The 72,089-nt window shown below is 35.3% G+C and overlaps 3 protein-coding genes across 4 annotated transcripts; 2 read left to right on the top strand and 1 right to left on the bottom strand.

Annotated features, from left to right (window-relative positions):
* Positions 1-3,011: 3,011 nt before the first annotated feature.
* On the bottom strand, positions 3,012-11,790 carry LOC129898541 (phosphoglucan phosphatase LSF2, chloroplastic). 2 transcript variants are annotated; one of them, XM_055973114.1, is made up of 5 exons: positions 11,336-11,708; positions 10,540-10,745; positions 9,754-9,924; positions 9,393-9,604; positions 3,012-3,625 (listed from the first exon to the last, which is right to left on the bottom strand). In XM_055973114.1, the coding sequence occupies exons 1-4, from the start codon at positions 11,595-11,597 to the stop codon at positions 9,401-9,403; spliced, it is 843 nt and encodes a 280-aa protein (XP_055829089.1). In that variant the 5' UTR covers positions 11,598-11,708; the 3' UTR covers positions 3,012-3,625; positions 9,393-9,400. The 2 variants fall into 2 exon arrangements, with proteins under 2 accessions (XP_055829089.1, XP_055829088.1); XM_055973113.1 differs by lacking the exon at positions 3,012-3,625 and adding an exon at positions 7,179-8,630 and having other exon boundaries at positions 11,336-11,790.
* A 34,649-nt stretch (positions 11,791-46,439) lies between these two features.
* On the top strand, positions 46,440-50,273 carry LOC129899913 (uncharacterized). The gene is made up of 3 exons (XM_055974909.1): positions 46,440-48,907; positions 48,992-49,064; positions 49,533-50,273. Exons 1-3 carry the CDS (start codon positions 46,440-46,442, stop codon positions 50,271-50,273), a joined length of 3,282 nt encoding a protein of 1,093 aa, XP_055830884.1.
* A 16-nt stretch (positions 50,274-50,289) lies between these two features.
* On the top strand, positions 50,290-53,904 carry LOC129899912 (uncharacterized). The gene is made up of 7 exons (XM_055974908.1): positions 50,290-50,331; positions 50,700-50,880; positions 51,324-51,568; positions 51,644-51,859; positions 51,992-52,084; positions 52,182-52,298; positions 53,383-53,904. Exons 1-7 carry the CDS (start codon positions 50,290-50,292, stop codon positions 53,827-53,829), a joined length of 1,341 nt encoding a protein of 446 aa, XP_055830883.1. The 3' UTR covers positions 53,830-53,904.
* Positions 53,905-72,089: the final 18,185 nt, after the last annotated feature.

Genomic DNA, 72,089 nt, shown 5'->3' with positions numbered 1-72,089 from the left:
ATACTTCTATAGACTCTTGCATTTACACAAAAACAACTTAACACTAGATATTACACTTGAGAGAAAAAAACATGGCAACAAAAACTCCAAGCGTCAGGATGCCCTACCCTCATCAAAACAACTATGCATTATCCTCAATAGCACGTCAAAAGACCCAAAAATAAATACAAGAAAAGTGATCATACCTGTGGTGCCCTAGGCGTCAGTCGGTGGTTATATAGTGGCAGCAATGGCTATCGGTGCACTCAGTGATCTGGTCTCACCCAAAGGGTCATCTCCCATTGCAGGAGTAAGCGTGCTGAGGCACCTCACTCACAAACACAAGTGAAGCCGAGATTGTAGCAGTCTCGGAAGGAGCGACTCTACTAGCTGATGCTCTAATTTTTGTAACCTTAAATTGTTGTCCCTCGAGCTCCTTTCTGGTCTTTTTTTTGGGAAGCGCACTTAGCTTTATTTAGTGCTTTCTTCTCAGCCCTTCTTGCCTTTTCAGCCTCATCAAGGGAGCTATCTAGTTGTCACCACTTCTTGCCTTTGCCTTTTTTGTTGGGCTCAAGTATCGGAATAGAGCTCTACATCCCATCTAGCTACACGAGTGTGGGAGGTGAAGATAACAGTTGCATCAAAGTATCTGTAGCACTAGCAGGGATAGTGGATGATTTTTCTTTCAATTTATCTAACGGTTGCATGCTAAGAGGTCAACTCTACCCGTATAGATATGGTCTCGTCATCACCCAACTGACCACTCTGATCAGTAATAATATGGGCCTCAAGTCCATCTATATGACCGTGCACTAATATAATATCCTGTCTGAGCTCAAAAAGAAACTAGGTTGCCTCTTGCTGTATCTATGTCTGGACCACCTTGGGTAGCCGCTCAATCACTTATTCTACCAACGCCTGAGTCTTCCGCTGATCCTATACCAATTTCTAAAGTAGTGCATATGGGACAGTGATAAGCATACCTAAGGTAGCGGGTGGAGAAGAGGTAGGCCTGGTGTCGTCCTTGGGCTGCTTTGTGGTTCCCTAAGTCAGAGGGACTGAAGTCTCACTCTCCAAATCTAGAATAGGCATAGGTGGACCTGTGGTCATAGTGACTAGCAAAATAGGTCGACCTGGCTTGGTCTTATATAGTGAATTGTCCAAATCCTTCATCAGTGCCGCATTTGTAGATTTCATTGTTGTGATGCAATTGTCAAAGTGTTTGCACATTGGGGTACCCACGAACTCACACAATCTTCTGATTAGACATGGGAACGGAAGCCCAGGTTTCTCATTAAATACTCTGCCACGAATCTCGACCGCAATGAACCAACCATTGTGTAATCCAAAGCGAGCCATGATAGAAGCTACTAGTGACGCCTGTGTTGGGTGTAGTGTGTTGTGTTCCCTATTGGTTGAAAACGAGTATGGATAATATCCCACCGGAACTTTGTTGGGAACGCGAGAGAAGCCTTAGTAATTAATTGCCTGGGGTTAGTGACCCAAGGCGCATTTACACCCTCAACAGTAATGTGGCCGACAATCTACCACATAGTTTGTTGTCGCTCCTCGAGGTCGCTTATCCTCTCATCACTAACCACATGGTTATGGTGCTCGTAGAGACCCGTTCAAACATCATTTTGGAATTTTAGACCATATAAAAACCTGTTGATTGTGGTCTCGGAGATAACTAACTTACCACGAACCATGACTTCATTCAGTGGTGGTGACTTCAATGCCAAGGCCCTTTTATTCTTTTTTGAGGTCTCTTTGGGCAGTGTATTCATCATTACAGCGGCATAAGCAGAATAGAACTCTCGAATGAGATTATCACCATAATAGTCCAGGTCCTTAGTCATCCACTCAAAATGAGGCTTATAGAAGAGGTCTTTGAGCTCAGGCAGGACAGAGATGTTATTAGTGATCACTCTAAATTCTGGCACAATAGGTCATTTAGTTAAGCCTTTGGAACCTTTAGTCAGACCATTGGCGAAGATATCGTACTGATGCGGTACAAGCCACCTATTCCACAGAAAAGAGATAACTTTGTTGTGCGCTACTAGATCACTTTCTCTCTTGTGAGAAAACTTCTCAATATCATCCATATCCCTTTTAGCGCTACTCGCTGCACTTTCTTCACTACGATCCTCACCGGATTGTGCCTCGTCCCCGCATGCCTTATTGTGCCTCCCGACAATGACATCATTTTTGATAACGTTTAATTATACCTCTCAAAACAAATATAGACGATCATTAGAAATATATTTATCCAGCTAAGAGTCGGGGTCGGGTCGATCCTATAGAGAATAGGTTGAAATAAGTCTATTAATAAGTACTTTTTAGTTGTAATTCCTACTTCCCGAAAATAAAAGTTCATAAAGTAAAATAGGGGTTTTGTTGATTGGTTTAGTAACACCTAACAACTGTACCAACAAAGTAACTAGTAATTAGATTATGAACAATAGGAGAATTTAGTTAGGATATTGTTTCCATGACGTTTAACGCAGCAGACTAATCGTGTTAGTGGTGACGTTTCAATGAGATGCATACAAAATTTAGAGAGTTATATAACATCAAATTCACCTCTCACTCCTTCTTAGATGTATTTTATTCATCTCCTTTTGGTCTCAGCATGTGTGCTTTACTAACCCTCGCTCTAGTTCTCAGAGTACTATCCCCTCTCGGGCTCAAGTGATTTAGACGAAGTTTTGTTCCTCCAAATTTTTGTTCTGATAATCTTTTCCTAATCAGTTCGTCTCTCTCCCGCAAGCAATGAATATAGGCAAGTTCTCAATGTGTGCACTCATCAAGAAAGACTTTTAGACGAAGAAAACCACAATACATCCAAAACAGCTTACGAAGATTACCCTACATGTTTGCCTACTTCATTATTTTGTCATGGTTCCCACAACCCTAGTTGTGGGTTTAGCTACTCATAATTGTAAGTAAAAAAATAAGAATTTATGTAGAATTCATGAATCAATACCTACGTGAATGAAGAAGTAAACCTTGAATCACACACACGAACCACGAATCAAGAATGAAAATTGAAATTATATTTCAAAAGTCAACCTCCAGAAGTAGTGGAATGTGTCTCTCAATGTCGTTCACAATAATAGTCCAATAATAATAATAATAATAAGTATCCCTTAAAATATAATAAATTCGGGTATTTATAGAAGTACAAAACCTACTCCTAAATCAACTAGGAAAACTTAAATGGCACAGTTTATGGCCAAGTATTACGGTCCGTACTGAACTTCATGGTCTGTAATCCTACTCTGTGGTGATTGACTTGGCTCTACCACTGTATGGGCCTTCACTTCTTCACGGGCAAGCAACACGCCTCGTGATCCTGACTATGACCCGTACTGGGTTCCGTAGTGTCATCCTTTGCAATATTCCTAATCTTCCTCGGCCAGCCTTCATGAACCATCATCACGCTCTGTAGTGAGCTCCATGGCCTGTGAAGGGTTCCGTGGAGTTACACTTGGTCAATGTTTCAGCATCAAGCTCTTTCTCATATTAGTAGTATGCCAGTCACCACGGCCCGTGCAAGGCTCTACTGTTCATGGTGGCACTCGTAGTCCTTGGTCCTCAGCAAAACAACATCTACTCATCCAAACTCATGCGTAACTTAGTTTTCCTGCAAATGAACAGAACACACACATCATATCTACAGACACATGCTTGCAACACACACTAATTCACCGTTTTGAGCATTGAAAGTGTCGTAAATGCGTAACACATCAATAACTTCAATATCTCTGAGGCACTTTAAAACCTTTATATGGATGGAATCTTTACAATAATTTTTCTAACTTCTGTAAAATTCAAGTTTTTTGGATCAATTACTTTTAACAGGTTGCATATAAAAACTTTGTTAGAGCGGAATTACCATTTATAAAAACTCACAAATGATATTAACGACCAGAGAACTTAACTTACGGTTGTTTAACACACTTCACCTCTTTCATCTGTGATATGCATCAGTATTCACAAAGTTAATATCAATCATGTTTGTGAAATAATTGCATTCATGCAATTAAACCTCTAAGTTCATTTATCATCTCAAGCAATAAATCCAGAGCATTAATAAGTGAATAAATTAATTGATTGCACTAAAAATAATAGAAAAATCATAACAGATTAGGCAAAGCACAAACCTTATCCATAATGAAAGAATCAAGAATAGACCACCTATTCCTTTGTCTTTTCTAACACATTAAAGGAGACTTGAACTTGAAATCCTAACTTGGAGAAGAAGATGACCTTGGGAGAGAATCCTTGAAAGCATTGGTGAATTTTAGGAGAATGAGAGTCAATGGGGGAAATCTGGAGGGTTTGAATATTTATAGACCGCGGAAAAATAGTCCAAAATGACATAATTTGATATTAAAAGAGTAGAAAATATCTAAAATATCCCTGTAAATTAACTGTTCAAGTGATCCTATGACCCCACCTAGGGTTGTAGAACACTCTACGGTCCGTTCAAATGGCTAGTAGAAATCCTGCCCAAAATTCTGAGCTACTAGAAATTGGTCTACGACCACCCCCTACGGGTCGTAGACCTCCCTACGGTTCGTTGGTAGCTTTCGTCCTGCATAACTCTAAGACCCAACTTTCTGAATCTCAAGTACGGGGCCACCTACGACTCGTAGACCCTTCTACGGTCAGTAGGAACCTCTCGTGGAATATGTTCTTATACACTATTAAGTAGTTTACCTTCTACGACCTTCACCTATAGGTCGTATAATCTTCTATGGACTGTCCTATTGGTCCGTAGGAATTATCATGAAACTCTGAAAATTACTAACCTTCAGGGCCTTGCCTATGATCGTCTCCTACAATTCGTAAACCTTCCTACAATCCTTCATATGGGCTCGTTAAAAAATTTCCCAAGTGCTGGGTTCACCTACGAATGCCTCGTATGGGCCGTAGGACCTTGTATGGTCCGTAGATTGGCCTCGCCTGAACTGGCACCAGAACCTTTATCTGCATTTTCTTTTCTCAAATCAACTTTTCGACTTCCAAGGTGTTTACATCTTGCAATCCTAGGAGCTAACTCTAATTCCTAAACTTCAACACAAACCTATCTAGGTATGTGTTCTTAAGTCTTCGAGTTATCCCAACTTGAAGATAACACTCCTAATTTAGTTCATAACAACACTCCTAATTCAGTTTATAACTCACTGAACTAAGATTACATCAACATTACAACTCAATAAAAAACTCCTAATACATAAACTCTGTAATAAGACTTGGTTCTTCAATATGTTCCTTTAGTTTGCTCGTAGCACTTGCAAAGTCAATTTTTCAATTGCTCTTTTAGCTTTGTAAGTGCACAAATATTTTAAACAACTTCGTTTCTTCTTAAGCACAACTCTTCAGAGAGTTGTTTTCACTTCAAACTCCACATTGACAGAACTCTCTTGACTTAGAAGAGTTCTACTTCAAGTGTCTCCTTCTTCAATTCAAACTCCTTACCTTTTAAGACCTCTTCTTCAATCAAACTCATTGATTCATGTGTTGTAGTCGAACTCCAACTCTTCAATTTTGGCTCATGTTTGTTTCCTTAAGTTTATCAGGAAATTATCATCCATTGCTTGATTATTGCACACTTGCCTTTAGTCACTAGTGATCTTGCTACGGATTCAGCTCCTTAAAACAATATTTCTGTAAATCAAGTTGACTTACATATTTCATGTCACTTTGTCAATCATCAAGATGGCATAGAACCCAACAATTTCTACCATTTTACAAAAAAAATAATAATCTAGAAGTATAGGACAACGTAGACATTCCAATGATTTCATAAACATCCAACAACTACAATGCCCTGCAATAGGCTACACAAATCACGTTATCCGTTTATAGCTATATATGATTAAGCAGAGACTTACCTCATGAAGAATTCTCGAAAAATTCTCTTTCAATAATCTCAAATCAAAGTTCATGAATCTACGAATTAGAGTGCGGGTGTTAATCAATATAATAATCACGAGAATTGATTAAGAACTCACATGGTTTCTCTCTCAAAAAATCATCCAAAACAAAATGGAATAAAATCCCGAGCTAAAATTGTATTTACAAACTACTAATCGAATTTACCTAAAATGTTATAATCGGTGCGCCACAGCATCCATCGTATGTTATGGTCAGTGAGTAATACTAATACCCTCCATCACACCAAAATTCATTGTATAGACAATACGTCACATCCTACATTGCGTGCTATGGTCTCATCCTCCATCGCATCGAAATTCGATATTATGTAGAACATTCTCGGGCTATAACTACATACATAACTTTTGTACATAGCTTAAATTCTGTGTAGAACAACTAAATAATATTGATGAATCTTGAATTGAAAGTGATAATTATGTATGGCAATATTATTTGAATCAAAATCACATTAAAATAAGTATACGCTTAATCGGCTTGCTTAATTATTTTGAATAGATGAGTAGGAAGTCAAAATATTCTTATGAGCATATGAACTTAATAATTCAATTAATTAATTTAAGTGAATAACACCTCAGAATTATTAGCTGACACATAACCCTGGAATCTTTTCTCATTGATTTCAACCTAAAGTTTGCCTATGTGTGTCGCTGATTTCTTGTTTCAATTATTTGATTTACATTTCTTTCAATAGTTTTATCACAAAACTTGTGAAAAAATTCCTTTGAGTTTAATTAATTGGTATTAATTTAAATAATAGTTTATCACAAGGCTCTAAAAAACCAAAACAATCTTGTGCCTGGCTAAATTACTTTGGTGTGCGGTTGGGAGCAAAATTTAATAAGAGCTTTTCTTAGTTGGATTGAAAATTACATCACAACGTAACGAAAAATACGCATAGTTTTAGAAAGCCCTAATTTATTATACGTTATATTATTGAGTAATGAAATAAAAAGAGTCGGAACTGAACATAGGATTCATATAATTGACCTAGCTAATTTGGAATTGAAGCACAAAAGTTATTGGTAATTCTAATTTATCTGACATGTCATACTTTGATTCAACATACTAAGCATGTAGTATACTGTTCTAATCTTCAGATTTTATTTTTGATTGAAAATTCAATGAAGAGATCAGTTGGCCAAACACAACTCCAACTTTAAAAATTTCAAAAAAAAATGATCTTTTTTTTTTCTAAGCCAAATGCCCACAAAATAATCCAATTAAAAAACCACTTCGCAAATTAAAAGGCCACATTCATTAAGTCTGAAATTAATTAAAGAGAGTATTGAAGCATTATTAGCCTCTATATCGGGCATGCTCCTCTTATGGAGTACACTGACTGCATGTTGTGGGCTAAGACAAAATTACTTACAAGGAGGTTATGTAGAGCACTAGGTTGATAGAAAAGAGATGGGACTCATTGATTTACCTAAACCTTTCACATAATTCACTTACAAGCCACCTGGAACTTCATTACTATAACCTAGAGTATCTTGAACTTAAATTTAACTTCCTTCAAAGTTGTCCACCTTTTCTATGTAATTTAAAGCAGTTTTACCCTTCTGGTTTCATCACACAACAAATTGAGCGATCCAGTTCTACATTGCATAGTTGAACTATTGTTGCTAGACTTGAGAATGAACAATTTCAGTGAAAGTCTTCCATCATTATGTACTCTGAAAACTTCATTAATGACTATTGTCTTGAATGAAAACCAATCAAGGAACTACCCTATTTCATTGCACAACTTGAAGCTATATTTCATGTTTGCCGTCATCTGGTCTCGTCATTCTCCAGCTTTCATAAACTTTTGCAAGCAGTGAGCTACTAAATTTGTTAGGAGAAAGATCCAAAATCCACAACATGGGAAAGCAAAAGTAGTTTGCCAAGCACTTATGGTCCAGAGAACTTGTTCAGCTTCAATATAAGAACCTGCAGCTCTCTCAGAAACACAAGCTGGAAATGTGCCATTTATAGCATTATTCCCCATATCAAGGACTTCTCAACCATAACAATTGAACAATGACATAGGGTAGACCCTTTAAATTGATTACCATTCAAGACAGTGGTCATCAATGAAGTGCTACGAGAACATAACGATAGAAGACTCCCACTGAAATTATTCTTTCTCAAGTTTAGTACCAATAACTCAGCCATGCTGCCCAAGCAATGTGGAGTCGACTCACTGAAGTAGTTGTGTGATAAGCCCATAAGGGTAAAAGGCTGCTCAAGTAAAAAAAATTATACAAGGCAGACACCCTTGCAGGAAGTTAAAATTACTTATAAGATCAAGATTCTCTAGCTTACAGTGACGAAGTTGTTCTAGGTAGTTTGTATGTGAATTATGTGAAAGGGTTAGGTGAATCAATGAGTCTCCTCGTTTGTATCAACCTATTATTCTATAGAACACCTCTTTGTAAGTTGTTGTACAGAAAGAGAACATAGATCCCCTCAAGAGAACATAGATCCCCTCAAGCTATTGTTCTACACAACATGAATAAACAAGTTCTCCCCTGTAATGAACTTTCAGTTGATGGGCTCACTTTATAATGGGGGTATACAATTATAAGGAATCTACTGACCTAATATGTTACAGGAGCACCTTATTCATATGCTAAATTTGCAACATACTATCATTGGGCTTCACTTCAAGGAGCAGCTTCGCTCTCTCGAATAATTCCATGCTGTAGGTACCAAATAATATAAGATGCGTGATTTATACACATTGTATCAGTCTACACAGAAAAGAGTAAAATTGGCGTTGTCTGATGCATAAACTTTACAGTGAATCACTAAGCAGGATCACTGTTACTATTATCATTCCCAGTTGTGTTAAGATGTAATTCGAGATGACTCAACTGACTAGAAGCACACTGTGAAAGATGCAGTTAACTCAGTTCTGTTTGCACATAGAAATAATAATATGTACAAACTAAAAACAGAAATTCACATATCAAATGAATGCGACAAGGCCAATTGCAGGCATTTTTTTCTTAGGGAAAAACTTTTCTTGTGCTTTCTTTTCATTTTCTTTTTGGATTTCTGTATCCTTCAAGTTGAAACTAAGTTTGTCTGCTTTAGTGAAACAAATTTTCCTTTATTCAAGGAGAAATAAGAAAAATGCCAGAATGCAGGACTATAGTCCATCTCCAGTGATCAAAAGACATCCTACTGTTTTGACTACGCATCTTTTAAAATCATGTTATACAAGCCAATGAACGGGCCCTTTATTTTTCTATAACCAACTTTCAACTATAAACGGGAAAGTGAATATAGAATGGTAATATCTATATTAGGATAAGCTTATATCATCCAGGAAACTCAAGAATGGTAAAGCATGAAGCACAATAATTCCCAGAAATTGAGAGAATCCAAGACAATAGTCAAATGATGGACTAAGGAATACGTAATCCAAAAAAAAGGATGAGACAGAGAAATAGCCTAACCAGCATTCTCAAGTGTCACGAAGGGCCCGCACATGATCTTGAATCAGTTTTCTCTCCCAATCTGCTACATCCGCGAAGGCATAATCTGGCAGATTCTCCAAGGGCTCCTTCCACTGACCATTTTTAGCCAAATCATAAGTAGCTCCTCGTATTGACCTTTTGTTGGGCCCACAGGGTCTCTTTGAAATGAGTGTATCATAGGCTGTATCTAGCTGCTCAACAAGCATATCAAGATCTCAGAACATGCAGCAATTAAAGCTGCTAATGGGCTTTTATTATTAAACCAAGGATGGAATATTGATTCATAAATAATTTCTGAATGTTGAAAAAATTAATGATCATATAAAAGGTGAAATCTTACATCCATTCCACAGAACCAGAACATATAAGCAATTGAAACAGCAGGTGCCCTTCCCAATCCAGCAGTGCAATGTACATACACTCTTCCTTTTCCTTCCGAAATCGCCCACTCCAGTGATGAAACAGCTTTAGGTAATACATTCCTCAAGGAATCTGGATCAAAATCTCTTGCCTGCAATAAAAGTATTTGTGATGATCAAAATACACAAATCGAGAGGTGGTCTAATAAAAAATAATATCACCAAAACCTAAACTGTTTTATTAGGCTAAAACAAAAGAAAAAAGTGGTTTAAACTCTAGATTTTGCAATCGAGAGAAAATAAAAATAAGCAAATGGTCACCTTCTCCTACCACACACCTATAAACTATATCCACAACTTTGAAAACATTGAAGCCTAGTTATATTCTAAAACCCAGAACTTGTGGACATGGAGCCAGAGCATTATCTGTATGCTATAAAACAAGTCTGCAAGGTTCTGAATACGGGCTGTCACCAATTTTCTGAACCAGTCAACAATGCTAGGGAAATATAATGCATATGCTTACATATTTGACGTTAGCTCTTCAGATAGTATCCATACAAACAGCCAAAATAGTGAAGTATAGGATTAACAAAAGGTAAACTACCTCAGTTCACATCAAAGTAGTCGACTGTTGAAGGGAATAAATGTTACCATTATTTTCGCAAAGCTGAATACTAGTGTAGACCAAATAGTTTAGGGAGTAACGGTGTTCTATTTCGTGTGACCTACTTGAGAAACAGTAAGTATGGAGAAGATTTACTTACAGGCCTTCTCATGTGATGAATTCCGAGCTCTGAACATCTTCTAACGATAGACTGGAGGTCTATTCCCCAAAACTCAATATCTTTGTCCTGCTGCAAGTTTAGTATAAAAGCGACCTTCTCCTCTTCCTTCAAATGATCTATATCTTCAATTTTCTGGGGCTGGGATCCAACAATAAGATCTTCTGTTATCAATGTGTAGTTCATTCCTGCAGTTGAAAATTATACTTTTAAGCTGTCTATCGAAACTTCTTTGTATCGCTATCATCTATTCGTGACAAATACCAAAACACTACTTATAGAAGATCCAAATCATTCGGAATATAGCATAATTGCTGCAAAACAAAAGGCAACAGCAACAACATATCCAGCGAAATCCGATTTGGGAGGGTATAGTATACGACAGATCACCTACCCCAATTTTTAACTAATTCAATAACATCACAAATTGTAAACTGTTGAGATGCTCCTCCCAAACCATTTTTATGACGATCTATTAAGCAAGGGGCTTATTTTGGCTGGTATACAAAATTTCAAATTGATCAAGCTTTTAAGTATAGTAAAGAGTAAACCACTTGTTTAAAGGTTTATGGCCATAAAGTCATGTACAAAAAGAAGAAAAAGGCGATCCAACACCTTAAACTTTTTGGTAATGAGACATACATAACCCAGTACTAGAAAGTCAAAAAGAGCATATCAGATCCACTTTTTTCAGGGGATCTTAACCCATGATTACTTTTAATTAAGTTGCAAGAGAAGTGACTATGGAAAGTGAAAAGATGTGCTACATAATTAATACCAAGTTCATGGTGATATTCATAAGGGTTACGCATCATTCTCTTCATAGCTAAGTTGTATTCCTCCATCTTCTTATTACTACTGGAGCTAGCATGGTTTTCTTTAACTTCACTTTCACTAAGTTTGCAAGAAATCTGGAAGGATTTGTTGGTGAAATTGCAAAAGGAATTTACATTTTTCTTGCTTAAAGAAGAGAATAACGATGGATTGTTTTGAACTGGGGATGAAGAACACAAGTAGGTGGAGTTCCAGAGAGATCCCATTATCTCTTTGCTTGTGAATGTGGTGGACCTTCCACTCTCAGCTTCCTAGATTTTTCTATGGGGAGGTAGCCATGTGACTCGCAAGTCCTGATGGGATGCCCCTGTTTACACAGTCGTAGCATATTTCGGGCCTAAAATGTAGGATCGGGCCTATACAATAGCATTTCTAGGAAAAATACTTGAACTGCAGCCCATGAACCCAATAAGCTTGTAGTTTCATGACTCCAAACTCCAAACAATCACTTTAGACTCCATCCACATAATCCCTTTTTTGTTTTTACTTGGTACGTGGGATAAGAATAATAACTTGAGAAAATTATGCAAAGCGCCAACCTATAAATTTCATTTACCATCTTTTTAGCTCCAATAAATGGCCAGCAGTCTTTCTTTTGTGTTTCTTCTTCTTATTCTTCCTCTTCCCCGCCCTCCATCTTTTTCGTCCTTCTTCTTTTGCGTCTTCTTTTTCATTTTTTTCTTTTTTTTAAAAAATTTGACGTACCGTAAATATAAATAGACTCGAAATTATATATTAAAAGATTCAAAACATCAAAAGGATTTCATATAAAAATTTGAGACTGTTTAGAGGTGATTTTGAGTTGATCGGAAATTAAATAATCAGTGTATACTTCATGTATAGTCGGTGTATACTAAGGTATGCAAAAACTGAACCAATAAAAATATTATTGGTTTATTGTTATTGGGTTAACGAATTTTTAATGGTTTTATTAAAAAAATTATTGGGTTATCAATTCGATTTTAATTTTTTACTATTGGGTAAACCGATAATCCATTAAACTATAGTAATTTGCTACTTTACCTTTACATAAATATTAATATAAGCACCTTATTGGTTACTATCTTTGCTCTTTAGCCTTTAATTCACATTATTGTCTTAATTCTTTTATTTGTGTTGCACTTATATAGTTTTTTCATATTAGTTACTATTGTTTCTATTTTATGAGCATTATGTAAAGTTATATTATTGTTCTATCGTGTCAAATTATTCGAGAAATCATATATTTAATTGAGTATTTTCTTATTGGCTAAAGTGAAAATCGAACCGTTAAAGACCAATAACCGATAAATCGAAAATCGATAAGAAATATCTTATTGATTTAGCGTATTTAAAAATTAAAAATCAATAAATCGAACAGATAATTCATAAAATTGAACCGAAGCAACTGATGCACAGCCCTATGTATAGGTAAGCTATATTTAGTTTTTGAGTGTATCATAATATATAATCAATGTGTACATTTAATGACTTTCGGTTTTTTATGTAAATAAAAATAAGAATATATTTATCGTAAACTAATTCATTATTGTATATATTTGAAATTATTCCAATAATTTGAGTTATATACCAATATATATAGAAAACAAAAATTATTTTCAATAAAATGGTCGCATATATATGTAATGTATTGATATGTATATATAATGTATCGATATTATATAAATAGTATGTAATGATGTATAAATATACATAATAGATGTATATAAATCTATATACATTGTTAAAACAATAAAATATATATTGCAATCAATTTTTTTTCAATCTCGAGCAATTCAAATCACCTCTAAACAAGGAATTTATTATTTATATTAAAATAGTGCATATAAAAAGTAAAATAAAATAATCTCATGAAATATCCAACTTATAAAATATTCTTACTTATTTTATCCTCATACCAAACTGTTGGGTTTAATTGATAGTTTGAATGAGAAATTGAGGAAAAAAGAAGAGGAGAGGAAAATGATCTGTTCTCTCTTGCTTTATTAAATAAGTTTTGGTTCCACATAGGTGGTGAAAAGGAAAAGTCTCCTACTTAAAAGTAGAAGCACTCCTTCATGTTGCTAAAGGGTCAAGAAGAGGGTCTCCTCTCGCGCCGTCGTCGTCGTCGCTCGCTCGGCTCGGCTCGGCTTTGGCTTTGACTTCGGCTTTGGCTTCGGCTTTGGATTTAATTAATTAATATTATTTATTTAATTAATTAATTAAGTGAAAAAATCTGACTCGTGACCCGCGACCCTTTTTTTTCTCGGATTAATTTAAAATTATTTCCCTCCATTTTTTCAACAGATTTTTGAAAGGTTGCAACTTTCTCCGAAAAGTTGCAAACATTTTCTCAACAGGCAAATCTTTTTCCAACAGATGCCTTTTCTTAAAAGGTGCAAACAGTCTATATATGTCTCTTAATCCTCAGAATGTTTCATATGAAAATTCTGAAACAACATCTTCTTCTTCTTCTTTCTGCACTTCCTAAAACTCGTGTGATATACAACCTTCAAGTGGTTCGCAGTCACCAAAAATTTGCAGTACCTCTACTTTGGTGAGTAAATCGTTCTATCCTGGGAGGAAAGATTCCAAAACCTTAGGTACTTTGAGGGGAATAATTTTCTTAAGGACACACTGTGTATTCAGTGGGATCGATTTTGTTCTTACAATAATTGTTCATATACTGTTATTATTTTTTTGATTAATTTCAGATTCTGTCTTTATTACTTTCAAAAGTTTTTGTTACTGTTTAATATTTTCCAATACAATTTTCTAACAATCTTAAGGAAATTAACGTTATTTTGTTTTTCTGATTAAACTGTATTCTATTTTTGGAGACTAAAACCTGTGTGGTTTTCTACTCCATATGAAATAAATATTCTGACTTGAAGAGTATAAAAACTTTATCGTTATTTTTGTACAAGGTTTGATATTCTGAAATATTAAGACAGTTTGTCTATTTTGACAGTGAAAAGAAATAACAAGTGATACTGCTACTATTTCTGCGACTGTTGCTGCAACAAGTTGCACTTCTGTGCCACCGGCAGAAAACCAAGAAAATTTTCTGGAGCCAACTTCAAAGGATGGCACCAAAGGGTGTTCTTTTGGCTTACCACCCTTTGTATGCAGAATTTCACCAATGAAGACCCTCCTGTGCCCGCTGCTGATATGCCGGCCAATGAAAAATTTATGATTACTAAGGCATGGACACAGGCGGATTTTCTATACAAGAGTTACATCCTAAGTGCTTTGGATGATGATTTGTACAATGTCTACAGTGCTGTGAAAACTTCTAAAGAATTGTGAGATGCACTTGAGAAGAAGTACAAGACTGAAGACGCATGCTTGAAAAAATTTGTGGTTGCTAAGTTCCTAGACTATAAAATGATAGATAGCAGAACTGCTGGAACCCAAGTTCAAGAACTACAACTTATTTTTCATGACCTTATTGCTGAAGGTGTGGTAGTTAATGAAGCATTTCAAGTGGCTGCTATGATAGAAAAGTTGCCTCCTTCGTGGAGAGATTTCAAAAATTATCTAAACCACAAGCGCAAGGAAATGAAGTTGGAAGATCTTGTGATTCGTCTCAAGATTAAGGAAGATAACAAAATAACATAAAAGAAGTCGCGTGGAAATTCAACAATTATGGAAGCGAACATCGTTGAAGATGCTGCTCTAAAGAATAAGAAAAGGAAGCAACCTTTTGGAAAGATTCAGGAGCAGAACAAAAAAAAAGTTCAAGGGCAATTGTTATAATTGTGGGAAAGTTGGCCACAAAGCTCTAGATTGTCATCTTCCAAAAAAGGACAAGAGAAAGGGACAAGCCAATATGGTGGAAAATAAAGAAGGTATTGATGATCTGTGTGCAATGCTATCAGAATGCAACCTAGTAGGTAATTCCAAAGATTGGTGGCTTGATTCGGGAGCTACTTCGCATGTGTGTGCAGTCCGAGAAGCCTTCTCTACTTATTCCCTTGCAGCACCTGATGCGACGATCTATATGGGAAATTCTGCAACTGCTAAGATTGAAGGATATGGGATAGTATTTCTGAAAATGACATCCAGCAAGGTGGTGACGCTGAACAAAGTTTATCATGTTCCAGAAATGCGAAAGAATTTGGTGTCTGCCGACCTTCTTATCAAGAATGAATTCAAGTGTGTTCTAGTTTCAGACAAAGTAGTTGTCAGTAAGAATGAAATGTATCTAGGAAAAGGTTACCTCACTGGGGGTCTTTTCAAACTAAATGTAATGGTTGTTGATGATAATAAAGTTCAAGCTTCTTCTTACTTACTTGAGTCAAATAATTTATGGCATTCACGTTTAGGACATGTCAATCATAAAACCTTGCGAAAACTGATTAACTTAAATATATTGCCTAACTTTGATTGCAATAAATCAAAATGTCAAGTATGTGTTGAATCTAAGAATGCTAAGCATCCTTATAAATCTATTGAAAGGAATTCTAGTCCTTTAGAATTGATTCACACAGACATTTGTGATATGAAGTCTACACCAACTCGTGGTGGGAAGAAGTATTTTATAACTTTTATTGACGATTGCACTCGATATTGTTATGTGTATCTGCTTAATAGTAAGGATGAAGCAATTGATGCATTTAAGCAATACAAGAACGAAGTGGAAAATCAATTAAATAAAAGGATAAAAATGATTAGAAGTGATAGGGGTGGAGAATACGAATCTCCTTTTGAAGAGATATGTTTAGAATATGGAATTATCCATCAAACTAATGCCCCTTACACACCACAATCAAATGGAATTGCGGAAAGGAAATATCGAACATTAAAAGAAATGATGAGTGCTTTATTAATAAGTTCCGGTTTACCGTAGAACTTGTGGGGGAAAGCAATCCTTATAGCTAATCGAATACTCAACAGAATGCCCCACAACAAAACACAAACTATTCCATATGAACTATGGAAAGGAAGAAAACACAACTTGAAATATTTCAAAGTGTGGGGATGTTTAGCAAAGGTCCAAGTTTCTTTGCCCAAAAGGGTAAAAATCGAACCAAAGATCGTGGATTGTGTTTTTATTGGCTATGCTACAAACATCAAAGCTTGTCGATTTTTGGTTCATAAATCGGACAATCCTAAAATTAATATTAATACGGTAATTGAATCAGATAATGCTGAATTCTTTGCAAATATTTATCCGTATAAAACTAAATGTGAGTCCTCAAGTGAAAGATCTAAACGACCACGAGAAGAAACAAAGAAAAGTAAACCAACCAAAGAGGATCCAAGGCGTAGCAAACGTCAAAGGATATCTACTTCCTTTGGACCAGATTTTGTGACATTCTTGCTTGATAATGAGCCTCAAACATTTAAAGCTGCAATGTCTTCTTCTGATTCAGCATTTTGGAAAGAGGCAATCAATAGTGAGATTCAATCAATTTTGAATAACCATACATGGGAATTGGTTGATCTTCCTCCTGGAAATAAACCTTTAGGATCAAAATGGATATTTAAAAGGAAAATGAAAGCTGATAGCACTATTGATAAATATAAGGCAAGACTTGTGGCCAAAGGTTATATACAAAAAGAAGGTCTTGATTACTTTGACACATACTCGCCGATAACAAGAATAACATCTATTCGGGTGTTAGTAGCACTTGCAGCTGTATATGGTCTTGAAATTCATCAAATGAATGTTAAGACGACTTTCTTAAATGGAGAATTGGAGAAAGAAATTTACATGGAACAACCTGAGGGTTTCGTAGTTCCAGGTAAAGAAAGAAAAGTGTGCAAACTTGTTAAGTCACTTTATGGACTTAAACAAGCACCTAAACAATGGCATGCGAAATTTGACCAAACAATGTTGACAAATGAATTTAAGATTAATGAGTGTGACAAATGTGTTTACATTAAAAATACTCCAAATCATGAAGTCATTGTTTGTTTATATGTTGATGACATGTTGATAATGAGTAAAGACATTGCCGATGTAAATGCTACGAAGCGTATGCTTGCTAGCAAATTTGACATGAAAGACTTAGGGGTTGCTGACTTGATCTTAGGAATTAGGATCCATAAAACTCCACAAAGTCTAGCATTATCACAGTCTCATTATATTGAAACCATTCTTGATAAGTTCAAGTATTTAAATTTTAATGTTGCAAAAACTCCAATTGATGTAAGTTTTGCACTTCAAAAGAATAAAGGTAAAAGTGACTCACAATTGGACTATGCACGAGTTTTGGGAAGTTTGATGTATATTATCAATTATACACGACCAGATATAGCATGTGTTATTAGCAAGTTGAGTCGATTCACGAATAATCCCAATCAAACTCATTGGATGACAATGAAATGAGTCTTGGGGTATTTGAAACACACCTAAAACTATGCTTTGCATTATAATAAATATCCCGCAGTAATTAAGGGATATAGTGATGCAAACTGGATCACCGGATCATCTGAAGTTAAATACACAAGTGGATATGTTTTCACCATTGGTGGAGGAGCAGTGTCTTGAAAATCATCAAAACAGATATGCATTGCCCGCTCTACAATGGAGTCTGAATTTATAGCTTTAGACAAGGTTGGTGAAGAAGCTGAATGACTTCGAATTTTTTTGGAAGATATTCCATTCTGGCCCAAACCTTTGGCACCCATATGTATACATTGTGATAGCCAAGCATCAGTAGGAAGGGCAGGAAGCATTATGTATAACGGAAAATCACGTCACATTCGACAGCGACACAATACTGTTAGACAACTACTCTCTAGTGATGTTGTTATCACTATTGACTACATAAAGTTAAGAGATAACGTATCAGATCCACTAACAAAAGGCCTATCTAGAGAGGCTGTTGAAAGATCATCGAGGGGAATGGGGTTAAGGCCTAGGACAAGTCATCATGGCGGTAACTCTACCTAGTAGACTGGAGATCCCAAGAACTAGGTTCAAAGAGATCAAACAAAGTTATGATTGATGGTTCAACATTGTCAAATAACTCAACTCATTCTCGTGATGATGACAATGTTCAGAAACAAAGGATAAAACCTTAAGGCTTTTTAATGAGTTAATAAAGCATTAAAGGTTTTTTAATGATTATCTAAGTCTGGCAGAAAATGACTAGATAGTGTGTCTATTAGACTACACGTTTAGAAATCACCTATGTGAATGTGAAGTATAAGCCGCTTCAAGGGGAATGATGGTAAAGGCGCATTCTCTATGCATTCACAAAACCAGGCGGTGTTCATGGCTGAAACGAACATAACTGTGAGAACCATAGATGGTTGATGATTAATTGTGTGACTTATGTTGTCTAGTTATACAACAAAGTTCGACGGTTCAAAGATATCACATCTACTGATTGATCGAGTATATCCTATATAAGTTTACTATGGAAAGTTCAAAGGGAAACCTACTTATCCAGATGCAATTAATCTTCGCTTGTATATCATACACTTATCCGTGCATTCCTTTATCTTGGAGACATTCTCCATTCATGTGGAGGATTGTTGGGTTTAATTGATAGTTTGAATGAGAATTTGAGGGAAAAAGAAGTGGAGAGGAAAATAATTTGTTCTCTTTTACTTTATTAAATAATCTTTGGTCCTACGTAGGTGGTGGAAAGGAAAAGTCTCCTACTTAAAAGTAGAAGCACTCCTTCATGTTGCTAAAGGGTCAAGAAGAGGGTCTTCCCTCGCGCCGTCGTCGTCGTCGCTCGCTCGGCTCGGCTCGGCTTCGGCTTCGGATTTGGATTTGGATTTGGTCAATTGATTTGATTGATAATCTTTTTGGACCAAATTTCCTTTAATTTTTTAATTAATTAATATTATTTATTTATTTAATTAATTAAGTGAAAAAATCCTGACCCGTGACTCGCGATCCGTTTCTTTTCTGGATTAATTTAAAATTATTTTCCTCCGTTTTTCCAACAGATTTTTGAAAGGTGGCAACCTTGTCCGAAAAGTTGCAAACCTTTTCTCAACAGGCAAGTCTTTTCCCAACAGATGCCTTTTCTTAAAAGGTGCATACAATCTATATATGTCTCTTAATCCTCAGAATGTTCCATACGAAAATTCTGAAACAACATCTTCTTCTTCTTCTTTCTGCACTTCCTAAAACTCGTGTGATATACAACCTTCAAGTGGTTCGCAGTCACCAAAAATTTGCAGTACCTCTACTTTGGTGAGTAAATCGTTCTATCCTGGGAGGAAAGATTCCAAAACCTCGAGTACTTTGAGGGGAATATTTTCCTTAAGGACACACTGTGTATTCAGTGGGCTCGATTTTGTTCTTACAATAATTGTTCATATACTGTTATTATTTTTTTGATTAATTCCAGATTCTATCTTTATTACTTTCAGAAGTTTTTGTTACTGTTTAATATTTTCCAATACAGTTTTCTAACACAAACAACCCCGGATCTAAAAAAATTATTTGATACGTACAATGGAAAAAACAGACTAAATAAAATTTTGTAAAAGTTCAAATGAAGCAATGACTTAATTAGTCTTCTACAAGAAGAACTTCATGTCCTTAAATGCATTTACTCCAGAATTTCAATGCTTCTGATTGTATCCTTCTACATATCACATTTTCTAGACATGTCGTATCACGACCTTGTTAGTCTTGAAAAAATATTCATAATTTAAAATATACTTTAAGCAGATGATGTCGAATATATTCTCCATTGATGAGCTTGACAATAATGAGGCAATCTATTTCCAATCTTCAATTATTACTTACAAGCTTATAGATACAAAAATATGCGTGAAGTTCCTATCTTGGAGGTGACTACTTGGCTGTTGTGTACTGTTCAGACTTTCTATTTTTAGGTTTTAGTCCCTGTCTTTCCTTACTCTCAGACAGTGTAGTATTTGTTTCATGTTTTGAGATGAGGCTTGCACTTATGTCATCGAATTTTGGATTGTTGATGTTGTCTTGTTTTATGAAAGGATCTATTAATGACTTACTTCCATTTTTAAGTTATTGAATTCTGAATTTTCTATCACATGAATTGATTATAAAAGGGTTGGTTTACCTATAGATGAGATTGGGATGGGTGTTATCACAGACTCAGATTTTGAATTGTGAGAAAGCCTCCAGACTTGAGGGGTAACTTGAGCCACACACACTTGATATCTCTGGCAAAACTCCTTGACTATTTCAGATTTAAGAAGATAAAAGCCTATCGAGAAGGAATAGGTGTAGATCAAGGAAAGTTTAGGGACATGATATGTAATATGTGTGTCCTCAGGCACAACAACAATGTTCACCTCTTCGCTCCACTTAAGATCTCCCTTTCCCAACAAAGATTTATATTCCGCAACTACTAAACCATAGTCATGACCTAGGCATTCATCGAAGAACACAAAGGCTTTAGAGAGAATATCGATAACCAAGTGTTTTATCTACGATCTCCTCCGTCTGACTATCTATAAGGCCTTTTCAGCAAGCTACGCCGACAGAGGACTTTCATCTACAATATGATGTCAATAATGGTTGTGTAAAATGGGTCAACCTCCTATGGAATGGTGGGGCACTACTAAAAAAAAGCATTTAGCGACTGGGGAAATTCGTTGCTAATAGACATATCCATTGGCGATGGATTAGTGACGAATTTTTGGCCGTTACCATTTTGCTCGTAGCTAATTCCTTAGTGAAGGAAATATTGATTCCATAGCAAGATTAGCGGCAACGTATGCACAATAGTTCCGACGCTATATTTTTATATTTCGTTGTAGAATACATAAATTAATTTATTGTTCTATTTATTTGTGATGGCAAAATTTATCGCTAATTCGTCACAAAATACATTTGGTTTATTTTTGCGACCAAAAATTTTCATCGCAGTCCATCACCAATTTTATTTTCTAACTACATCAAAAATCCGTCGCAGAATTCCGTCGTTAAATTTGTGCGTAGGAATTATTCTTTCTATTTATTTATTTATTTAAAATAAACCATTTTTAAACATAAAAAATATAAATTATTAAATACCTTGAAAATAACAAACATTCATCAAAAATAATTGTTACTGCATCTATAAAATATGCACCAAAATATTCATATTGATAATTAAGTCCAAAACATCTAGCAACTAATGATAAGACCTCATAATTGTTACTGCATAATTGTTTTCTTTTAAACAAAAAATCAACCATATGAAAAATTAATGCTCAGAAGGACTACGGTAATCATCTAAAATAACTTGATTAGGCACTATCGGCGTCGCAGATGATGGATTCCCAATAGGAGTATTTGGCTGATGTGAGGGTGAAGAAATCACATTGTGTATGCGCCCAACTAATATAATATAGAAAGCATATGATCAGACAATGTAGGAATTAATCGCTTCACAAACTCTTTCAAATTTTTCATCGGTACAGATTGAGAAACGGATGGTGATACTGACGATGAAGCATCAAATTGAGAAGAGATACGACGATTTGGACTATAGTAACTTTTTATCTGAGATCCAAGACAATATATTCTTCTCTTCTTTTCTCCAACTACGGTTTGATAATATGCTTCACGTTGATCATTATTAGACTAAAACTCAATTTTTTTCTTGTAATATTTCTTCATATCTTTCATGTAATAAGTAGTAAAGTTATAACAATTAACAATACTAACTATTAGTTTTAACAATTAAAAAGAGACATGAATGTCAAAGGTCGATAAATTTATAAATTAGACTTACATGGACAATTCATGCGCACTCATCAACAAAAGATTTTCCATCATGGTCATGTGTATGGAAGTGCAAATATAGCTCACTTGGTGTTGGATCTCGATCCTTTTCAACAGTCTATCCGAGAAAAAAATTCAACCCAGTTAGACTGTATACTTGATTTCAGTGAGGAACCCAGTCTGGTACACAACTTAGATCTGTTTTTATGTCAAAAATGATGCTAAGAATGCAATAAAAATTCTAGTGCTATGTAATTACACATACAAATTGTTGGATCAGCCCTGCTTGCCTAAACTCTATCATAGCTATTGAAAGTTCACTTCATACTTAACCATTATAATATTTCTATTGATAATCAACAATATTTCATCTTAATACAAATTTGCAGAAAAAACAAATCAAATACGTTTCTTAGGTTATAAGATGTACACTAATATTTTCTTGTACATACTAAGAGGCAACTGACTGTAAGCATTGGAGTAATCAACATATTTTTCAAACACAATATAATATAATGTTATATAATCTAAAATTTCGCTACCAAAGGCTTGTAGTGGTAGTACTGATGGAAATTTTCCATATAATATAAACCTATACCTCATGTGTCGGATATATTTCTTTGAACCGAGAGTTTATCGAAAATAACCTCTTATCTCATAAAAGTATAGATAATTTCTATGTATATCCTACCCTTGTTTCTACTAGGTATGTTGTCTACTAGGCCTAGCCACACATTCAGGCAGAAATTTCTAACGATGGGATTATTTTCTTTCCAGAGGCTCAAAAATCTTAAACATCTTTACTAAAAATAACTTTTACGTGTAAAATACCAGGTTTACCCACCCCTCCGATCCCTGCAACTTTTCATTTGCTCTAGCCAACATTTCCTAACTTTTCATAATGTGGTGCTTTAATTTTTTAAGTTTTTCCGATCAACATATAATTTTAGCTAAGGACATCCATCATCTTATACAATAGAAAAAATACATATCAATTTATCTATTTAATTTTGTTGGACTTATTTCCAGAATTTACTGCCAAACACAATACAATTAATAGTTCAAAAATCAGAAGTGCCATCAACAACAACAATTGTATGTTCGTTGCACACAACACCATCAACATTCATTCAAGCCCAGGTAACTCATGGAGACTTATTTTTCACGTGTTGTGCAATTAGAAAATCTCAAAAATAGAGTTGCACAAAAAAAGAGGCACTGCTACTATAACTTGACTTAAAAAAAGATTTGCGCTATGGGACTTTTCCTTCCAACATCTGACTACAGCTAAATTAAACCACACGCTATTTATGTGCACTAACAACTTTTAGTGGCATTAGAAGATAGGGAGAATGAATTTTGTCAGAAAATATATAATGCGTAAAATATATATTTACAAGTTTCTTGCGATGCTCCCCAATGGAGATAAAGCCACTCGTGTGAGTTCCATCATTAGTTTCTCTTCCTCCACGACGATTTTTTGCATTTGTTTCTGACTTTTTAATATTTTCAGGAGCATGCCAAAGTCTCATCTAATTTTTCCACACTGTATCAATTACATACCCCGAATTACGACCTTTTTTTAAAATTTGAAAATGAAATCACTATATCGTGTTGCTGCCTCAATCTCCCATTGTCTCCTCACTACATTTTCATTAGTTGAAAAGTCCCAATAGAATTTCTTCTGAAATAAGTTTGTAAAGTAATAGCATTAATATCCTATCTATAAAAAATTATAACTAATTTTAAACTCAATTATAATGAAACAACACACATACCTTGAATTCTCCAAAACAAAAATCTCTTACAGGTTGTGAGATAGCTTTTCAATTGATTTTATTGGGATCAAGTTCAGTTTTGAAAGAGTCGTGTATGAAAGTAGAGCATGTTACAGAAGGTTCCAATCTGTATAAATTTGAAGACATTATTTGAATGCTATCTTAATTAAAAATTATATGTAAGAATGACACTATATATATGGACTAACCCTGCAGGAGTAAGAATAACAAATGTGGTCCGCTGCCCATAATTATTGGACTCATCTTCGACAAGTGTGTTTCTTTGAGTAGATGTACCCTCTCCTATTTGGTTGCTCTAATTAGGTGTAATATAAGATGATTCAACTATGGTTGCGGTATTTTTGTTATTTGTCGTTTGAATGGATGGTGTACTGCTAGGTCCTAGTGTTTGAACTTGGTTTGTACGATCCAACCCACCTATGGAATTTGTACCACCTTGTTGAGGAGTAATTGTGGTGGGAATAGTAGGCATGTTTGCATGAATAGCAGAATTATCTCGATCTGAGGACTTTCCTACATGACCGATGAATCACTGATGAAAGAGTAGTTTTTGGATTCGATTTCCGATCCGATTGATGTCCCGACATCCCGAATGTGCTACCTCGGGGCCTCTACAGCGAGTCATATTTTCAAAAAATATATGTGTTGTTAAACTATCGCTCCTACAAAATTAAAATTTTAAAAATAGCTCTGTTGTAGTGCTCTACAGAAAACTCCCAGATTGTGCATATGACATGCTTTAGAGGCCCAAAGGTTACTAATTTGCCGCTGAACTATATATGTCTAATGAACTATGACATCATGAAAGAAGCAACATTTACACAAAGTAAACTAAATATCCAGAAAATAGGAGCCAGAATCTTTTGCAGATTTCAAACGGATGATCAAACAATCTTTTCGAAGTAAAATTACGTACATACAAAGTCAAGATGGGGGGAGGAAAACTATCAGCTGAATAAATGCAACTACAAATCAAGACTAGAATACATATGCTCTTAATTACTAAAGAAGACTTAAAAGGAAATTTAGTCATGCCTCTCAAAACAAGAGCTCGAAGTGATATTAAACTTCATATGGGAGGAAATCTAAACATGAAACGAAATAAATCTAATTTATACAACAAAAATATCACAACATTCAGGTGCCTAATCTGTCCTAATCGAATCACCTCAGACCTACACTGTTTTTCACTCAACTTACAACTTCTCAATCTTTTAATGCCAATGCAGATCTATTAAGCAACATAGCTTTATAAGAAATATCAGTCCTAGTTAATATAACAATATTATTACTATCAAAAGAATTTGTAGGTGCTAATAAATCATTCAACTTAATCTTTTAATGGGTTGTTGAAATAATATCACTTGAACAATCTTGTAAGCTCTCAATTTAGCAACCAAATCTGTAAATAAAGGCCACTAGTATCTTACAATATATGAAATGCAATTATCTTAGTGAAATCAAGAGAAAAATTACAAGGCATATGCACTTAAAACTAATGCTAATGCTAACACATTACTATGTCATAAAAAGTGCACAATACGCATAAAAGACATCAATTTTTTTAAATGTAGCCACACATCAGTAATGAAAGATAAGTTTTGTTGGGTTTAATTGATAAGTTGAATGAGAAATGGAAGAAAAAGAAGTGGAGGAAAAAATGAGTTGTTCCTTTTTGTTTTATGAAATAAGCATTTGTCCCACATAGGTGGTGGAAAGAAACAGTCTCCTACTTAAAAGTAGACGCATTCCTTCATGTTGCTTCACGGTCAAGAAGAGGGTTTCTCCTCGCGGCGGCGGCGCTCGGCTTCGGATTTGGATTTGGATTTGGATGATTGGTAATCTTTTTGGACCAAATTTCATTTAAATTTAATTAATTAATCCTGTTCCGTGAACCGACCCATTTCTTTCTTTTCCGGATTAATTTAAAACATTTCCTTCCATTTTTCCAACGGAATTATCTGAAAGGTTGCAACATTTTTGAAAAGTTGCAAACCTTTTTTCCAACAGGCGGAATTTTTCGAAAGGTTGCAACCTTTTCTGAAAAGTTACAAACAGGCTATATATTTCTGTTGATCCTCAGAATTTTTCCTTACGGAAAAAATTTCTGATAATCATCTTCTTCTTCTTTTCTGCACTTCTTATAAACAAAAACTCGTGTGATATACTGCCTTCGAGTGGTTCGCAGTCACCTTAATTTGCTATACCACTATTCTGGTGAGTAAATTGTTCTATCCTAGGAGGAAAGATTTCAAAACCTCGGGTACATTGAGGGGAACAATTTCCTTAAGGACACTGTGCATTCAGTGGGCTCGATTTTTGTTCTTACATATTTTTTTCAGACACTATTCTTATTTATTAGTTTCTGTCCAGTTTCTGTCTTTTAATTCTAGAAATTATTATTGTTGTTTCATCGTTTGTTTTCAATACAGAAGGTTAGCAACTTTGAAGTCCTTAACAAAGTACGGGCACTTAAAACCAATGCTAACAAAAAGTTCAAAAACTAAAATTATTGAAAAAAATTTACAAAATCGAGAAGTTGAGTATGTAGTTATAGAGAAAACATAGAAGAAGAAGCAGTAGCAAACTTACTTTCACTAGTCGCAGTAGTCAAAGAGAAGAAGCAGTAGCAAACTTACTTTCACTAGTCGCGGCAATCAAAGAGAAGAGGAAAAAGTTGTAAAAAGTCACAACAGTTGAGAAATAATCAGATGAACTCCAAATTTCTGGGAGAATCCATAAACAGAAGGCGACATAAATAAATGGCATTTAAATGTTGAATAAGAAGATGAAGATTCCTAACATTTAGAAGGCTAAAGTTACATAACAAAGATATTATGTTTTTCTGCATAACAGATATCTGAGAGAAATATAATAGTTATAATTTTTTTTAAATGTGATTACATTGAAAAACAGAAACTAAGGAACGATAATATTCCAAAAACGATTACTACACACAAAATATATTAAAAAGCTAGTCACTATCTAAGTCTTCTTCAAATTCTTCTTCATCCTCATCCTCCTCAGTTTTCTCAGATTCATACTCCTCCTTAGTTTCCTCAGATTCATACTCCTCCTCAATTTCATACTCTTCCTCTGTAGATTCTTCAGGAACTTCATGATGCTCTGGCAATAACCCATCAATGGATTCATCCATTTCAAGTACACCCCCATTTAAATCATAGAATAGTATATTTTTATCAATAGAAATATTTATATTTATCTCGTGGACTTCAACTTCTTCGACTTGAAATAGAACATTCAGTTCTGAAGTCTGTGCCACTTCCTCATTAGGTAATTCAAAAACATTTTGAGGTTTGGCCCTTAATATGGCTGCCCAATCAGCCTTATCATTTTTCTTGCTAGGATAAGGGAAATAACACACTTGTGTTGATTGCATCACAAGAATAAAAGATTCATACTTTTTATACCGATGTTGGTTAACATTTATCAATTTGTATTGATTATGATTTTTAACACCAACATCTATGGTTGGATCAAACCCTTCACACTTGAATAAGACAATTTTCTTTAAAGATTCTTCATAGTATTCCACTTGTATAATCTCTTTTATCCATCCATAGTAATCATCAAAATTTGAATTTGAGATACAAACTCCACTGTTTATTGTTGATCTAGCGATACCATAACATTTTATGTAAAATTTGTATCCATTAAAAAAATACATTGAGTGACATGTAGCGTCTATTAATGGTCTATGATCAAGACTATGCTTTCACTGGTAAAGTTGCTGCCATGTGACCAGGAGGTCACGGGTTCAAGCCTTGGAAACAGCCTCTGGCAGAAATGCAAGGTAAGGCTGCGTACAATAGACCCTTGTGGTCGGGCCCTTCCCCGAACCCTATGCATAGCGGGAGCTTTAGTGCACCGGGCTGCCCTTTATGCTTTCATCGGACCTATTTAAAAATTAAGACTTAGTTAAAGTCAAAATCCAATTTAGGTACATTATTATATCAAAGTTAATGATTGTTGGAGCCTTATATATTCCTTGAACCATATATAAAATACGACTCAAGGCTCTCTGCTATTTGACCTTATGATAGATTCGAAGATTCTTCTTGCAGACATTGCACGTATATACTTCATCGCAACAAAATAAGTTAAATAAAAAGTCATAATATATGAATATGTTCATACTATTAAGTAAAAATAACTTTTAAATACTTCCTCACAATTGACTCAACCTTTTCACTATTAAATAAAATGTAAGTTTGAGCAGCCTTAACTTCTTCAATTGATAAATTCCTTTTTTTTGCATCTCCCCATAGTCAATCCAGATGGGTGAATATTGATAAATTTCCTTCAAGATCCTCTATAATACCACTATCATTATTACGGTCCACATTATGATTACGTATCATGACATGAGGTTCAAAATAATGAGAAAATGGTTGTGTTGATTGTTTCGTTAAGTAAGCTTCACAAATGGAACCCTCAACGCTAGCTTTATTTTCAATCATTCTTTTAAAAGTTTCAAGGTACCTTAATAAATAATAAATTGTAAGACCCAGGAAGTTGAAAAGACAAAAAACTTAGAACAAAGATGAATTCTCAGAAAATACAGCTTTTTGGCACCAGGTGATGACCACGAGGGCCATCACAGACCGTACTGCTAACCATGGTTCGTAGTGAGCCACTGTGGTCAAGCTTCTAAAACTTAGTCCTTCAGGGAAGGAATCACGAGCCGTGGTGCCCTCCGTGGTGACCCTTCCCTTGAGACTCTCAGAAACTTTCCCAAGACAAAGACCACGTCTCATCACTAGGGTCGTAGTTGCCTTCACGGACCGTGGTGGATTCTGTGGTGGCCACCTCCTGCATTTCCTCATCAAGATCATCTTCACGACCATGGTTAATGGACTGTAATGACCTCCATGGACCATGAAGGTCTCCGTGGAGGAAGTATTGAAACCTTTCCTGCAACTCCTAGAATCCAAGTTCAAGTCTCGTGCCATGGACGATCACCATAGGCCGTATTGCCTTTTACGGCCCGTGGTATTCCTGTGGTGGGCACCCCTTATTCTAAAATGCCAAGTCTAACTTCACGATGGGGACCACAACTTGTATTGGCTATCACGGGCCGTGGTGAAGGTCAGTTTTGGGTTCTAAATTCAGTTTAAATGAGGGCTACTTTGTTCATTTCCTATATTTTCATTAATGAATGTGAATGATTTTTGGGACTAGATTCCTATCTATTAACTACCCTAAGTCCTTTTAACTCTCTCATTCTCACCCTAATCTCCTAAACCAAAATCATCTCTCTGGAAGTGTGCTTTCCAAGTCTCCTCCTATATCAATCAAGTTCTAAGGATTTCTTCGAAGTCAACATTCTATTCTCTTCAATTTAGGGTTCATAAAGGTCAAGATATATGGGACTTCATCCATGGGCTCCTTTCACCCATGGAATTCTAAAGATTTCTTCTCAATTCTCTTATGATTTCTTCTATTAAAAGTTCTAATTTCATGATTTGCATTGGGTCTTCTCAATCATGATATATTTTAATGTTATTAGTCTAATTATGCATAATTCATATCATATTGCATGATTTCAAGTTGAAATTTTAATGACCCATGTTATATGCAGGTTTCAAGTATGATTTATGAGATATGATCATGATTTTCAAGTTATATTCTATGAAAGCTTTATGCTATGATTTAAAGATGTTTTATGCAAAGAAGTTATGAATGATGATTCTGTGATGTTTCAAGCAAGGTTAAAGATAGGGAAAATTAAGTCCATAAAAATGTTTATGAGGAAAGATATGTAATGATGGAAGACCTACACCCATATTACATGAGCTATATGATAGATGAGCTACTCCTATTATTTCTATGATGATGCTTGATGAGTTATTGTTATAATATTTTATAAAGAAGGATTGATACTTATTATTATCTTTTCTTATGACGTTTATGATTATGTTTTATGAGTTTCATTGAAATATTGACTAAGTATCGAGAGGACTTTTAGGTGGGTTCAGTCCGATAACATTGTTAGTTATCCAAGGAAATTCTAGTAGCAACCTTTAATCCCAAACTATGTTGTCCGCATAGGTTTATGCAATTATAGTGAAGGTAGTGGATCCACATAACCCCAGTTAAAGAGTTACTTAATAGAGTATGCCCTGACAAGATAGCCTCCCCTGTCTCGATACAGGAGTCATCGAATTCCATATATTAGCTCACATGGTCTTATATGTCAGCTAAAGGTCAAATTCCATACAATTTCAGTCGAGTTATGAGTTCTTGTGATGATTATGAGATTCTTTTAATGCATTGACCAATGAGATTAATGTTTTTAATATTTTTATGACTTTATTCATTTTTTAAAAAAGATATTGGTCTTTCATCCCATAATTCATATTGATTACATCTTATGTTTATTGTTCATGCATTTTCTCAAATACTTAGTGCATTCCATGTACTAACTTATATTTTTTGCCTACATCAAATCATAATATAGGGGCTGATGATCACGTTCATCCTTCTCCCGCTCGTCTCGTGGCTAGAGTTTTGCTTTTAGCTCCTTACTATTGGTGAGTCCCCACAGTTCAATGACATAACACTTATTTATTATCTTGGAACTTGTTACTTTATTACTTCTATGTTGTCTATTGGGTGAGCTGGGAGATTGTCTCATGCATTGTCTTATGCGACTATCTAGTAGTAGAGGTATGTTAGATAGTACGAGCCTATGTTATTGCTTTCTCATTTTGAGACTTATGTTCTATTTGAGATTTTGCTCTCGTATCTTGATTTAGATTTATTTCTTAATTTTCTTATGTATGCTCATGAATAATATGCTAAGAGGCTTAGTTGGAGTCCTTCAAGATTCTAATCGATATGTTACGACTAGACCCTAAGTTGGGTAGTGAAAAACTTGGTATAGAAGACAAGGTTCAAGTGTCATAGGGAGTCTAACATGCCGCATCAAGTAGAGTCTTGTTCATTGGGATGAAGTGCGCCACAAATATGAATAGGAGGCTATAAGGCATCTTAGGAAATACTTCACTTTTTTCATCATCTTATCGGCCTATAGAGTTAAACTCTAAGGTTTCATCCTCTAATGCTTTCTCTTTGTGATTACAAAATCATGCCTCCACGAAGAGCTCCCGTTCAAAGAAATATTAAAGAGGAGCCAAAAGATCCAAATGCTCATTTGAATGACCAAGTGACTGATATGGAGTTTCGAGCCGCTTTCCAGATCCTATCCCAAGCCGTCACTATTCAAGTAAATCGAGGGGTAGATGATCCTTAAGTTGTGGCTACTCCAGCTTCGAGGGTTAGAGATTTCATTAGGATAAACCCTCTCGAGTTTTGTAGATCCAAGATTGATGAGGATCCTTAAGATTTTGTCGATGAGTTGTACAAGATTGTGGAGATTATGGGAGTATCTTTGGAGAAAAAGGTGGAATTGGTGGCCTACCAACTCAAGGGTGTCACTCAAGTTTAGTACAATCAATGGAAAGTCGAAAGGGTTTGAGATGGTCCTATCGGTTGGAAAAAGTTCAAAGTTGCCTTTCTTGATCACTTCTTCGCACTTGAGTTAAGGGAGACGAAGGTGTTGGAATTTATCAAACTCAAGCAAGGGAACATGATTTTGAGGTAGTATGCCCTCAGTTCACAAAGTTTTCCAAGTATGCTCCATCCTTGGTAGCCGACTCTCGTGTCTAAATAAGAAAGGTTATTTCAGGAGTATAGGATTTGGTTATGAAAGAGTGTTGGGCCGCTATGCTCATCAAGGAGATGGATATCTCTAGGCTCATGACTTATGCCAAGCAAATTGAAGGTGAAAATCTAAAGGAGAGGAATGTAAGGGAGTATAAGATGGCTCATATTTTTAAGGTGGGTTTTCTCACAATAATTCTGGCGGTGGAAATGGTCATTTCCGACTAGGCTAAAGGTTTCAAGGCCAAGGTTCTTCAAACACCCCGACTCCAAAATTTGAGAAGGACAAGGTGTTACACCTCACCCTTTTAAACTCAGAATGTCTCATAATTTCCTTGGACATTACCATATGAACCGAATATGCTACGACACTATCAAATGACTCCAACGAAGGGAGGATGTGATACCCCATGGTAGAGAAGGTTGGAAGGGGAATCATAAGAATCCGAAAGAAATAGGAGGCCGAGTAACGAGTCGTAGGAATTTTTTTGACACGTGGCAGCCTAGGAGGGTGACATGTGGCAGCACCTCAAGCAGGCAGGTGACCCACCTGCTTGGGGGAGGTGGACCCCACTGCCACGTGGCAGCACCCCATTGGCCGCATGTTGAGGTGGCCCAATAAAGGCCTGACACGTGCCACTCTTAGGAGCTGACACATGTCACCTCATATATATATATGTGTATATGACTTTTAAGTGTTCATTTATCCAAAAATCAATCCAAAACATCAGCAGCTTTGGGAGAACAACGTGAAGGAGAAAGGCAGCCATAGCTTGGAAGCTTAAAGGTGAGTTTTCTAATTTTCTCTCCGTGAATTAATTATATACGACATTCCTAAAATACGTGGAGGTGTATATATTTATGTTACGATGCTTACAGAACTATATTTTCAGTTCTTCACTTGGAAAACTAAGAGAAACTTAAAGAGAAAACGCTAGGGCATAAACCCATTTTTGGAGGGGACAGTTGTTAGTAATATTAGTATAACTTCTTGTATATAGCTTAGTTTAGGGTGATTCAATATGTTTTGGAAAGGTATTTCATAGGTATATAACGTTTATTTAGACTTTCCAATCCATTTTTGCTTTTATCTTTGCGAAAAAGGGTGATGAAGTGGAGAGGAGGTACTGCCCAGATTGGGTTTTGGAAATCCTACATGGACAGCTGTGAGTATTTTGGTCATATATTTTCATACAAAATTGTTGTAGGGGTAATTCAAAATTGTTTGTGACCTTAATACACATGTATATAACTTTCATTGAGGCCACAAATCCTGTTTCCCTCAATTACCCCTCCGAAACTAAGCGATAATATAAGACAGTGGGCTGCCCAGATTTCACGTTTTGATAGTTCTGGCGAGTTTTACAAGTTTAACATAAGTTAAGGTTTCTTCTTTAAATTTGAGCTTTATGTGTTCTTATGGAGCATGTTACACGCCCTATAGGTGGCTGGAAGTGTGTTAATATCATTGGAATACTTGGCGTTCGGAATAAACTAAATTGTAGTCGTTATAGTCGAATTGTCGTCAAGGTAAGGCGTTGTTCTTGTGAGTTGCTGCTGCAGGGGTGTGGTATGTTATTGCAGGACCTAAACATGTTCTAATATGGTCTAGGGTGATGCTGGTTGAAGACACATGACCCCCCGTTGCGTATAATTAAAGGCGTTACAAAATAAAGGCTAGACGCCCTATGGTGATATCGTATTTTTGAATAAGTCATTTGGAGTTTATGTTGTATATTGTTGGTATGAATTGCTGCAGGTTTTTGTTGTTGGTTGGCTTTAGGTCTTAGAGACCTAATTGGAAATTTGGATAGGGCACATTATAGGAGAGGTGCTGCCCAATTTTCGTTAATGCCTTAACAAACTAAAGGACTAGTCGAGGAAACGACTAAGGAAATAGATTCCATTAACATTAAGGTGTAATCTAAGATGCTGGAAAGTTAAAAGTAGTTGATATTCATATTACTTTCATATTGAATAGGTTTGGAAGATGACGAGATGAGCAGGATAAAGGGTAACTCCCAAAAGGTATGTAAAGCTTTCTCTTGGCATATTTTGGTATAAGTTCGTACAACTATCTTTCTTTCCTTTTGGCAATGTTTAGACTTAAGTGAATTGTATATGAAGTGCAGAGATAATTCCATTCTCAAAATTCCGAGTATGCCTCATAACCCCTACCCACTGTTCAGTATTAGAGTTCCTATAAAGATTAAGTATTGCCTAGTAGGGCTTCTATGTGTCAGAATGTAATGTATGGGGAGCTATCTCTCATTTCCATTGAGATATATTTGATACGAAAATGAGATTACAATGCCATAGTGGTTCACCGAGCCCCATAAAGGGCCGGGTATGAAATATGTATATGAAGATCACCTGGAGGAAGGTACAGACCATATAGAGCTTATTCTCTTTCTTCTTTTGGGCATGTCCTTGTTTTAGTTGTAAGTTGAATCTGATCTGAACTCCGAGGCAACTCTATTCTGAAACATCTCTTAATTACTTCTAAATATTGAATTCCTATAATAGTCGAACTGTTTCTCTGGAACTCTTAAGTGAATAGTCTTACTTTGGTATATGTCTAGGAACCTCGAGATATAATTAGTATAGCGCCTAATGGCATTTAGAGGGCAGCTAGAATGACTATACTTTTACTCAAATTCTTAGACAATAACTTAGTCCTCTTATATAGTTGAGTCTTGAATAATGATTTAAACTGTGTTTGGTTTCTCACTACTCTACTCATGTATACTGTAATGCTTCTTCTCCAAGTCCTGGGCCAGTTAACAGATTTGTGCAATTCACTACATTGTTCACCGAGTCCCTCGCAAGAGGGCCGACATCCGTACGTATATATATGATGGCCTGGGGCCTGATACTGATACTGATACTACATATGATGGCCTGGGGCCTGATACTGATACTCTATATATGATTCACCGGACCCCTAACGGGGCCGGCTATATTGAAAATTTGAGCATGCATGTTTTTGTGATTCACAGAGCACTGGTACATATTTCTGATTTGATATTTTATCCCCTATTTCTCTACTTCAGATATGCTTCAAGTTGTATCATGTTATATTTTACATACTCAGTACATATGTCATACTGACCCCCTTTCTCGGGGGGCTGCGTTCATGCCCGCAGTTATAGATACAGATTTTGGGAGTCCGTCAGCTTAGGATTCCATGCAGCTCAGCTGGAAGAGGCTCCATTGTATCGGGGCCTAGTTTTTAATACTGTCTACGGATGTATGAAAATTGTTTTTTCCATTCAGGGGTACGACGGGGGCCCTATCCCACCATATGTTGTCATTTATATTTTTAAAGGTATGCAGACATGTATATGTGGGTTGTGTATGTCAGTGTGATTCATATGGGTCTACATGGTACATGATATATGATATAATGTTATGGCAGCCTTATCGGCTTGCGTGCCCTGTCATGTTGTGATACAAACGAAAAGGGCTACAGATTTACAAAAATATTATCGCCTAGTGGGGCTTGGTTACATAATATTGTTTTAATTGCAGTTCAATGTTACCACAGTTGATAGCTAAGTGTATGAAGGGTCCAGGTCGGACTTCAGTCATGGCCTACGGGGTTGGTCCGTGACACAATGTGTCAAATCCTAAGGCACAAAGTTGAACTCCAGGTGGTCAATCATCTCTCCATGCAGGAAGTGTGGGGAAAATCATAGGGGAGAATGCTTAGCGGGATTCTATATTTGTTTCAAGTGTGGAAAGCCCAATCATTATGCAAGAAAGTGTAGGGGTGGGGCTAGGCCCCAATGTCAGAATCAGGCTACTGGTCGTCCGGATTAGCGTACACCTACTTTGGGTGGTGATCAATGCCAAAGTGATTTTATGCCCTTTAGACTCGTCAGGAGTTAGAGGATTCCCCCGATGTGGTAACTGCTATGTTTAAAGTCTTTAACTTTGATATTTATGTATTATTAGATTTGGGTGCTACCACTACAATAAAAATAACTTTTAGCGGCAACAAATATACACATTAATAAAGAGTGCTAAAATATTTATTGGTATTAGTTAATTGCAATTAGATTCAATATCGTTATAGGCTTTAGAGACATTTACAAAGAGTGTTAATTGCCTTTAAAAAGATATTTTTAGTGGCAGTTAACCTATTATTGTTAATTAATTGCCACTAAAGATTATTTTTGATTTAGTGTACTCTATCAGTTGTTACTCCTTATCTTGGTACGAGATTCATTGTTAGTCCCAAGGACTTGCTAGAGCCTTTTTCGGTCTATACTCCAGTTGGTGATTCAGTTATAGCTAAAAGAGTCTATAGAAATTGCTCAGTTTTAATTTTTCATAAAGTCACCTCCGTTGATTTTGTAGAGCTTGATATGACCAATTTTGATGTTATTATTAGTATGGATTATCCTCATGCATGTTATGCCTCAATATATTATAGAACCCGTATGGTTAAGTTTTAGTTTTTAAATAAGCTAGTCCAAGAATGAAAATGTAGTAATTCCATGGTTAAGGGTCAATTTATCTCATGCCTTAAAGCTTGAAAAATGATTTTCAAAGGTTGCATCTATCATCTAGTTTGAGTTAGAGATACTAACTCCAAAACTCCTACTCTTGAGTTAGTTTTTGTTGTAAATAAATTTCCAAAAGTTTTCCTTGATGATCTCCCAAGTATTCCCCTCGAAAGGAAAATAAACTTCGTTATCGATCTCCTTCCTGATACTCACCCTATCTCTATTCCTTCTTACCGAATGGATCCAACAAAATTGAAAGAGTTAAGGGAACAATTGAAGGATTTGCTAGACAAGAGTTTTATTAGACTGAGTATCTCTCCATAGGGTGCTCAGATTCTCTTTGTCAGAAAGAAGGATGGTTCTCTTCGTATGTGTATTGATTATCGGCAATTAAACAAGGTTACAATTAAGAATAAGTATCTCTTTCCAAGGATTGATGACTTATTTGATCAACTTCAAGGAGATAGTTTCTTTTCAAAGATCGATCTTCCATTGTGTTACCATCAACTCCGAGTAAGGGAATGTGACATTCCGAAGATGGCTTTTCGAATTTGGTATGGTTATTTTGAATTTTTGGTTATGTCTTTTGGACTAATGAATTCCCCTATAGCTTTTATGGATTTGATGAATAAAGTATTGAAGCAATATTTGGATATGTTTGTGATCGTCTTCATTGATGATATTTTGATCTACTTACGAAATGAGGAAAATCATGCCGATCAATTGAGGATTATATTGCAAATTCTCAAGGACAGTTAGTTGTATGCAAAATTTAGCAAATGTGAATTTTGGTTAAGTTCATTTGCTTTCCTTAGTCACATTGTTTTCGGAGAAGGAATTATGGTTAATCCAAAGAAGATCGAAGCGATTAAGAATTGGACTAGACCGTTGACTCATTTTGATATTTGGAGTTTCTTGCGCTTAGTTGGTTATTATAGACGATTTGTGGAAGGTTTCTCTTCCATTAAATCGCCCTTGACTATTTTGAATCAAAAGAAGGTGAAGTTCCAATGGTCCAAGGTATGTGAGAAAAGCTTTCTAGAGCTGAAGGATAGGCTTACCTCTGCTCCGGTGTTGACTTTATTGGAAGGTTCTAATGGATTCGTTGTGTATTTTGACGCTTCACAAATTGGTCTTGGTTGAGTTCTAACAAAATGGTAAAGTTATAGATTATGCTTTAAGATAACTCAAGGCACATGAAAAGAATTATCCAACTCATGATTTGGAGTTGGCGGCAGCGTTATTTTCTATGAAGTTATGGAGACACTATCTCTATGGTGTCCATGTGGATATTTTCATTGATCATAAGAGTTTGCACTATGTGTTTACTCAAAAGGACTTGAACCTTCGACAAAGGAGATGACTTGAATTATTGAAAGACTATGATATGAGTTTGCTATACCATCTAGGTAAGGCCAATGTGGTAGCCGACACGCTTAGTAGATTATCCATGAACAGTGTTGCTCACATTGAGGATGGAAAGAAAAAGCTAGTTCGAGATGTGCATAGATTATCCTATTTGGGTGTTAATTGGTTGATTCAGAGGATGGTAGTGTTGTAGAGAAAAATGGTTCTGAATAATCTTTTATGGTGAATATAAAGGCAAAACAAGATAGTGATCCCACTTTGGTTGAATTGAAGAAAACGATTGTCGAAAAAACCATTTAGGCTTTCTCCCAAAGGGGATATGGTGTGTTGAGATATCAAGGCTGACTGTGTGCTCCAAATGTTGATGGCTTGAAAGATATGATATTGTTCGAATCTCATAGTTTGTGATATTCTATTCATCTCGGTTCCACAAAAATGTATCAAGATTTGAGAGAAGTGTATTGGTAGAATGGCATGAAAATGGATATTGCGGAATTCATGGCTAAGTGTCTTAATTGTTAACTAGTGAAAGTTGAGCACCAAAAATTGGGAGGTTTGCCTCAAGACATTGATATTCCTACTTAGAAGTGGGAAGCCTTGAATATGGACTTTATTAGTAGTTTGCCTCGTACTCGTAGGCAACATTACTCTATTTGGGTGGTTGTCGACCGAATGACTTAGTTAGCTCATTTTCTCCCTGTTAAGACTTCATATACAACCAAGGACTATGCTAGATTATATATCCGAGAGTTGGTTAAGCTTTATGATGTTCTATTTTCTATCATCTCGGATCGAGGTACTTAGTTTACATCTTAGTTTTGGAGATCCTTCCAAAATGGCCTTGGAACTCAGGTGAAGCTTAGTACAACCTTTCATCCACAGACGAATGATCAGGCTGAGCGTACCATTCAAACATTAGAGGATATATTGAGATAATGCGTTATTGATTTTAAAGGAAAATGGGATGATCATTTTCCATTGATAGAATTTTCTTATAATAACAATTATCACTCTAGTATTGAGATGACTCCATTCGAGGCTTTGTAAGGTAGGCGGTGTAGACACCCTATCGATTAGTTTGAGGTAGGTGAAATTGCTTTGATAGGAACCGAGTTGGTATTTGGGGCTATGGAGAAGGTTAGACTCATTAGAGATAGATTGCAGATAGCCCAAAGCCGAAAAAATGATCCAACCAGCCAAATCATGTATTTAAGTTGTTCTCATGGTTTCATATGCATTTATGTTCATGAAATAAGTTATAAAGTCATGTTTTAGCTTAATATTAAAGATTTCATATTTTATGTATTTTCGAGATGTTTTGCATTCAAATTGGGCTGTCATGTTCCTTTGCTATTCCATTCATGCTATTTTGAGTCTCGTGCCACGGAAGGCCACCACGGGCTGTATTTCCTTTCACGACCTATAGTGTGTCCCATGGTGGGCACCCCTTATTTTGAAAAGCCAAGTCTCACTTCACAATGGGGACCAGAGCCTATATTGGCTATCATGGGCCATGGTGAAAGACAGTTTTAGGTTCAAAATTCAGTTTAAATGAGGGCTACCTTGTTCATTCTGTATACTTTCATTAATGAATGTGGGCTGTTTTTGGGACTAGATTCCTATATATTAACTACCCTAAGTCCTTATAACTCTCTCATTCTCACCCTAATCTCCTAAACCAAAATCCTCTCTCTAGAAGTGTGCTCTCCAAGTCTCCTCCTACATCAATCAAGTTCTAAGGCTTTCTTCAAGGATAAGGTTCCATTCTCTTTAATTTAGGGCTCATAAAGGTCAAGGTATGTCAGACTTAATCCATAGGCTCCTTTCACCCATGAAATTCCAAAGATTTCTTCCTAATTCTCTTATGATTTCTTCTATTAAAAGCCCTAATTTCATGATTTGCATTGGGTCTTCTCAATTATGATATATTTTAATGTTATTAGTCTAATTATGCATAATTCACATCATATTTCATGATTTCAAGTTGAAATTTTGAATGACCCATGTTATATGCTAGTTTCAAGTATGATTTATGAGATATGATCATGATTTTCAAGTTATATTCTATAAAATCTTTATGCTATGAATTAAAGATGCTTTGTGCAAAGAAGTTATGAATGATGATTATATGATATTTCAAGCAAGGTTAAAGATAGGGCAAGTTAAGTCCCTAAAGATGTTTATGATCGAAGATATGTAATGATGGAAGGCTACTATAAGACCCCAAAATTTAGAAAGTTGGGAAACGAGGATCAAAGACATAAAAATTCAGAAGGGTCTAATTTTGGCACCAGGTGATGACCACAAAGGCCATCACGGGCCGTGATGGAAACCATGCCTCGTGGTGAGTCACTGTGGTGGTGACCCTGAGGTTCAGAGTTGTAGGTAAGGTCCACAATAGAGAACCATGAACCGTGGAGAGCACTACAGGCCGTGAAGTAGGGACCCCTCCCTAGAGGCCTTAGAACATGACTCTAAGGCTAGGACCATGGTTGGCCACCACGAGCCGTGTAGTTCTTCACGGACAGTGGTGTATTTTGTGGTGGTAACTCCTACTGTCCCACCTATAAGGCCTGCACCACGCTCATATTTCATAGGTCGTAATACACTCCACGGACCGTGATGGGTTCCATGGAGGAAGTTTTGAAACTCTTCCCTACAACTCCCAAAATCCAAGTCTAATTCAATCATCACAAACACCACCATGAGCCGTGGTGATCATCACGGACCATGATGGTTCACGATCGTGATGGGTCTTTCGTGGTGAGTCCAGTTACAGTTTAATGAGGGGTAATTCGATCTTTTCCCTACTCTTTTATTAATGTATATGGACGTTTTTGGGACTAGATTTATTACGAAAATATCCTAAATACTCCTAAACCTATTATTTTCCCTCATTAATTCCCAGTCAACTTTAAGACTTCTCTCTTAAGGTTTGTTGAAGGTTTCATCTTCTCCATCAAGTCTTGGCTAGGGTTTCTTCAAGAACAAGTCTCATTTTTCAATTCTAAGGTCGAATTCAATCAAAGTATGTAGGGATTGATCCATGGGTTGCTTTTACCCATAGAGTTCCAAGGTTCTACTTAAAATCTCATGAATTTCAATTGGGTTTGTAATCCTAATTTGATGAATTGCATTCGACTATTTAAATTATATTTTAAATTATTATATATGATCATTATAAGTATATTTCTTCATGAATTACATGATTTTTAAGTTGAATTATGATTTTTCATGCATGAATCTTATTTTCAATGATGATCTTATGAAGTATGATTATGAATCCAACAATTTCAAGGTATTATCATGACTTTCATTCAAATTGACTATATATATGAGTTTTACTCTAAATTCAAGAATGGATTATGATCATAAATTACAAGTATGTTCAATATATGAATTTTATGCAAATTATGAAGAAATGTGACCTAGGGCCCTATGTGGTGACCTAGGACTTAATTATATGAATTATGCGAGTATAATTTGTAAAGATGAAAGGCCAATTCTCACATTGCAATTATGTTATGAAATGAGCTATTCTATGAAGTATGATGTTTATGAACAAGCTATGATATATGCTAAGTATGATTACTATGTTATGTATTTCATGGGATTTGACTTAGCTCTTAGTGGACTTAAGGTGGGGACATTACCAAAAGCCTTAGTAGCAACCTCATGTCTCCTAAACTACGTGCCACCATAGGTTGCCTTCATGTCTTAGCTAGTGGATCCATATATAGCGTATGTAATGACCGCCTAGCATGATAGTATAGGGAGACATAGGGATTCCATGTTATAGCTCGCATGATATTATTGTAGGTTATGTTTCTATCCCACATATATATGACCTCTTATGTACTTTCATGATTTCAACTATGTCATTCAAATGATTTGATTATTATGATTCTCTCATGACTTTACTTATCTCATCTTACCATGCACTTTACTTGATCATTGTATCTTATGATTTATATTATATGTCATGTACTCATACTTAGTACATTCAAAAGTACTAATGCATATGTGTTGCCTACATTGTCTCATAATGTAGGGGTTGAGGATCACACTCCTATCACACGTGGCTAGTAGAGTTCCTTATCGGTGAAGAGTTTTGTGAGTCTTCATCTACTGAGGATTAGTTATAAGTATTTTATTTCTTGTTTCAAAGAAATCTATCTCTTTCATGTTGAGGGTGAGCTAGGAACATGTCTTATCCCCCACCATTTTCAGGTAGTAGAGGCACTTGTTGGACATATGTTTAGAGTCTATGATATCAAATTCTTATACTCTTTATGATTCATGATTTAGACTCCTTCTTATGTTAATTTCTATACTTACTTTACCTTATGTATGTTTTATGATATGTCAAGAGGATTGTTAGAATCCTTCGGAGTTTCGATCACCATATTACGACTAGGCCCTAGGCCCGATCATGATACTTACACCTACATTGCATGAGCTATATGATAGATGAGCTAATCCTATGGTTTCTATGCTGATGCTAGATGAGCTATTCATGTGGTGTTTTATAAAGATGGATTGATACTTATTATTATCTTTTCCTATGATATTTATGATTAAGTTTTATGAGTTTTGTTAGAATATTTACTAAGCACCAAGTAGAATTTTTAGGTAGGGTTCGGTATGGATACGCAGTTAGTTACCCAAGGAAATCCTAGTAGCAACCTTTAGTCTCAAATTATGTTGCCTGCATAGGTTTGGATATGCCAATATGGCGAAGCTAGTGAATCCACATAGCCCAGTTAAAGAGTTACTTAATGGATAATGCCTTGGTAAGGTAGCCTCCCCTATCTTGATGCAGGAGTTATCAGATTCCATGTATTAATTTGCATGGTCTTATATATCTGTTAAAGGTCCGATCCACACAATTTCAGTCAAGTTGTGAGTTCTTATGATAATCATGAGATTTTTTTGATGCATTTTCCAATGAGATTAATGTTTTAATATTTTTATGACTTTATTTATTTTTAAAAAAAGATATTGGTCTTGCATCCTATGATTCATATTGATTATGTACTATATTTATTGTTTATTCATCTTCTCACATACTTAGTGCATTTTATGTACTAACACATACTTTTATCCTCCTCTCGCTCGTGGCTAGAGTTTTGCTATTAGATCCTTACTATTGGTGAGTCCTCACAATTTGAGGACAGGACACTTATTTCTTATCTTGAAAGTTATTACTTTATTACTTTTATGTTATCTTTTGGGTGAGCTGGGAGATTGTCTCATGCCTCTATCTAATAGTAGAGACATGTTAGATAGTGCGAGTCTATGTTGTAACATTCCCGTTTGGAGTCTTATGTTCTATTTGAGATTTTGCTTCCATATCTTTATTAAGCTTTATTGCTTAATTTCCTTATGTATCCTCATGAATGATATGCTAAGAGGCTTGGTTGAAGTACTTCGGAATTCTAATTGCCGTGTTACGACTAGATCCTAGGTCAGGTTGTGACATAAATAAATGGGTCATCATATTATAAAAGTTATGTATAGCATACTTGTCACAATTTAGTCATAAAATTTCACATTTATCTTTTAAAAGGATACATCCATCGATATTGTACAGGTACGGCGATCCTTTGTTCATATGGTAGGTTCACGGGCAAATGTTCCATTGAGTCAAAGAATTTTGGAGGAAATATACATTCCAACTTAGTCTGCCTCTAATTTTTCTATGTCATCCACTCGTAGATTAGTCGATGTAAGAGCTTTAAAAAATTAGCTCAATTATGTAAGTGTTTGCCATATAATTCTAGGAAGTAATTCATGAACAGCAGTACGCAAAAATCATTTCATGAATACGTGGCAATAATGAATTTTCATGCCATATAACTTTTTCGTATTTGTGTTTAGACATCTACCCAAATTTGAAACATACCCGTCTTAAAATTTCAAATCTTTTACCTAATTAAACAAGATAACTCTTTCTTCCTTGTCTATTGTATATATAGCTTTGGGGTATTTTCCATTAGTATCTTTGCCAACTGAGATCGATCACAGTGGCTTACCATATCTAAACGTGATTGTGGATTGTCTTTGGTTTTATCATCAATATTAAACAGTGTGTTAAATACATTCTCAAAGATATTTTTCTCAATATGCATGATATCAAGATTATGTCAAATCATGTTAGAACTCCAATATGAGAAATCCCAAAAGATTCTTCACTTTTTCTATCCACAGGACTTACATATTCTCTGATTAACTTCTTCTGCATCTAACTCTGTTACTTTCTTTATCCCTAAGTCACAAATTTGCTTTAAATCTGTTTTGTAGGGTAGTGGTAATCTTTTGATAGTCTCTATGACTATCAAACCAAGATGTTTTTCTACCATATTGTAATCTAATGGATTGTGTTTCCTCCATACAATAAGAATATGCTAACTTACCCATAGATGTTCACTACAAGAAATACGACTTATTGTGGCGAGATTTAGTGGCGACCCTACTTGTTGCTACAAAAGCTTCATATTCAGTAGGGACATTTATGGTCGTTCCAAAATGTTTAGTTTCAGTGGCGACTTATTTTGTGTCGCTGCTAATAGTTGTCACTAATTCGCAAATTATAAAGTCCCGCTAAAATAAAATTTGGGCGCTAAATATTTAGTAGCAAATTTTGAAATGTCGCCTCAAATAAGATTTTGTAGCGACCTAGTCGCCGCTAATGTTAATCCAACTAAATTAAATTTAAAAGAAAAATAAACTAAAAAATCTCTAAAAAATTGGCAAGCTTTGAGATATTAAAAGATCATCTCTTAGCTGCTAAACTAAAGGCCATTCTCATCAGCTCTTGCACAAACCTAAACAAAAAAATGGATATTATATAGATTTGGGAAAAAGGGATCAGAGGAAAGAAAAACAGAGACAACACTGCTAACAGAGGTTCTTCTTTGCTCGATTTATAGGAACAAGTAGTGTCGATCTGTTGGTGAAATATATATGAATAAGGTTCCTTTTTGCTGAATATTCTTCAATTTTTGACTAATAGGGTTCTATAAAATATGTATTTTATCAGGTATGTGCTCAAATCCATTTCTAGGTTTATGTATTTTAAGATTTTACATGTAATTTCTATAACCCACTTGAATTTTGTAGGAATGGGGTTCTCTAAAGTCGATGGAGAAGGAAGAGAGTTCCTAGTTTGAAAATCACTATGAGTGTAAGAAGTTCGAAGTTCTCAAGGATTGAACCAGTCGCCCATTTGAAGTTTTGAAAATTAGTTCGAGGTAAGTTAAAAGCTGAAAGTTCTAAAGATGTTTTTGTATTTTGTATTCTCGATCTTGCGAGGTAAACTAGAAGCTGAAATTCTATATTCTCATTTGTATTTTGTATTTTGTCTTCTCGATATCCTCTGTGTGGGTGTTTCTATGTCTGTTGATGGAAGTCCTACATTTGGATTGCACATTGGAAAATCTATCTTGAAATCGAGAGTCTCTTCGTTGTTTACATCTTTATCTCTTCATGGATTTGTGGTTTTGACTAGTTAAAGAATTGACACCTTTGTTGGAGAAAGAAGTATTCACAATTTGTTTACAGAGATTTATTTTTTATACTTTGTGCAGTTCTGTCTAGTTAGCTGATCAATCAATTCTCTTTATTTGAAGTTTTATTTTCTGGAGATGTGTAAAGTCGATAAGACTCACTGTAAATAGCCGCAGAATGTATGGAGAATTCTAGTATTTGTCCTTATCTTTTGTGAGCTACAAAAAGATATGATAATACTTAAAAATTGTAGGAATAACAATAACTGTATAATTATATAATTTGGAGGCGAGATATGAGATTGACATTATTGTGCAGTAGATAGTTGATAAATTAAGAATTTGGTGCTATTAGAATGTGAAAAAGAGAAGATTATAAATTATCGATTGGTCTATTATGTGAAAAAAGCTTTTTACTAGTAGACAGTCCATCTGCGTTTTTGATTAAAACAACTACGTAAACTGTGAGTGCATCAGAAAAGTGCTACTAATACGAACAAATTCACTACCCGTTGCTTAGAAAAGGCCATGAGATCATCCAAGTTGAACTTTTTATTACCTGTATTGTACTGCTTTAGTTCTATAGGGTATTTCAAGTTGTTGTGTGACTTTGTTGTTGGATGTTGCGGCTCTGAATTGTACAAGGAGCTGTAGTTCTGTATTAATTGCTGCAGCATCCTCCAAGTTTGTGCTGCAGCTCTGCAGTGTTTCTGTAGTTAGTGATCTTATCCACAACATTTTCTCCTAGGTGGTTTAGTCACAACCTACAGCTTCTACAGATCTGCAATGTACCTGCACAGTAGTAGATAATAGAGAACAATGGATCCTAGGTAGCTAAGCATATATGAGAGGACTCCTCTCGATACAAAGTATCTAGTAAAACCATAAAATAAGGGAGACTCTCCCCTTTGCAATATAATCCTAAATAAGGATTCTTCAAAGAGGCTATAACTTCAAGGAAATACATAGCCTCAAAAAAGAAAAAAAGAAGAGAGAACACAAAAAAAGAAAGAAACAAAAGAAAATTAGAACAAGAGCTCATGGTGCTTCCTCTTGAGATAGTCTGCATCTCATTTAAGGTGGTTCCATGATCCTCTTCAGCTTTTGCCTTCTAAAACTTGACATTCCAGTTTGTCTAGTATGTAGTACCCCCTTGTCTCCTTAGGAAGTTGCTGAAAATTGTAGGCTTGATACAACCTGTCAACTATATGGCTGTGCTTGGAAAGAGTGTCTGTAGCACAGCACAGTAAGTGCCATTGTATATGAGGCTCAATAGCACAACTGAATATTTACTTGTACTTTGCAAGATAATCACTGCAAATACAGTAAGTTGTGCTAGTCACAATCATATGTGATCTACGCTCCCTTTTTATTATTAGCATTTGATTGTGAGAATTTCCAACTTCTAGTCAACCTCATTATTGATATTTTTCTGTAAATTTATTTCTCAGTACTTCTCTGTCCAATATTTATCATTATGAATAATTGAATTAATTAACTTATTGATTTTTTTATTGAAATAGGAATGGATAAAAGTTGGTTGAATATTAGGAATAGAGTTGACCAAAAATATAGAGACGGAGTAGAAGGTTTTCTTAATTGGGCATTCAGTCAACCGAAGGTGAACACTATGATTCGATGTCCTTGTAAAGGATGTATGAACATTGTGTTTAAGCTAAGAATTGATATAAGAGTATACTTATTGAAGAAGGGATTCTGGGATTCTTATAAGGTGTGGGACTTGCATGGAGAAGTGTTGGTTAGAGTTGAAAATTCTAATGTCGCACTTAATGATGAAGTAGAAGTTGATAGCGCTGAAGAGGATGACATTACTCAAATGATCCATGATGCTTGTGGATATATGAATCTGGATAATAATGCCACTTATTCGGAGGAAAATGAAGAGCCAAATATGCATGCTACAAAGTTCTACAAATTGTTAGAAGATGGTAAGACAGAACTTTATCCTGGTTGCACAAAAGTCTCAAAGTTGTCTTTTGTTGTTAAATTACTTCACTTGAAGTCACTTAACCATTGGAGCAACAAATTGATGGATGAAGAGGATGATATTACTCAAATGATCCATGATGCTTGTGGATATATGAATCTGGATAATAATGCCACTTATTCGGAGGAAAATGAAGAGCCAAATATGCATGCTACAAAGTTCTACAAATTGTTAGAAGATGGTAAGACAGAACTTTATCCTGGTTGCACAAAAGTCTCAAAGTTGTCTTTTGTTGTTAAATTACTTCACTTGAAGTCACTTAACCATTGGAGCAACAAATCGATGGATGAGTTATTAAGGTTCTTTAAAGAAGTTCTTCCCGAGGGGTCATTTGTACCTAGTTCTTTCTATGAAGCAAAGAAAGTTCTTCGTGACCTAGGCTTGGGATATACCAAAATAGATGCATGCCAGAATGATTGTATTTTATATTGGAGCGATTATGTCAATGCTCAATCATGTCCTAAGTGTGGCAAGTCTAGATGGAAGTCAGTAAAACCCAAAGGCAAGAAAGTAGCTCATAAAGTGTTGCGATATTTTCCAATCAAACCAAGGCTTCAAAGATTATACATGGCAAAAGAGACATTAAAGAAGATGAGGTGGCACAAGGAGGAGAATATTGATGACGGTGTCATGCGTCATCTATCTGACTCAATAGAATGGAAATCTTTCAATGAGTGTCATCCTATTTTTTTAGCTGAGTTAAGAAATGTGCGATTAGGTTTAGCAAGTGATGGGTTTCAACTTTTTGGAAATATGAGTTCCAATTATAGTATATGGCCTGTCGTTCTAGTTACATATAATTTGCCACCATGGGATTGCATGAAAGATCCATATTTCATGATGACACTTCTTATTCCAGGACCTAAGTCTCCAGGGAATGATATTGATGTATATTTACAACCAATGATTGATGAGTTGAAGGAATTATGGGATGGGGTGGAGACTTATGATGCACACTCAAAATCTAATTTTCTTATGTGTGTGGCTCTGCTCTGGATGATTAATGACTTTCCAGCATATGGAAACCTTTCAGGATGGTCAACTAAAGGCAAGCTTGCATGTCCCTGTTGCCATAAAGACACACAATCAATTTCCTTACGCAACAAATTGTGTTATATGGGGCATCGTTGCTTCCTTCCCATGAACCATCCATGGCGTAAAAATACGATGTTATTTGATGGGAAAGTGGAAATGGGGATCGCACCTAGCCCTTTAACAGGTGATGAAGCACTTATGCAATTACATGAGTTGGGCAATGTGAGTTTTGGTAAAGTGCAAAAGCGAAAGCGTAATGTTTCTAACAATGCTTATAATTGGAAGAAGAAAAGTACATTTTTTCAATTACCTTATTGGAAGAGTCTTAAGTTAAGACATAACCTTAATGTGATGCACATAGAAAGAAATGTATCCGACAATATTTTATCAACTGTGATGAGTATGGTTGGTAAGACAAATGACACATTGAAAAGTAGATATGATTTGGTGGACCTTGGTATTAGGCAAGGGTTGCATCCAATTGAGGACGGGGATAATATTTTGTTGCCGGCAGCTTGCTATGCATTGTCCCCTCAAGAGAAGTTGAAGTTATGCAATTTCTTAGCTAATTTCAAGGTTCCAGATGCCTTTTCATCAAATATTTCAAGGTGTGTTAATGTACTTGAAAAACAAATACATGGATTGAAGTGTCATGATCATTATGTATTATTGCAAGATATTTTACCCGTAGCTATACGTGGTTTGTTACCTAAGGAAGTGTGTGAACCAATTATAGCCTTAGGTAATTTTTTCAAGAATCTATATGCTAAGTGCCTGAAAATTGAAGATCTTGATATCCTAGAAGCTGAAATTCCTATCATATTATGCAAACTTCAAATGGTTTTTCCTCCGGCATTTTTTGATATCATGATTCATTTGCCAATACACTTGGAAAGAGAGGCAAAACTTGGTGGACCAGTTCAATACCGGGATATGTACCCTATTGAGAGGTAATATCTTATTCTATATATTGAAAACCAATATTTTTAAACTATCATGTTCTATAACTCTATTGATGAGAAATCTATATGTAGGTATTTGCGAACACTTAAGGGAGATGTTCGCAACCCAGGTCATCCAGAAGGTTCAATTGCTGAAGGTCATATGGCAAGGGAAAACCTTACGTTTTACTCACGATATTTAAAAAATATCTCAACCAAGTTCAATCAACCAACAAGAAATGATGATGGATTTGAATTACATGGTGGGATGTCTATATTTAAATTAAGTGGGCAAACAAAAGGGGCTTCAGTACAAAAGAAACTACCTCATTATGAGTTCAACCAAGCATGTATGTATGTTCTTCAAAATTGCGAAGAGGTTTCAAAATTCATGGAGTAAGTATCTTATTAATTCAAATATAATTTCACATTAAGATAATTTAAGTAATCTTAACCAACACAAAATGTAGGGAATACATGAGAGAGATTGAAATACAAGGTTCAACGACATCTCATGGGATGCATAATAATGAGTTTATTGATTGGTTTCGTGCACGTGTAAGTGTTCACTAAAACAACACTTTACTATTAGTGTTGGCATATCGATATGAACAAATCTTATTTGTTTTTATAGATATTTGTACTATCTGCACAAGGACGCGCAACAGATGAGCTCATAAGCTTAGCCATCGGCCCAAAACCATTGGTGCATCGATATTCAATATTTATGGTGAATGGATTTAGGTTTCAAACGAAAGAACTTGTGAGAAAAACACAGAACAGTGGAGTACTTGTTAGGGGAGATGATGCCGACTCTAATAAGGAGTATTATGGTGTATTGGAGGACATTTATGAGTTGCGTTATGTGGGAAACAGAAAAGTTTATCTATTCAAGTGTCATTGGTGGGATGTGGCTCGCCTAGGAAGAGGATATAAGATTGACAGTTATGGGTTTACAAGTGTGAATACTCATTGTGCTTTGAATACAAATGAGCCATTTGTGCTGGCATCTCAATTTGAGCAAGTTTTTTACTTGAATGACACGATTGATAAAGATTGGCTCGTTGTTGTAAAGACAAATCCCCGTGACCTTTTTAATATGCCTGAAGTTGAAGAAGAATTAATAAATGAAGAAGTTTATCAACAAGAGGAAGTAGAATGTAATATCTTGAGTATCAATGACCAAGAAATTGGTATTGCGGTGTCTTTACATAGGGATGATATTGAACCACAAACTATTTTGCGTACTAATGATGAAGAAAATCAGGATGATGATTTTATTAATGACAATAATATAGATGTATCTGAGAATGAAGAAAGCGAAGAAGAGTTAATTGATGATAATGATGGAGATGACAGTGATACATCCTTTTGAAGATTGCTTAACAGAGATGACTGTATATCTGTCTACATCTTGTTTTGATAAGTTTTCTGTATTTTATTTTGATTAGGTTGACATAAAATTAATTCATAACGCTTGTATCTGCAACTTTGTAAATATAATCAGCATTTTAAGTTTAATCAATGTGTTACATTTCCATCAATGAGGCTATAGTTGTTAGCAAAATATCACACATTTTTTTAATTTATTAATCTAATACGTTGTTTTATGAATTGATATTTTCTTTAGCTGGTAGATATATGTTTTATCATTTTTAATTTCTGAATCTTATGCTTCTCCTTTTTAATCATGTTGCAGGAAATGAAAGGAACTGGACGAGGTAAAAGTGGAAGAGGTGGTATAAGAACTGGACGTGGAAATTTTCAAGGATGAGAAAGTCTTGCTGGAACTGCATCTCAGCCACAAATACCACCAAGGCAAGGACCTCTACAGACAGAACAATCATCTAACCCAAGGCAAGGACCTCAGAAGATAAGCCAAATATCAAATGACCCTATCCAAAGAACATCTCCAGAGACACAATCATCCAGAACTCTAGAAGAAAGTGTAAGCCCCTCCCCGGAGGTTGAAACTGGTGCAGGTTAGTCCACGTCCCTAGCTAGTAGTGCAGAATTGTCTGTGCTTGGTCTTGGTTCTGGAAATTTAAATTTACAAGGATCTAATATACTAATGGGTGGCGTTCTGCAGCAAAGTAAATTAACTTAAAATGCTGGCAGTTTCTCTTCTTCTAGTTCTGCTAGTTCCCTTCATCTGCTAGTTTTCATACTTGACAGAGGCTTAACTAGTTTCGTTCTTTCTTGGGTGCAGATATAGACACTTATTTAATAATCTTCTTTTGATCTGTTTCTTAAAATATATAAGCTCAAATTTTTATGTATCTTTAAGTTGAAAAAAGAAGAGGATAATTGGTTAACAAAAGATGTTTTGGTGATAAGATGCCATGAATCTGCAAGCTTTTAGTGGAGATGATAAGATGTCATGATTGCATATAGTTCTCAAGATCACCATATTATTGCTTTGCAGTTTCTCGTATCATTAAAAAGAGAGGAAGAGGAAAATATAAATCTAAGACGGTTGATATTAAAACCAAGTACGGAGGAAAAATCAATATAATTATTCCAGATGACATTGATAGAGCTGTGGGTTCTGGTGCTAGAGATATTGTTAATTACTGTGGCTTGATCATGAGGAGCAGCATCTCATTTCGAGATGGAAATTGGCAAAAGATTGTTTTAAAACATGGAGAAGCAATGTGGTATAAGGTTAAGGTAATAAATTACTTTCCATTTTGTATTGTCTTTAAATTACTTAATTTATCAAATTTAATATTATAATGTGTTCAGGACAAATTTGAATTTTGTGGTGGACTGCGAGAACATAAGTTACAAGGCTTTGTGATAAGCACTATGCAAAGACGTTTTAGGGCATGGAAAGCTCGATTGCATAATTCTTACTCTGCCTATGATACTGATGAAGAAAGATTGTCTCATCGACATGAGGATGTTGAGTTGGAGGACTGGAAATACCTAGTTAAGTATTTTGGCAGTGAGAAATTCAAGGTAACTTTATTATAACCAAAACATTGTTGCCCACTCTATAATCTTAGACATATGCTTACATGGAAAACATGACATATTTCAGTAGCTATCTAGACTAGCATAAATATTTTCTGATCTCTTGACTTAGTACAGGTTGTTAGTGAGAGAAACAAAAAAAATAGAGAAAAACAGATAACTAAGCATTCTTGTGGGACGCGATCATTTGCAGAAGTAGAGGAAGCTACGGTGAAAACACATTTGTTCTTCTATAATTACATATACTTTTTGTTATTTGTATGATTATTTGCTTATATATTTTTTTTGTTATTGAACTATATTGTAGAGAAATCCTGAATCGGGAGAAAAAGACACACCAGATAAAGTCTGGGAGATTCAGCATACACGTAAAAAAGACAACGGAGAACGTGTATGGTTGGATCCGCAATCCCAACAGATTCATGTAATTCCCTAAAGACATTACCTTATTATCTTTTTGATCTACTACAAGTTACTTTATTCTTTTTTTTTGGAGACAACTTCTTCTCAAGATAGTCATTAATTCACCTTGTCTACTTCAATATGTAATCTTTATTTTTTGGATTTATGGCTGTGTTTGGGCAAAACATCAGCTGTAAAGTTTCTTTGTCTATGTAAATAAACACCCTTGAAGACATGGAAATGAGAACACCATTGAGGACTTAACTGCAGCTGCAGTTTCTGCCCCATATTTCTGCAGGTTCTGAAGGTGAAGATGAGGATGACTATTGTAAGGTGTTGCAGGTTGTTGGATGCTAAAGGTTCCAAGTATGGTTGTATTGTAGATGTGTACATAGTTATGTAGTTGAGGTATTTGTTGTTGGATGTTGCAGCTCTGCAGTAAACATAGTTGTTGATGTAGTAATCCACTCCATTGCACCATGCTAAATCAACCTGCAGGTTCTAGATGTATGCTGCAATTCGACAACAAAGTCATAAAGTGATGCAACACTTTATTTACCTGCACAATAGAAGCAAACAAGAGAGGAATTCCAAGTGCTGTATCAAGTGTTGCAGGTCTGCAATGTACCTGTACAGCAAAAACAGAGCAGAAATACCTACTCTAGTCCTTATCTCCAATGATAAGTTGTTTAGTCTAGGAAAGCTATAAATGAGGGACTCTCACCTTTACAAAGGTCCTAACTATTAAATCTTCAAAGTCGATATAGCTATGAAATAGAGACATCCAAATTGAAGAAGAAGAAGTTAGAACACTAAAACTGTAAGAAGAGTTCAAGGAGGTTGAGTTTTCTTCTTCTAAAACTTGCCATCCCTAGCTTGTCCAACTTGATGTAGCCCGTAGTTTCTTGTGGTAGTTGCTGAAAATTATAGAAATATTGTGTATTTTCAAGCATATGACTGCATTTGGACAATGTATCTGCAGGGAAGTTTGCTTCTCGGAATACATGTTTGCATTGGAAGAAGTCCAAAAGCTGGACCAAAGAAAGTCCAAAGTTACTTTCAATATGTGCGTTATGTTTTGGTGAAATAATTAAATGTTATTGCAGGGTCAGCTTCAACAACTTGTTGTTGAACAACAATCTGAAGAGATCGAGCATCCCATGACTAGGGATGAGATTTTATCATCGGTTCTCGGTGAGAGATCAGGCTATGTTCGGGGAAAAGGATATGGAAAGAAGCCTCCTAAAAAGACTCAACTACATCAGTCAGATATAGAGGCAAGTGTATCTTCGGCAATGGAAAGTATTCGTCAAGAGATGCAAGTTGTTATGGATCGAAAGTTACAAGAAGAACGTGAACAAATGACTGTTGATTTAAAAAAGAATATGAAAGAAGATTTGCAGAAAAAATTAGAAGAGGAGCGTGAACACATGAAAGGCAAGGTAGACAAGATGTTCCAAGAACAAATGGCTGCTATTATGACTAGAATGCAACAGGTACTTTCTCTTGCTCTTTTGGAATATAATAAATTGTTATCTTCGTGTAGAAAATAGTTACATTAAAAGTTGGACTAGTTATTAGGAAAATCCAACAACAGAAATGTTTTCTAGAAAGCTTTCCATGGCTTTAGAGATGCCGAATCCAACAAAGCTATGGCCTATGGCCAACAAGAAGTACTTTAGTTATCAATAGTAAGTGGAAGATTGTTGGAAGTTTTTTGTGTTATCTATTTACTGAAAACTAGTGAAGGCTTTCGATAAGCTATCAACAACCTCATCATTATCTATAGGACACTTTTGGGAAAGCTTTTCTTGGTTTCAGCAGGCGAAACTCATTTAATAAGTCACTAAGGCATGATTTTTTGTTAAGGCTTCCAGATAAAGTGCTCAAGTCTTGTGTTATTGTAGGTTTTGGTTTTGTAAACTTTTTAGTTTCTGTGTTTCCATTTTTGGAGTCAAAATCTTGCTTCTTTTAGTTGTTATTTACAAAATATTGTTGCTTTAGCTGCTACTTTATGTTGTGAAGTATAAGGAAAAGTTAAGATTTTAGGTTGGGATATGAAGAATAACATCCCAAGAAACATGTTCTTGGCAAGGAAAAAAGTGGTAATTTTCCTTTTCTGTAGACTAAGTACTGTTTGATGTTAAATTAGGACTCAATAGAAGCTATATGAAAAGCTCCTATCTTTAACATCCTCAGTCCTCTTTTGACTATTTTTTTACTGATTATAGGAGAAAAGGAATACTATGAAAGACAGTTTGAGACATTGAAGTCATTCGAGGAAGTTGATATTGTTTTTCTATTTTCAGGGACAAGGTTCTTATGCAATGGGGCCCAATCAAGAAGTAGTTTGAAGGCGTGCAATGGGAGTTTTTTCTTTTTGTACTTGTATATGCAAACACGAAATGCTTTTGTTCTAATTTTATGAGATACAATGATAACTGAAGTACTAGCTAATATGTACGTACTCGTAAATGCTTTTGTTCTAATTTTGTGAAATACTATATATTAGATGTTTTTAATATCTATATATATACTAATTTTAGAGAATTTGTTTTTAAAATACTAAATATTGGTCTATAGTAATGAGATGAATATTACCTTTTGCAATGACAAAAAAGTTGCCACTGATATTTAGTGGATTTTTGTGGCTGTTAATTAATGACGTGTAGCAGCGACATAAAAGTTGATGTTAATAGTTTATACTTTTTTGCAGCGATAGGAGATGCTACTAATTAATATCAATATTTATCAGCGACATAACAGTAGCCACAGTTAGCGTATAAGCTTTTGTGGCAATTATGTCGCCACTATAGGCCATATTTTAGGAGCGACATAACAGTAGCAACAGTTAGAGTGTAAGCTTTTGTGGCAACTATGTCGCCACTATAGGTCATATTTTAGGAGCAACATAACAGTTGCCACAGTTATCATATACGATTTTGTGGCAACTATGTCGCCACTATAGGCCATATTTTAGGAGCGACATAACAGTAGCCACAGTTAGCGTGTAAGTTTTTGTGGCAACAATGTTGCCACTATAGGCCATATTTTAGGAGCGACATAACAGTTGCCACAGTTATCGTATACGATTTTGTGGCAACTATGTCGCCACTATAGGTCATATTTTAGGAGCGACTTTCCAAATATTTGTGTTGTAAATTATTATTTTTTGTGGCATATTTATTTATATATTGTGACGAATAATGTCGCTACAGATGGAGTTTTATTGTGGCGACATTGTTTAATCGTCACAAATAACCTTTAGTTATGGAACTACTACGAACGGAGCAATTGTCGCTGCTATATACCATTAGCGGCGACTTTGGATCATTTTGTAGCGACGTTTGGCGCCACAATAAGTCTTATTTCTTATAGTGGTTATCAGAATATGCTGAGAAGTCACTGGAAAGTTGTTTTTAGTTGAAAGTTATGCTTTTTTGAGATATCAAATGCCTCTACACTTGTCTCCCATAACAAGGTCAATTCTTTTATTAGAGACTAAGATAAATATTAATTTTATGTTTGGAATTGTTTGGCCCTGGAACAATGACTGTTAAGAACATATATGCTTCCTTCATGCACCTTCATGGAGGTAAATTATATGGAGTGACAATCACTGGCCACGAAGAGTATTTTCTCCCAAACTGACTAAATAATTGGAAACCATTAATGCATAATCCCAACCTTACGTTTCTTGGTTTAGCAACAAAAAAAGAATGAGTTCCATTGAAGTGTTTCCAAACCTTAGAGTCTGATGGATGACACATTATGTAACGACCTAGTCCGTCATTATTAAATATATATGTAATACAGGTATACAAATCTCATTCTTCATAAGACTAGGATAAATTCCTTGGTATGCGAGTGCATTATTTGTGAAATAAGGTCATATTATGCTCCTATCTCACAGTTGAGTTGAAAGTATCTTTTTAATTTAGTTTTAAACTTGAGTTCAAACTAGGGTCAACTTCAAATGACCATAACTCTCAACCTATAATAAATTAGGTCCTATGACCTATCAAATTAAGGGTCTATGAGTCTTCTTTCCAACGCCATAAAAATTGCCTTATTCGGAGTTCGTAGTAAAACCTTACGTCCATTTTACTGAGCATTGTTTGTATTGGACCGTAGAAGAGGGATTTAGCCAGCGGAGTGGGATCCAACGTGCCAGAATTAACTATGAGTGTATTCTTATCATCTCTTTCTTCCTTGAAGTGCCAAAATAGATGAGGGTTATCCTAGAAATCCCCAAGAGGTTGTTCTAGGCTTGGAGAAAAGGAAAAAAATTCTAATGCAAGGAAGGCTACATCCCACAAATTTTAGGTCCGTCTCCATAGATTCTCCTTCTGAAAGTCAAGGATCTTGCTATTATCCTTCTACAATTGCTTGGCGCCCAAGTAGACTAGGTTTTCTCAATTGAGTAGTTATAAATTCATTCCCATTGCTTAATATAATGTAGATTGAATGCCTAGGCCTTCAAGCACGGAGTCTAGATGGTTGAATAGTTGTCAATTGTTGTTTAGAGTCGAAATTTATGATGTGGGTCATGATTATTATGTGACTAGTGATAAAAGTCAAATCTTTGAATGTTAACCTTGGTGAAAACTATTTAGAAGGCAAATGCGGGATTAAATGTAGATTATTGATGGGTTGTTAGGAGATTTGGAGACCCATGGGTTATGAGTTATTGATGTACATATAGGGATATGATTATACTAATAAATGCGTGTGTTTATGCTGATTATTCCTTGTAAATTACTTAAGTAATGTGAATAATGAAATAAAAGAGTGAATGTGAATGACTTAATATTGATAGATTTCATGCCATGAACCTATTTGATTACCTATGATTGTAAGTCATGGTTTAGTCTATATCATGGACATATCCTTAATAGAGTCTGAGTAATGTTTTGATGCTTACCATGCATTTAATTATTGTGATTGGATGATTTATATTTTGTTGTAATAGGTCTATAATTTCAAGACTGTGAAATCTATAATCTTAAATTTTCTCTACCAAAAGTGATACCTTAAATAAAGATGGCTTGATAAAATATTATTAATGAAGGAAAAGATTGAATGAAACTAATGAAATGACTATTTGTGAACAATTACATGCAATGAACCTGTTACTTGATTGTGCAAGTATATGAACTATCCATTGTGGATTATGATTGTGGTTGTTATTATGACATTGGATCGGGTTTCACATTTCGATGCCTATATTTGATTGAGTGTTACATTTCAACATATATATAGGATTGGGTGTCATATTTCGACATATATATTGGATTGAATGTCACATTCTGACACATATATAGTTTGGGTATGAGTTTCATGAGAAAACCATTATGCGGTTATTATATGTGAATTGATCTTGACTATATGTATGATGATAGATAAACTAACTCGATTATAATTGAGCATACCTTTCTTGTTTAATAATTGATATAAAAGGACCAAGGTCTAAGTGTTACCATATTGACTGTTGTATCTGAGATTTACATTGTGAAACTATATATTGTTCTTGAAATGGTAAATTGATGATGTGTTCATGTATATGCCCATTTATATAATGTTTTAGCTGCTAGATTCATCTGCATAGTAGGCATGAGGTCATAGCTAAAGTGTATAGCAATCGATGCATTGTTAAGTGAAATTAGTGACTTAAAGTCAGATATTGCTGATTAACTGTGGGCACATGTGTTAAAGGGGGGGGATATGGAAAGAATACGAAGCTTCTACCTCCGGACAGGCTACTCTGGCAAGAGGAATCTCACTATGGCGAGGTTACAGAGCAGAAAGAATCTCTCCATGGTGGGCCAATGTGGTTAGAAGGTGAGTCTTAGTCCACCTAAATATTTTTCTCTTTCAAGTGAGATGCTAATTATTCTCGGACCAGGTATTAGTGTGGAAGATAAAAGGTAGTAGACTGGTTAGACAAAGTTAATGAGCCCCGTAGTTCAAAAACTCATCTATGTAATAAAAGGTCTAGGCCTTAATCTGAATTAGAGTTCGCAGCGGACCAACTAGAAGGCATAAGAGTTAGACTTGAATAAATTTAATAAGGTTAATGGGAATGACAAGAGTTTGTGCATAAAGGTTGCCGAGTGTATTTCTTTAAAAGCATGCTTCTTTTTGTTGATTTTTGTTTTTATTATGCGGTGAGTATTGAGTTGGCCAATGATGCCTACCAGTACGTATTTTTTATACTGATACTACTCTTGCTATGCCACTTGGCATAGTCTAATTGCAGAATCAGTGATGTTTCATAGGTGAAGATGGCGATGAGTCTCTAACAACTTCTACTCTTGATTCCTTATTGTGGAAATTGTGTCTTATTTTTATTTATACTCTATATCTTTAAAAACTCTTGTACCTATTTAGACTAGCATCATTGGGGGTGTTAGAATTTTTCTTGTAATAAACTTTAGAGTTTAATACTTAATTATGGTGTACTCTTGACTTTTTAGGCTATTATTTTGATAATTGTTAAACTTTCGCATGATATTTTATAAGGATTCTCCATCTAGGTGTTAGAGTAGATGCCTGTATGGTTTGGTGGGTTGGGTTATGACAAGTTGGTATCCGAGTCTAGGTTACTAGTCTCTCAGTATAAGAGCAAGTATGGAATAGACTTCTACGGATTGGTGTGTTGACGCCTACATCTAATTTTTAGGAAGCTATGAAGCATTCTACAAAGTTGTTCCATTTCTTCTCTTCTTTCATGTGGTTTATCGCTTGTGGTATGGGTTGAGTCCAATTGGTATCTTAACAAAGTAAACTTGATGCCGTTGTTACGACTGAAGGGACACAAGCAAGAGAAATTGGGACCGAGAAGGTTCCAATTGTTATATGGCCTTAGAAGCTAAGTAAATGCATGGATGATCAATTAATGGTCATTAATGAGGTGAATTAAGTTAATAAATTTGACTTGCTTGTATAATGTAGCTTAAAATTATGATTATATGCATAGTGTTGCTTGTATAAATATCAGAGTGTGAAGTGTAATTACCTGAATTGTATAATGTGATTATGTGCATAGTGTTGCCTAAAATACATGATAGTATGTGAAGTGTACTTTCCTGAATAGTTGAAATTATGTGAGATATGATTGCTTAGGTTTTTGTAAAACTTATGGTCAGAAAGACAGTCATAGCTTGGCTATGTGTAATGGTCTAATGATAAACCACAAAGGTGATTAATGAATGAATTTCTGACATGTTAAATGATGTACTAATTTAAGGGAATACAACTTTTAATTGTGTATGGACTTATCAATCGTCAAAATGGTAAGGAAAAAGAATGATTTATGACTATAGAGAAACTCTGATTTTAGAACAGTCGAGATTGGTTGGAGAATGATTTATGACTATGGAGAAACTCTGATTTCAAAACAGTCGGGATTGGTTGAGGACCATGTAAGAAAAAAAACAAAGGGTCTATTGCTGCATAATAGCGAAATTGTGGTTATGAAAGATTTTCTAAACATATTTCATAACTAATTTTCAATAATGTGATACTGAGTTTTTGACTATGCATTGCTTGATTTGGTCTTTGAACTATGTTAAAGGTATTAATACAATTTCATGTGTTTATTAAGCTAAGACTTGAGACTGGGAGTTTGAGATATATAGTACTTGTGATCATGATTGTTTTAACTATTGGATTGAGTTTATGGGGACTCAATGGTTTAATTGTTGCTAAATTTGGTGTATATTTATCATAATTATTTTGACTATTGGATTGAGTTTATAGGAACTCAATGTTTTAGTTATTTCTAAAATGGTGTTTCTAGTTTTGATGATGTTATTGGTTTAAGGTGGGTGATGAACAGATCCTTGTAGTGTGCATACTTATTTATACCAAGATAATGGGAAAAATTCATAAGTGTGTGATTGGTCATGGTTGTCTATTATTTTTTGAACCTATTTGGTAATGGGCATAAAGGTTATTGATTTGATATGGGTAATGTTGTCGGGTTGAGGTGATGGTTTATTTTCCATATGTGATTTATGTACTTTCTCAATTACTCCACTATATGCATATGTGTATATAAATAGGAAAGAATGCAATGAACTATCTGAAATGATTATTTACTGGCCATGACTTGTGGTTATCCCGCTCTTGGGTGATATGATAGTTGATTATTTATTGTGATTTGGGACTAAATTGTATGTTTTGATTGGGTGTCACATTCCGACACTCTTGGATTGGGTGTCACATTCCGGCATATATTTGGATTGGGTGTTACATTCTGACACAAATCTTAGATTTGGTGTCACGTTTCGACACATACTAAGTGCTTTTAGGTCCCATGAGCGGACCCTTACGTGAAATTATTTGATATTGACATTGATATGAATCCTATGATTTATGCCTTGATAGTCCCATTATGATTGTGAATTGTTTAAACTTGGCATTTCCTTATTATTGTGTGAACATGCCGAATTGCATTTTGTTCCTGGACCTTGTAATGAGATGGAAAGTGTGATGTCGATGTCATTTCTGGCGAGTGTATGATGTTGAGGTTATTGCCAGCGAATGTGACTGATGCTCGACTATTAATTTTGAATGAGCATCCGTGCATAGTTATTTGGGGTGTTTTATTTCTTGTGTTTGATTTGTGAGATACTTTGTGGTTACTGCTCTTTGAGTGGGGATGATGTGCTCATTATAACATTTGTTAGGGTGCAAGTGACCGGATAAAGTTCCTCCTAGAATGAGAGTTGACAAGATTTCAGATAGAAAAGATTAAATTAAACTTTATGAATTATGTGGTTTAGAGATATTTGGTGTCTTGAGATGTAGAGTTTGAGAAGATTAAGGTGTTATCATGATATGTGAGAGACTAGCATCCCATATAAATTTTTAAAATAGAATTCGATTAGTAGAACTCCAGATATAGCGTTGACGTAAAAGGGGTTAGTCAGGATGTGATTTTCCCTAAGTTGTAATGGTGTCTCATTTGGTTTCGAAAAACTCTTAGATCGGCTCGTTCCCTCTCCTCCGTGTTGTCGTCGGCCTGAACGAGGGATAAATTGCTATCTATTATAACGACCTAGTCCGTCGTTACTAAAAATATATCTGCTATAAAAGTATATGAATCTCATTCGTCATAAGACTAGGATAAATTCCTTGGTATGTGAGTGAATTATTTGTGAATTAAGATCGTACTACGATTCTATCTCATAGTTGAGTTTAAAGAGTCTTTCCAATTTAGTTTTGGACTTGATTTCAAATTAGGGTCAACTTCAAATGACCATAATTCTCCGCTTACAATGAATTAGGTATCCTATGACCTATCAAATTAAAGATTTATGAGTCTTCTTTCCAACGCCACTAAAATTGCCTCATTTGGAGTGCGTAGTAAAATATTATGCTCATTTTACTGAGCACTGTTTGAAGTGGCAGACATAAAACAAACTTCAAACTGAGATTTTAGAGATTTTCACAAAAGACACTTACACTGAAGAAGATTTCTCTTGGAGCTGAGAGAGCGGATATCTCAATGGAATCGAGAGAGAGAGTTGTAAAGTTAAAGTGAGAGAAAAATATTTTATTTAGGAATTATCAATTAATATAAAATTATCTATGAATTTAACAACACTTATTACATTCGTCGCTAGAAACAATTGAATTTATTTCGGAAAAAAAGATAACTACGGATTCTCCGTCACTACAAATTATAAAAATTATGGATTTTCCATTGCTATATCTGTCGCCATATAAAATTAATTAGTCACAACCCTTTTGTTGCTAAATCCGTAGTGAAAATTAGGGCACTAAATTTCTCAGTAATATTTAGCGATGGAATTTACATTCTGTCGCCAATCCATCGCTAAACAATAATCCAAAATAAAACTTGTTATTTTTACGATCAAATGATTATTCCATAGCGAATCCATTGTTATATTGCAAAGGAATATTGTTCGTCGCTATATTCCAATGCTAAAAACTATTTTTTAGTAGTGGGGGAATGCGAAGATATGGATATGAAACACTAACAAGAAAACAAAAAAATAATATTATCTAATCTAGCACTAACAAAGAGATTGACCGAGAAAGATAGTTTTGAAAATTTAATGCAAAGTAGAAAAAAAAATATAGAGAGACAAAAATTGATCAATGGATCAGATAGAGAAGGGGATCAGGTTTCAATTTGAGTCACTCTAAGTCAACCACACAAGAACATGTTGTCGGTGCTTTGAGTGCAATGGAACATGCTTCACGTCGTGTGCCAAAATGACTCTTACATACTTTCTTGACAAAAATTAGAAAACTCTTCCACTTCTTGATTTTTTAGTACTCAAGCAACCGAAAAGTGAGAGAATATCTGTATGGGGGTAAAACAAGTCCTAACCAAATGTATTAGTGATATAAAGACACATAATATATGCATCTACTCATAAGGAGTCTATTAGGAAATGTTGAATGAACACCTTCAAAAAAAGAGCCAAGGAACAGAGTTCAACCCACAAAGAATCTGTAACCCATATCATCAAAGTCGGTGCCTTAACAATCACGACCTTAGCCCATCTATATCGACGAAGGCAGGATGTGAACATGAAGATAACAACTAAAGATGAGTATATGATATGCTTGTCAATCCAACAATCAAGGAGGAGGTATTCAATTGTACAATTAGTAAGTGGATACTTTTGTCAAGCCCCGAGTCTAACCCCTCGACGTAGCCGGCACTCAAAACCAATAGATGGTTCCAAGCAAACTACTTGGCCTAGCTAACTCACTCAACAGAAGACTCAAACTCAATAAAGGAGTAACATCCAGTGGACAACTCATACATTCTCATCAAACTTTAAAATAACTTAAAGTAGTAATTCAAATTATAAGTAAAATATCATAAATTCAATAGTTAAAGTCGTAGTTCTAAGACAGACTCTGAAAAACTCAATATGACTCCACTCTACTGAATCTATGAAGCCTCTACTAACTTCTAATAAGGCGATGAAACACGCCCACAACTACCTCACAAGAACTATCATAGTGAAAGAAAATTGGAATTGAAGGAGCTCCTCTGAATGCAAGGAGGTCTCACCAAAAACTATGAAAGATAGATCCTCAATGGTGCGCCTGTTGATGATCTCTAACACTTGCATCTGTATCATAAAATGATTCAGTTCGAATGACGTCAGTTAATGAAATATACGAGTATATAAAATAGCTGAAAGGAAACTTATATCAACATACTCAATTCAAGGAACTCAACTCTAAAAATAACTCAACTCAATAAAATATAAAATGTAATAAAATAGTGCTTTAAAAGATGGTACGCAATAATAAATGCAACTTAGTATATAAAAATATAATACTTTACTTCTTAGGGAGCTTCTTTAACTGACATCCATCACTCATGAGCTAGTAACAATACAACGAACTGATGTCGTTACCACATCCGTACAATTCTTTGCCAGAGTAAGGGACGTCACATCATCTCTAAATTCATATAAAAAGTCCTTTTTGGGACAATGAGAAGCCACCCGAATGAACGGTATGATCCTATCCTATATTGGCTACGTAGTTTATAGAGATTGAGTTATTTAAACTATTGTCCAATTCAATGCTTAATACTACACCCAAAATATTATTATGCTCATATACATATATATCAAGTGAGTGAAAAACTAAAATACTTCTGATCTAGTCTCATTGGACTTTTACATCAAGTTACATCATCTTTTCTCATCATTATCTTTTCTCTTCTCTTAAATATAGCTAACGCCTAATATCAATCGTGTTTTTGAAACATGCATCAACTTCTCAAAATATGACATTCAAAATGTATTATAACTCATGCTTGAAAATACACATCAAAAGACTCCATCAACTCAACATCATGCCTTCTCTTTAGGATTTATAAAATCTCAACTCAATAATACATTTAAAAGCATACTCTAACTTCTTAACTCAATCTCAAAAATAGATATTTAAGTGTATCAAAACTCAACTCATTATACTCAACATACTCATGCTCAAAATAATAATTAAGAGACTTCTCAAACTTAGCTCGTGCCCAAACTCTTTCTCAATTATATGATAAAAATAATAATTCTTTAACTCAAAACAGTGCATAAAATATTTAATGCAAAACTCAACTAAGGTTCATTTGAATACAAATATGAATCCATAATATCAAAACTCAACTCATGAAAATCATCAAAGTACATTTAAATATATACAATAACTCGATATTATATAGATAACTCAAGAATTTATTTTATTGAAATTGGAAACTCAAACTCAAAATTCAACTTGACTTTATGAACATGTAGGGCACGTGGACCAAATTAGTCCAATGTTGTGATAATCTTACATAGATGAAAGAACAACGTTTTTGACCAAACTCAAAAAATTCGACGAACTCTCTTGAAACCCTAGCTTTTCTCCTATTGAAACTTCGTTATAAGACTTGGAAGGAATTATGAGAAGGGGATGGTTAGATGACACTGATAAAGGATTTAAATTAGTCCTAAAATGTCAAGGCTTGGAATAGAAAAGGATGGGAAAAGATAAATTTACCCCTCATTAAAAATTGACTGGGTTGTCTGCGGGCCCTTTCCTATGGGTTGTAGGGTCCTTCTCGTAGGGACGGAGGTCCAATTTTGGACTTTTTGTAAATTGGAGAAAATGGGCCTATGGCCAATTCCTATTGATCGTGGGACATTGTATGAACCGTCCTGCTAACTCGTAGGAAAAGTTAAGAAACTCCTCTGAAGGTAAAGCCTATAGGCCAACTCCTATGGCTCATGCATCCTTCTATAGGTCGTCACTATGGGTCATAGGAGGAATCCTTGACTAATGGATTTTTGGCTAAGTGTCGAGGGGTCCTACGATCCTATCCTATGGACCGTATACCACTCGATGGGTCATCTTGACAACTCGTAGGTACAGTCTTGAGGGCCTTTCAGCTGGTGGGATCTATGGAACATTTCCTAAGGTTCGTAGGCCCATCTACATATCATCAACAATGCTCGTAGGATGGGTCTTAAGTTCATGAAATTTGCTAAGTGTTGGGGTGGCCTACAAATGGCCACCTACGACCCCGTAGATCCTCATACAGAGTTAGGTACCACTACATGGGCATTGGGTAGTCTACTTTTCTCAGATTTACTCAGGTTTTCTCTTGGTTCTAGAACTTGGACCAAGATAGAATAGTACGAAGTGTTACAATATCTCCTCCTTGAGATATTTCATCCTCGAATGATGACAAAGTCAAGAAGTTACATCAAGGCATGAATACAATGCATGAACACAAAGACTCAAACTCAAGATTAACTCACTCAACCACTCAAACTCAAAAAGGTATTAACTTAGATAGAAATAGGAATATTACTTTCAACATCGGCACTAGGAGAAATGAATAAATACTGAACCTGAATGAGAGAAGGGCTATAATTTCAAATGCTTTTGTCAAAATCTTTCATGATTTTTCTAGAACAGGAAATATGGGCATGGTTTGTCGGAGACTTCTAACTATAAGTATTGATAAGGACGAAGCATCTGAGTCACTTATATGGGTTAATGAAGCATGAATGATTTCAATTAGTACAAGAGTCAAAATCTGTCGAAAGCTATTTGACCAGGAACATGGATACATCGAGCACAGAAAAAGAATAAGGCTACTATGCCTTAAGCGATACTACTGATAGCTTTTAAGCTTAGCAACACTTCTTGACTACACTTCTCTTTCTTCATACCATACTATATCAGCAGCAACTCCTCGCTCCCACAAGAATACATAAGACTACTTCCACCAATGTCTAGGACTCCATGTCTAACTACATGCTCTTACTATGTTCAAGCCTAATGCTAAGTCACAGGGTACTACACATAAGATGATCATGCTAGTCTAAACCACAAGCTTCATGTTATATACCTCTACAGGGAGTTTCATCCCAGGAGTACTACTCCTTACCATCAAATTCAATCAACCTCGGGCCCAATTCAATGCATCGTGCATTCATCCACATGCCATCAATATCACATTCAAGCCTAGTAGTATAACCTTTGCAATATACTTACTTGAAACCCTTAACAAAAGGATATCAATAGCCTACTTCAATCACTTATGTTAGGACAACCACACATTTAAGCCTATTATTTAGCTCACCTTATGCTTTCTTCGAAGTCAACATCACCCAGAAATTTTCATGTCAACCTTAGTATCTCTGCACCCACAATTGTATTAACTCTGACGGGCACACTAATATACTCTTACCTACGTCAAATGAATTAAAAAAGGTTGGCTTTTCGATGTGCTCCTTTTTTCAGTTATAGGGCGGAGAGAAGGAGACAAATTTTCTCTAGAATAAATCTTTCTCTTAATAGATCTCTTCTTGTTCCAACTCTAACGGGCACACTAATATACTCTTACCTATCTGCTGCACATAACAAGGTCTCATCTTACTCCTTCTCTATATTTATAACTTTAAATGGAATAAGTACACCACAATCATCATAATAAGGAATAATCACTCTCTCCCATCTACCATAACTCAACTACTATCATCAACATCGCTATCAAGACTAAAAAGAAAGGGTCACTGAAAAGGGCTTAAAGCAAATGATCATAAGCATGATTTATCTAAGATTTCTCATCTAAGAAGATTCATGATGCAATATTACTTCGTGAGACATTGAGGGTAAATCACGAATCCTTGAGATTGAATGTATTATGAAACATAAGTGATTATATGATTAGATTCATATCATGAGGCTGATATTTGAAACCTTATGGAATAAGATTTTAGATCAACAGGCTAGAGTCTTTGTCTCTTGTTTGGGGAACTGAGCATAGATGTCAATATATCTGAAGTGTATAAGCATAGGTCATGGATATACTGCTGATATATGGGACATAACAATTGAGATTTGAGGAATGCGCTAGATTAGGGATGGACCAATAAGTCACCAAAACTTCTTTTCTGAATACATCACTATCTGATTCTCATCACTTGACTTGGTTCCTCACTCATTATCTCCCCCTTTAGGTCTGAAGATGATACTCTAAGGCTATGGACCTATTCCATATTTTCTAAACTAGTCTACATATGCTTTAATCTAACACTCGGAAAAAGGTCAGTCTCATGCCTATAGAACTCTCTAAGTGCAGGTACTAAGATTCCTTCTATGGCTTCTTTCTGAGATGCTTCTCCTAACTTTATCCTACTTCTATGGAGGTTTTTTTATGATCATCACCTGCATCAGCTTATAAAGACACATTACTCAACTCTTAATAGTCTGGATTCTCCTTCTTAGCCCGTTAATACCGCTCTTCTAAGTTTATATTTGAGAACACTTGAACTATATCTAAGAGGTTCACCATAGTCTATATATAGCCTCTTTGACCAAACTATTAAAGAAAATAAAGAATACTTACATCAGCCTAATTCATGTTAAAAACTCAAATATACTATCTAGGCACACATAGAAAATTGTATACTTAATTAGAATCCTCACCTGCCTATGTATGATTTTGGGTATACCTCTTAGTCCTCTTTGCTTATCTAATGATTCAGCCACAATTCACTACTCTTATTTAAGGTTCATAATACCATAATTGTACCACTCACATTATTGCAAGCTAACATCTTAAATCCTCACATACTCTATGTCAAACCTATTAGGTCAAATCTTAAAACTAGCACTATCACACTTATGATGCTATCCCCTCTTTCTTCACAACACTCATCTCAAATTTAAGCTTAGGGCCTAGTACTAACACATACATCACACACTGCTCGCATACTATACTTACTTACAACTGTTAGGTGAACTTACGAAACACTTACTTACAACTATTAGGTGAACTTAAGAAACACTCTCCACTAAGACCTCATAACAAATAGTCAATCTTTATCTCCTTGTCTGGCTAATTATAATCTATCACCACCTTTACTTCCAGAAACTAAGTACTATCGACCCACTCATTATACCTCCTTGCCTAGTTAGGCTCATAACTCTATGAATATCATGGGCTCTCTCTTCAAAATCATAAGTCTAGCATAGATCTATCACTTTATGACTACTTTACTCTTTACGTTCAACACATATACTTGGTATTTACTAACACAATGACATTTCAACATAAAATCCCTTCTCATTCGAGTGTACTCTAACTCATCCTACTAAAAACTCTTCCTCTACCTTCTATCATCAAGTTCGATGATACTTACTACTTAGTCAAAACCAAAGACACTTGACTTATAACCCTATTACTTACCTTATAGGTATATAACTCTAGTTACATGCCTTAATCAACCACCGCTCTCACTATTTGATTTCTACTCCTCTAAATCCCTCTTTCTTGCTCTCATTTTACTAACTATAGCTTAAAATGGCTCAAATCATATTTTCTTGGGTGGTAGCACTAAGCATTCAGCGGCGTAACTTTCTGCTCAATAATAGCATCTGAAGCAAGTTTAGAGAAGATAATCTGGGAATACATCTTGCTTTGGCTTAACGCACGATTTGTATGAATAAAAGTGCATGCTTTCTAATCAATAGACTTAGCACACTAATAGAATCCTCTTAAGCCTTGTGCAATTCTTTCACCTTTGAATACTTTATCTAAAAGTAACTCATCAATAAAGATCTGAGCTTTACTGTTTCAACCACCTTGAGTATGAGAGGTAGTAGAATGGATCTAAGAAACGCACAAAACTGAATAAGTTTCTTAGGGATGATAAACTCTATTGCATGATCTAGAATTTGAAAGAAGAAAACCTTTTCTTAAATTTCCTATAGCCTACTAATTATAAGTGTGGTGCATGACACACCCATAAGCAACACTCTACTAGAAACGGCTTCATAGATACTCAATGACACCTGAACTCTGTATTCTGATACCAAGTTTGTCAAGCCCTGAGTGTACCCCATGGATGTGGCCTGCACTCAAAAACCATAGTTGATACCAAGCGAACCGCTTGGCCTAGCTAACTCACACAACAGAAGATTCAAACTCAAAAGGAGTAACATCAAGTGGGCAAGTCATACATTCTCATCACACTTTAAAATAACTTAAAGTACTCATTCAAAATATAGGTCAAAGATCATAACTTCAATAATGAAAGTCGTATTTTTAAGAAAGACTATGAAAGACTCAAAATGACTCTAATCTACTCAATCTATGAAATTTCTACTAACTACTAAGAAGGAGTTGAAACAAGCCCACAACTACCTCATAAGAACTATCTTAGTGAAAGAAAACTGGAAGTGAAGAAGCCCTATGGATGCAAAGAGGTCTCACCAAAAACTATGGAAGATAGATCCTCAATAGTGCGCCTTTAGATGACCTCTAACACCTATATCTGAATCATAAAATGATGCAGGTCGAATGACATAAGTACATGGAATGTAGTGCGTAAAATAGCTGAAAGGAAACTTACATCAAGATACTCAACTCAAGAAACTCAACTTTGAAAATAACTCAACTCAATAAATCATTCAATGTAATAAAATAGTGCTTTAAAAGATGGTATGCAATAATAAATACAACTCAATATATAAAAATATAATACTTTACTTCTTACGGGTTATTTCTAACCGACAACCATCACTTATGAGATAGTGACGATACAACGAAGTGATGTCATTGCCATATTATAATTTTCCAAGATAAGGCACGTCACATCATCTCAAGATCCATATGAAAAGTCCTCTTTTGGGACAATAAGGAATCACCCGAATGAACGACATGATCCTATCCTACACTAACTACGTTGTTTATGGGGATTGAATTATTTAAACTCTTGTCCAAGTCGATTCTCAATACTACTCCCAAAAAATTATTATGCTCATATGCATATACATCAAGTGAATGAAACACTCAAAATACATCTCATCTAGTATCATTGGACTTTTACATCATCTTTTCTCATCATCATCATCTCTCCTCTTAAATATAGGTAACATCTCATCTCAATCTTGCTTTTGAAACAAGCAGAAAATTCTCATAATATGACATTAAACATGTATTATAACTCATGCTTGAAAATAGACATCAAAAGACTCCTTCAACTCAACATAATGCCTTCTCTTTAAGATTTATAAATTTTCAACTAATTAATACATTTAAAAGCATACTTTAACTTCTCAGCTCAATCTCAAAAATAGATGTTTAAGTGTATCAAAACTCAACTCATTATACTCAAAATACTCATGCTCAAAATAATTATTAAAAGACTTCTCAAACTTAACTCGTGCTCAAACTCTTTCTCAATTATATGATGAAAATAATAATTCTTTAACTCAAAATGGTGAATAAAATATTTAATGCAAAACTCAACTAGGGTTCATGTGAATGCAAACAGGAGTCCATAATCTCAAAACTCAAATCATGGAAATCATCAAAGTATATTTAAATATATATAATAACTCAATAGAATTTATATAGATAACTCAAGAATTTACTTTATTGGAATTGGAAACTCGAACTCAAAACTCAACTTGACTTTATGAACATGTAGGGCATGAGGATGAACTTAGTCCAACATTGTGATAGCCTTACATACCTGGAAGAACAATGATCTTGACCAAACTCGAAGAATTTGACGAATGCTCTTGAAACCCTAGCTTTTCTTTTATTGAAACTTCGCTCTAAGATTTGGAAGCAATTATGAGAAGGGAATGGTCTAATGACATTGACAAAGGACTTGGATTAGTCCTAAAATGTCAAGGCTAAGACTGGAAAAGAATGGAAAAAGATAAATTTATCCTTCATTAAAAACTGACTGTTCCATCTACGAGCCCCTTCCTACGGGCAGTAGGAGCTCCTACGAGTCATAAGTTCCTTTTGCAAGGATTGAGGGCAATTTTGAACTTTCTTCAAATTGGAGCAAATAGGTCTACGACCAACTCCTACGGGTCGTAGACCGTTATATGGACTGTTATGCTAACTCGTAGGAGGAGTTAAGAAACTCCTCTGAAGGTGGAGTCTATGGGCCAACTCCTACGGATCGTGCATCCTTCTACAAGTTGTTACTATGGGTCGTAGGAGGGAACCACTAGATTTTTGGCTAAGTGTCGAGGGGTCCTAGGATCCTCTCTTACGGACCGTAGACCACTCGAGGGGTCATCTTGGTAACTCGTAGGAACAGTCTTGAGGGCCTTTCAGAGGGTGGGGTCTTGAGACCATTTTCTAAGGTTTGTAGGTCCATCTACAGATCGTTAACAAGGCTGGTAGGATGGGTCTTAGGTTCCTGAAATTTGCTAAGTGTTGGGGTGGCCTACGAATGGCCACCTAAGACCTATAGACCCTCCTATGGATCATAGGTGCCTCTTCGTGGGAACTGGACAATCTACGCTTCTTCGCTTTTCTCAAATTTTCTCTTAATTTACAGACTTTGTCCAGGCTAGAATTTATAATCGATTGGTGAACATGCTAAACCGATAACCAAACTAATAAGATATTTATAATCGATTTTTTATTCTTAACGATTTAAGTTTTGGTCTAACAGATAAAAAAATGTTCAAATGATCATATATACACAACGTTCATAAAAATAGAAATAGTAGAAAGAATATAAATCCATCACAAATTTCTACATTGATCACGTTTATTTAAGACATAATTATTTGAATTCTTTTTAAAGATCCATGTAATAAATTAAGGAAACAACATTAATTGTATGTCTTTGTTACAATTAAATCTAAAATTGAGAAAAGAGAAGGTAATACTAGTTTATGTTGAAAAGACAGAAGGTCATACTAGTTTATTTCAAGAAGAGTGAAGGTGTAGCAATGGAGAGGGAGTGATGCTAGTTTGTGTTGCCTACGACTGAAAGTAATA

Source organism: Solanum dulcamara, chromosome 8 (assembly GCF_947179165.1).
Source record: "Solanum dulcamara chromosome 8, daSolDulc1.2, whole genome shotgun sequence".
Classification (NCBI taxonomy): domain Eukaryota; kingdom Viridiplantae; phylum Streptophyta; class Magnoliopsida; order Solanales; family Solanaceae; genus Solanum; species Solanum dulcamara.
This window is presented reverse-complemented; position numbering and strand designations above follow the sequence as displayed.

Bases quoted from the DNA above. Each gene is read 5' to 3' on its own strand.
- LOC129898541 (XM_055973113.1), bottom strand. From the start codon at position 11,597: ATGGGATCTCTCTGGAACTCCACCTACTTGTGTTCTTCATCCCCAGTT. The intron at 10,746-11,335 runs GTATTAATTATG...TTTCAACTGCAG, and splicing joins TGAATATCACCATGAACTTG to GAATGAACTACACATTGATA. The intron at 9,925-10,539 runs GTAAGTAAATCT...CTTTTATTGCAG, and splicing joins TTCATCACATGAGAAGGCCT to GCAAGAGATTTTGATCCAGA.
- LOC129899913 (XM_055974909.1), top strand. From the start codon at position 46,440: ATGGATAAAAGTTGGTTGAATATTAGGAATAGAGTTGACCAAAAATAT. The intron at 48,908-48,991 runs GTAATATCTTAT...ATCTATATGTAG, and splicing joins GATATGTACCCTATTGAGAG to GTATTTGCGAACACTTAAGG. The intron at 49,065-49,532 runs GCAAGGGAAAAC...TTGTTTTTATAG, and splicing joins CAATTGCTGAAGGTCATATG to ATATTTGTACTATCTGCACA.
- LOC129899912 (XM_055974908.1), top strand. From the start codon at position 50,290: ATGACTGTATATCTGTCTACATCTTGTTTTGATAAGTTTTCT. The intron at 50,332-50,699 runs GTATTTTATTTT...ACTGCATCTCAG, and splicing joins CTTGTTTTGATAAGTTTTCT to CCACAAATACCACCAAGGCA. The intron at 52,085-52,181 runs GTGAAAACACAT...ACTATATTGTAG, and splicing joins CAGAAGTAGAGGAAGCTACG to AGAAATCCTGAATCGGGAGA.